The following is a 60,948-nucleotide window of genomic DNA, read 5'->3' on the forward strand; positions in this document are numbered from 1 at the left end:
TCCCCTCTACCACAGCCTCATTCTGTCACAGTAAACTTTATACTACAACGTAAAGGTAGTTAGGAATCCGTATTTGTACAGTAAGCACTGAAAATACGGCTAAAATCAAGGGAGCGTACGGCCGACTTGCACTGTGCCGGCGGTCTTCCCGTCACTTAAACATTTCCATTTTCACAGCTAAAAACATGTATACTACATTATTTTCAATCATATTAATTCCCAAAAGATCACCACAGCGTGCTTTTTATTCTGCCTTATGCCTGCCACTTTATTCTCGTTCCTGTCGGCTGCTTGCACTGACTGGGAAGAGCTAGAACTCGCCATAATGTCACTTTGAAAGCCTGCAGTAAACTGACGCTAAACAGGGGCAAACCGTGAGAAAAAAAGCTAGTGTTACAACTGGGGAAACAAGCGTTTCCTAGTAGCATAAACTGCTTGTGAGAGGAGAGCGCAGATTTACAGTTCTGAGCGCTCAGAGCGCTGCCATGTATCACAGCCAGGCTGGCCGGGCCGTGGTGGGGGGGGGACAGGGGGAAAATGCGATACTTGGCAACAACTGAGGTCAGTAGTACAAAGGTAAAGTATGCTAGTTGTAGCTAGAGGGTGGTGGTACTGATAGACAATACCAGCTGGAGCCTGCTTGCCCGCGGTTATTCAAAATTTACTAGAATCGCAAACGCGACGATCCGCCATTATGTCCTTTTCGCCGAGCGTCGCAAACGCGACGATCCACGTTTAAGGGGTTAACTGCAATGATACCTTTGCCATTTAACTAGGAAATGTTTTGTAGTGAAGGATGTTGGAAAAAAGTACCAAGGAACGTCATCGGCCTGAAAGGTTTGTAAAGTAACAAAAGTTTCCTCTATGAAAATAAAAAGGTACACATTCTACAAAGAACTTAGTGTTTTGACGTTTTTCCTTGCGTATGGTATCCACACACATACACACAAAACCCTTTTCCCTCCATAAGATTTCGCTGACTTCACGTGTATAGATTGAGATTTCTCATTTCGAAGCGAAGCCAGTGACATTTCGTTTTCCTACTTCTACATTCAAACCTCTGATATTAAGGAAATAAATGGGGAAAATTACAATATGGTTATGATACTGTGGTAACTTACCAGCCATGACAAATAGGTGACGTAATATATTTAACAGTAATAGCTGCACAGCTGCGATGTGTTATTGCCAAGCTCCGAACTTTCTTGGTGGCAAAACTCAGCTGCAGTTGCGGGAGGAGGCAGGTTGGTTCTTTTCAAACTGATTTTGATTCAGTTAGCAAATTTTAGTGCTTCCTTTGTCATAAAGAAATGAATTCAAAGTAAAAGTAAATAATAAGATACTATTTCGTGGTAAAGCTCATTATTCTTTCAGTAAGAAGAATAATTATCTCAGCCAATCAGCAACGAATTGAGCTGGAAGAGGGCGGGGCACAAGAGAAACTGGCCAACGCGACTGGTTTAGTAGTAGAATGGATGTGGAAGATGTGCAGATTGCCCTGGGAGGAAGGTAGTGTCCCGGAGGATCGGAAGTCAGGTATAATTATTCCCTTGTACAAAGGAGAAGGGGAAAAAGAAGTGTGTGGTAATCATACAGGCATTTGTCTTCTTAGTGTAATAGGAAAAGTGTATGGTAAGATCCTTATTGACAGAGTTAGGGAAATAACAGAGGAATTAGTTGGAGAAGAACAAGGAGGCTTTAGGAAGGGAAGAGATTGTGTAGATCAAATATTCATTCTTAGATCTTTAATGGAAAAGTTTTTAGAGAAGAAAAGAAGTTGTATGCGGCCTTCATGGATTTGGAGAAAGCATGTGACAGGGTGGATAGACAAGGATTGTGGAAAGTATTAATTATACATGGAGTAGATGGAAAGTTGCTGAATGCTGTGAAGAGTATGTATGATGGTGCCAAGGCTGCAGTGTGTGTGAATGGTGAACTGAGTGAATTTTTCTCTTTGAAGGTTGGGTTGAAACAGGGATGTGTCATGTCTCCATGGTTGTTCAGTCTGTACATGGATGGGGTAATAAAAGAGATACAAGGTAGGGCAGTGGATGTTTGAGTGACCCTAGTGAGAGAGGGTAGTGTTTGGAAACTCCCTGTACTGTTGTTTGCAGATACTGTGTTGTTAAGTGGAGATGAAGGGGAGCTGCAAGGCTTGGTGGATGAGATTGGGTGTGTGTGTAAGAAACGGAATCTAAAGGTGACTGTAGGTAAGGGATGGTCTTTGAGAGAGGTGGGTTGCTGGTTCCTTGAAAGCAGTGATAAGAAACAGGGAAGTGAGCATGGAAGTGAAAAAGTTACTACATGACGGTATTGTGATGCCAACTCTAACGTATGGAAGTGAAGCTTGGACATTGTTGGAAGGACACAAGTTAAGAGTGAGAGCAGTGGAAATGAGTTATTTAAGAGGAGCCTGTGGAGTCACATGGAGAGACGGGCTGACATGTGAGGATATAAAGGAGCGTTGTGGTGTGGATGTGGATGTGATAGGAAGCGTTAGGAGGAACACTAAGGTGGTTTGGCCATGTGGAGAGGGTGGAGAGTGAGAGACTGATGAGGAGAGTGTATGTGAAGAGGGGGAGGCCAAGGATGAGATGGAGGGATGGAGTGGAGAGGTATATGAGAGAGGGGGGTGCAAGTTGGGAGCAGGGCAGTGAAATGGCGGGGGACAGGGCGACGTGGAGGCAATTTGTTTGTGGCCACCTCATACGGGATTAAGGCGTCTGGCAATAGATAGATAGAAAATGCATTTACAGGTGTTATAGTGGGTTTGTAGGTAACAGGAATGACTAAAACATTGAAATCAGTGACCTCTCTGGTAGGTTTGGGCTATTCGTGGAATTCACCATTCACAAGGTGGTGGTGGCATAGCCCATGTGAATTGCAGGACCTGACTGTGTTGTCTATTTTTAGAAATCTCATTATTTGAATTTGTGGATGGAGTTTTAAGTTCCTCATTGCAATATTATAAAGGAGAGTTAAATATGCAAAGAAATTGGAAACTACAGTAGAGTGGCACAGGAATGGAATGTGAACTGCAGGCAAGCAGCTGCCCCTGTTGGGCCATCCCGTGCAGTAAACCAATGTTTCCAAACAACTGACAGCACCTTTTCACATCAAGATGAGGAATTGGTGTAGAGGTTTGGTTCCTGAGTCTGATTGAACTGACCCATCAACAAAGGCAAGCCACTGCCTCTGCTGGGCCATCACTGGCAGTGAACTGACATTCCCAAGCGGCTGACAGTGCCTTGCTACAGCAGTGCACAGTAGTCAGTGTGAAGGTTTGGTTCCTAAGTAGATGCCGCATTTGCTTCTTCACTCAGTTAACAGGGACTTTACAGAAGGCTCCATGTCACCCCATTATTTGGCTATATGATTACCACCCAGCATTGTAAGTGGCTTGTCACTCAGTATGGAGCCACCTGAAGTGGAAACAATAGTGAAAATAAATAGTGACAGAAAGGCTGAGAGAAACAGGAAGAGAGGAGTACAGACACAGAAAAGGAATGATAAACATGAATGAAGAAGTAGGCAGCACCATATCAAGTGAGTAGATGATAGGTGTCTCTACCTTCCACCAAGTGAACCTTTGGTTTGATGTGAAGATGAAAAGTCAAGAGGGAAAACAGTGGAAATCAGATTTAAGAATGTGTTTGGAGTGCATAGAATAAGAAAGAATGTGAATTATGATATATGTTTTTTAGTTGACTACCTAGCAGGTAGTGAAGAGCATCTATCTATCTATTGCCGGACACCTCAATCCCGTTTGGGGTGGCCACAAACAAATCGCCTCCAAGTCGCCCTGTCCCCTGCCATTTCACTGCCCTGCTCCCAACTCACACCCCCCTCTCTTATATACCTCTCCACCCCATCCCTCCATCTCATCCTCGGCCTCCCCCTCCCTCTTCCCCCCTCCACCTCACTCATATACACTCTCTTCGTCAGTCTTTCACCCTCCATCCTCTCCACATGGCCAAACCACCTCAGTGTGTTCCTCATAACGCTCCCTATCACATCCACATCAACACCACAACGTTCCTTTATATCCTCATTCGTCAGCCTATCTCTCCATGTGACTCCACAGGCTCCTCTTAAATAACTCATTTCCACTGCTCTCATTCTTGACTTGTGTCCTTCCAACAACGTCCAAGCTTCACTTCCGTACGTTAGAGTTGGTATCACAATACTGTCATGTAGTAACTTTTTCACTTCCATGCTCGCTTCCCTGTTTCTTATCACTGCTTTCAAAGAACCAGCAACCTTTCTTCCCTGCTGTACCCTTTCAACCACTTCACCCTCCAAACCTCCATCCTTACTCATCACACTACCCAAGTACTTAAACGTACTCACATTTTCCAGTTCCTCACCATCCAACCTCGCTGTACATTCACTGACTTCACCTCTCTCAAAGACCATCACTTTATTCTTCCCTACATTCACCTTCAGATTCCGTTTCTTACACACACTCCCAAACTCATCCACCAAGCCTTGCAGCTCCCCTTCGTCTTCACTCAAGAACACAGTATCATCTGCAAACAACAGTACAGGGAGTTTCCAAACACTATCCTCTCTCACCAGGGCCACTCCAACATCCACTACCCTACCTTGTACCTCTTTTATTACCCCATCCATGTACAGATTGAACAGCCATGGAGACATGACACATTCCTGTTTCAACCCAACTTTCAAAGAGAAAAATTCACTTAGTTCACCATCCACACGCACTGCAGCCTTCGCACCATCGTACATACTCTTCACAGCATTCAACAACTTCCCATCTACTCCATATATTCTTAACACTTTCCACAATCCTTGTCTATCCACCCTGTCATATGCTTTCTCCAAATCCATGAAAGCCGCATACAACTTCTTTCCCTTCTCTAGAAACTTTTCCACTAAAGATCTAAGAATGAATATCTATTGAGAATAATACCAGAAAAGTGCAGATGATAAGGTCTTTGATATAGAGCAAGGATTCCAAGGACTTAAATGATGAGTGATTTGTGTGTCTGGCTCATTTGGCTGGGATGCCTGCTGTTGATTAGTCTCCATCTGGATTTCTCTTTTGTTGCTTTATGTAACCTGTTTCACACACTCTTAGGTGGAAATAGGACATAAAATACCTTGTGTGAAGTGAAGTGACTTGATTTCATTATCAAAGAAATTGTGCTCATATGAACCACAGCTCTTATGAAAGCAGTTGTGTGGGATATGCTGCTTGATGTATTTGAAAATGTGGTGCTTTTTTACTCCAGGTAGGAGAATTGGGGTGGGCAAGTCAAGGAGGGGGTTAACTTTTTAGCCTAGGCTTGTCAACCAGAGGGGAATTTGGATAGCTGTGTATTGACATTAAAGATAGTTTAAGCAGGAATCTTCACACAATCTAAATTTTTCTCAGGCAAGACTATTAGCCTGGCCTCAATATACTCTGGAAAATGATTGTCCTAAGGTTCTGAGAGCAAACAATAAACTGCATTTTCACTTGTACCTGCTGTACCCCATGATGCACCAACTCCATAGATGTGTCCTTATGCTTAAATGATGTCAGATGCCATGTCTTCTACTTAGTATCAGATTATTTACCATACCAAACATGATGAATGAATTGTACCCAAATTATCTAGGCAGTTACATGCAGGAAGAGGGAATAGGTTAGAGTACCCAGTTACAGTTAGCCTGGATGGGTACGAGTAGTCATCTTGTTATAACTACCTTCTAGTGGTACTGGATATGAAGTAGAAATTAATCGTTATTCAGTATATGGGCTTATAATGCATGCATACTAAGTGAGACTTGGTTGACAGAGTCAGGTATGTGTTCAGTTTGTAATATCACATTTTTTTAATCTGACGGGACTTTTCTAACATAAGTTGTTTTGTTTTGCAGCTGCAAGGATCCAGCAGAGCACCACTGTCAAGAGGAAGGATATCCGTAAATTCTTGGATGGTGTCTATGTTTCTGAAAAGGGCCATGTTGTTGAGCCACAAGAGTAATAAAATCAGCCTATGTTACTAACTATGATTTTGCTGTCCTCTGTGCAAATAAGGATGTGGAAGAGTAGTGTGTGTGCACAGTGCTGAGTTGATTTATTACTGGATGTTGTCATCATCATAATCATCCTGACCCTTTTCCCCATCATAAGATAGGATTGGATAGATCCAAAAATGTGAAGAGATGGTGCAACAGTGGAAAAAGCATCAAGAGTATGCTGAGTGAAGTGACCCATAAGCATTCATACATTATTCAAGACCTTAGAATCCTGGCTCCACTTAACAAGCCTGATTAACAATTTTTTTAGTCTTTGTAGTTGTGCTTGAAGTACACCCAGCTAACCATTCTGTCAGCTGTCAGATTTAAAAAGTGGGTACCAAATCCATGTCTGTTCTCTGGCAGGGTAAACATTATTATTAACTCTGTCATAAATGTGAAAGTATTTGTGGAACAGAACCATCTTCTTAACTCCAGGTAAAATGCTGAGTATGACCATTGTCATGTAACTTTATCAAATAAGTATTTCCTAATATTAAATAGGTAGGAGCCAGAAGTACAGTAAACCATTCAACTGTCCTTGATAATTATTCCTTCAGCCCTCTAAACTAGTTACACAAAAATTGAACTTCATATGCTTGGTATAAACAATTTTGTCAACTACCAATAAGTTTTTAAGAAGCAATATAGCCATTTTGTATTTATTAAAGTTGGGGCACAACCAGTGCATCTTAAATATAAACCCTTATTTCTACCTAAAATGGAGAAAGAAAAGCATAGAAATTTCATAACTAAAGGATGCTTAGTGAAATGGGCAGTATTTAACATACTTGCAGCCTTCTGGCTCATGTTCCATCTCGTCTTTTTTTTTTTTTTCCCCACTTTCACATACACATTACTGCACTATGTATGCCCTTTCTACCATGACCATACTAAACGTACTAGGCTGGTGATAGGTGGGGCACCCATCATCCATTCAGTTGATGTAGTACTGTACTGCCTAGTTTTTCCTTCATCTTTAGGGCCAGAGTAGCTCAGTGGTAGCACTTGCACCCCTTTGATCACAGGGTAGGTACTTTAAGCCTACAACAGAGTAGCATATTTCTAGCGAGAAATGTGGTTTCTCCAAGGATCTCTCCTTGTCCTGAAGAGCTATATTGTCCATTGTTCCTAACTCAGGGGATTCACCCATCCCCTCAAGACCTCTCCTTGAGCAGGCCTTCCATCCCGAAGACCTCTCCTGGAGTGAGCATTCCCCCAAACATCTCTTCATGAGAAAGCCTTCCTCATTAAAATGGCCACTCATAACTGCCCATTGCCTGAGAACCCCCCTCCCTCCACTCACACAGAAAAAGGATCTGTATTTCAAAGTGGCATGTAGGTTACAATACATTTGCAAGTCTGATCAGTAAAGTAGTGTAGTTAAAGCTCCCACAATACCACCTGAGATGCTGTACCAAAAAAATAATGCTATAACAACCTCATAGTTCTCATTCACACCTATGCAACATCTTTTTCTCGACTGCCCATTCTTACTCCATGTCCGTTGCTCTGCTTTTCCCTTCCTCTCATTACTACCCTGCCCCCTATTGCTTACTGATTTCCTCGTTTTCTCTCCTACATTTTCTGTTTCTAAGATTCTTATTTTTCTTTTTGCGGTGCGTATTTTGCATCTACTGTAATTTAATTGTCCATCCTTTTCTTTACTTCCTTAGTGCCACTTGTAGCCTCCCTAGGCTTGGTGTTAGTTTTTCTCACTATTCATCCATTCATTCATACCTTGCATAACCTACACAATCAGCCTCAGTAAATTGCGGTTTACCCCGATCGCCTCATCTCTTGCCTATACTTTATAAATTACCGACAAGTCATTCCTTCGTATTCTGTGACTATATGAAAACAACGTCTCCGTGTTGGTTAAAAGGCTACACAGTAGCTTCTCACTCTCCTTCAATAAATGTAAATGCAGGCCTCTAAGTTAGTTCAAATCACTATCAATAATATTCCACTTTGCTTGGCCTCCCTCATGCTCCCTCACTCCCACTACAGTATGTAGACTATATCCTCTTTATGGCTACATGACCATACCTCATTAATACACCTTAGTCAGTGTCTTTTTATGGCAACATACCAGCAATTTTCATTACACTGGGTACTAAGTACCTGCTGTGATGGTAGTGGGTGTATGCACATAAACTGCGTTGTGTGTTGTTGGAGGTAGGAGGATATCTTGTGGAAGTGACAAATTGAATGAAATGGGACTCTGTTAAACCCTGTAGATTTCGTATATTTGTAGGGGAACGCTTTTTATACGTTCCCAAGCGTACACAAACTTTGAACCTTCCACATGAGTTGAGCATTATACATACCTCCACACCACTTGCCACTAAAAGACCTGAGAACTCTTTTTATACGGTATGTTCCCTTGCATACACAAACTTTGAACCTTCCACACGAGTTGAGCATTATACATACCTCCACACCACTTGCCACTAAAAGACCTGACCATATCTATCTTACTTTTGGTATGCATTCTCCACTGGGTGAGTGGATGATACCCAAGTGCCAGATAGCAAAAATTTTATGGCAACCAATGTCTACCTTATTTCAGGTGTCTTCCCCACTGGGTTTTTCACTACTATCCCAAGACCAAGGGCTCCATCCCTTCAGAGCTACATTAGCGTTCGAGTAAAATTAACATAATGTTTATCTGTCCATCTAGCCGTCTCGAGTATCGTATGTTGCTTGTGTGACATATAGGGTTTCTAGTGTGATGCAGGCACAATATATAGCCTATTACGAATGTGATTGCACTGACGCATAGCACATCAAAATAAACGTATAGAATACTTTAATCTGATGTATATATCTTAGCTTATACTTGTATATTATTCTATTGCAATGTTTACATATGTTACGTACTGAGAGCTCAACTTCTTGCTCCCTGAGTACAAGGAACTGATTTGGGTTCTTTCAGCATGCAACCAGAGGAACAGGACTCTAAAACACAGGCTAACCAATCTTACACGTATATTACCATAAAAACATACAGTAGCTGGGCACAATATGGTGTGGCAGATTGTACACACTATGATGGATACAAGGACAAGAGTTGTGACTAAAGATGACAGCATAGCTGCAGGTGTCGCCCAGGCGTGGGAGGGGTCCCATCAGGTGTGCACTCTCTGAAGGGGTGTGGGACCACTGTCGTAGGCCGGATCATCAGGTGTGGTCTGCGTGGCAGCATAGAGGGAGGCCTTTCCCTGGAGGGGCCTCAGTGAGTGTGTTGGCCCTCGGGACTGAGACTGAACAGGGCGAGTAAACGCGCTGCCTTGCGCCTACCCCACAGTGGAAAACGGCTTGCCGGCTGGTTTGGGAAGGTCTCAGCTGGGAGTCCTGGGGGCGTCCCTCAGTGACTGGGACTGTGGCCTCGCTTTTGTCGAGAGGCTGACACGGGCTGCCTGCAGTGTCTTCCTGTGGGAGTCGGGCAGCAACTGGTGACGGGGTGCTGGCTGCAGTGAGCGTACCCCCAGGCTCTCACTATGGGGCTGCTCCAGACCCTCTCCAGGAACGACTCCGGTAGGAAGCTAGCTCCGTCCCTTGGGGTGTGGGGAGAGCAAGAGGGGCGTCCCACTTGGTCTCTGGAGGAGTGAGGCGAGCAAGGGGCATTGCCCTCGGTGGGTGCTGCAGGGGGAGCGGAAAAGGGAAGCACGGTGGGTGTTCCCTCCCTGACGGGCATGGTGGGCGCCGCCACAGTTCTACCTTGCCCTCGGATTGCAGGTGATAGGAGCACGGTGGGCATTGCCACTGTCCTGCTCCCTGTGGAGGCTGCAGACGAGGGAAGCACGGTGGGCGTTTCCTCCCCGAGGGGCACAGTGAGCGTTGCTGCGGTTCTGCCTTGCCCTGGGATTACAGGTGAGTGGAGCACAGTGGGCGTCCTCTCCCTGGCGAGCACGGTGGGCGTTGCCGCAGTCCTGCTTGGGACTGTAGGTGAGGGAAGCACGGTGGGGGTTCCCTTCCTCACAAGCACGGTGGGCGACGGTCGTCGTGGTCCTACAGGGGACAGTAGGCGAAAGGAGTACAGTGGGCGTCCTTTCCTCGACGAGCACGGGTGGGCGTCGTCACGGTCCTACTTGGGACTGTGGTTACACGAGACCCACCCCGATCCTGGTGAGCGCTGGTCCCGGTAGAGGGTAATGCAGTAGGGTGACGTACCTCCCGTGGAGTCCGTTGAGGGAAAGAGGGAAGCGTGGCGGTTGGGGACGTATACCCGTCTTGCTCGGGCTCTTGTCGCTCCTCTCTGTGGTCTCCCCTCTCACTGTGATCTCCCCTTGGTATTTTTCATCCCTTTTTCATTTTAGTGTGTAATTCACTACTTTTTGTTGTAGCTGTACTCTTACGAAAATAAATATTTCAGTCAACATTAAATAAATAAAAAAATGACAAAGTGTATACTGGTATGGCGTTTTTATGATATTTTTAGAGACATGATGTGAAATTTTTCAGAAAAGATGAAAAATAGTTTCTACGCCCCAATAAGCGAAAAAAAAAATAAAATAAAATAAAGGAATACAGCCTGTGAGCAGCCCAACTTGCCAGTTGCTTGTAATATAAGTTTAAAAGCTGATGTATATATTACACTCAGATCTTCTTGTCAACTGCGAGGAAAGGTATCCAGAGGAAATAACAAGGTGACAAAACGTTTCGAATAGTGCATGGTTGTGCGTATACTCCATATTCAGTCGTCTATACAACAAAACAGCGGCCACTTCTATCGAGCTAGAAGACATCAACCACAATCCTCCTCGGTAAGTATTTTTCGGTTATTTAGTATCATATAGATGTAATGTTGATAGATATTGTTTAGAAAATTTCACAAAGGTGGTCATGGGAAATACTAACCAAGTAAATGGGAGAAAGATGTTGACTATAAGGTGAGTTGAGTGTGTGTGTGTGGTACTCAGTTTGTGTATCTTCAAGTTTTGCTGTTCCACCCAACCAGGACTTTGTAGTATCATACATCGGTTTTGTGATTATGCTGTCCAAGTCACTGTTAATATAAGCCATTGCCTGATAGTTGTGATACATCGTTTCTGGTGGTTTAAACGTTTAGCAGAGGTTATGCAGGTTTGAAAACAAAGGTCCCGTTGGCATACTGTTTACCAAGTATGATTGAAAATAATTAATTGGACATAATTGCTTATTGAATTTTAGCTTTCAGAGTAGGTAGCCACATAAATCCTACTTATTGTCTCACCATGTTTTATTGGGAATGGGTTACCATATTATGTTCACAGAACAAAGGGGTGGAACCTAGTGAAGTGAGAAAATTGATGGAACACCACACTGTAGTCGCGGTGTGCGACTCTGAGGTTGTCATTATCGTGCCCTGGCAGCATACCCGTCAACAGTGCATCCGATTTCGTGTAAATGATAATATGCCTGTGATCTGTGTATATATTCGTTTATGCTTATATCCATGCATAATATATTCTTGAACAATAATGTGATTCATGTATAATATGAAACAAAATCAGACGCACTGTTGATAATTAGGTTGCCAGGGTATGATAATGACAGCCTCAGAGTCGTGCGCCGCGACTAAAAGAGCAAGTAATCATTGCTGATAAAGTTGTTGCCACTTAAAGTCTGTTTTCTTCAAATGTGAAAGTAGTTTAAATGAGCTGTAAGCATAGTTTTAAATTTGAACAGTGTGTCATTTTACATTAGATTTTTCATAGTCTCAAATATCCCATTTTTCCAGAATACAAGCATAAATACTACCAGTAGATAGCAAGGCATGAATATTGATGGGAAGTGATAGGGTAAATAACACTCCTAACCTAAGCTAAATACATTTTTTTTTATTGAGGCGAAGATGCACTTGACAGGCTGATGATGACTGGCTGAATGTGACATGTCCAAAAAATATTAACTATCACAAGTTCCCCCCTCAGATATTTGTTGTCAGTTAATAATGCTACATTATGAAGTAATGTTTCATTCAGCCAATAATCACCAATCTGTCAAGTTCATCTTCGCCTTGATAAAAAAAACGGAGTATAAGATCCTCCAGGACCTTACTTCAGGCAGAAAAATAAATTAAGGTAAAAGAGTAACAAACGCGTAGAATAACATCTGAATTCAGTGTTTTTGCATCATAGGCCATATTATTTTTTGTGCTTTTACCATACTCATGAGGGCTTAGCTGATATGCATTTTTTTTTTTTCTTTTTAATTATAAATCCTTCGGGCCTTAAAACCACCCAAAACATATATAGTGAACCTTTGATATAGTGGACACTGTACACTCGATCAAAAAAGTATCGGTGCATAGGGGGTGCGATGCCTACCGAAAAGGTTTGAACAACTGCTGACATTACCAGCGTCTCACTGTGTATCATCAGTGTCTGTCTATATAAACATTACATTTCCTATATGTTTGCAAGAGGATATTGCTAGTTGGCAATGTATAACACCTACATCAGGGCTACCAACGTGTGGTAGGTCGGATACTAAAATTTCAGTGACCTTCGTTCTGTGGTCCCAAATGTTTCACGCATGTTGTGCACCAATACTTTTGTGACCCAGTGTACCATACAGACCCCACCTTTAACTAACACTGATAGCATTTCAAAATGATGTATATTTATAAAAATTGCATTTAAAGATGTAAGGGGAGCGAATGATGAGGTGAAAGAGAGACAGATTGTCCAGGTGCTTGAGGGTGCGAAAGTTGATGTATGCGGAATAACTGAAACGAAATGGAGAGGTGAGAGAATGGGAGTATGGATGGGGTATATGTGCAGGAGTAGGTAAGAATGAGAGGGCAAAAGAAGGAGTATGTATAGTTGTGAGTAAAAGATGGAAGAAGAGCATAAGAGAGTATGGATCAATTGGATCAAGGATTGTGTGGGTAAGAATGAAAGTTGGAATACAAATGTGGGCGATTGTGTGTGTGTATGCACCAACGCAAGATTGTGCAAGCAGAGTGAGAGAAGAGTTCTGGACAAATGTGGAAGTGTGCATGGAAAAGTTTGGAAGGAATGAGAGAGTGTTTTTTATCAGTGATATGAATGGTAAAGTAGGGAATGTGAAGGTGGATGGAATAGTTGGTGAGTGGAGTGTGCCTGCTGAGATAGATGAGAATGGCAGTGCGTTAGTGGACATTTGTGCTGGGAGGGGGTTGGTGATAGCCAATACCCTCTTCAGGCACAAAATGATCCACATGTATACATGGCGAGTGATGAGAAGGGTGGGTGGTGAACTGAATGAAAGGAAGGCAATGATTGATTATGTGTGTGTGGATGAAAGGATGCGAAAATGTGTAATGGATGCAAGAGCTTATAGAGGTTGGGGGAGTGGACTTTCTGACCACTACTTGGTGGTGGCCAGAATTAAGGTCCAATTAGAATGGAGAAATAGAAGAAGGGAAGGACGGGAAGAAGGAGTATTTGTAAGGAGAGTGGAAAGGTTACAAGAGGATGAGAAAAAGGCAGAGTATAAGAGAGAAGTAGAGGAACAATTGGGCAAATATGAATTGGAGCATATGGGGGACGTGGAAGCTGTGTGCAGGATATTTACAGAAGAAATATGTGCAACATGTGATGTGGTGTGTGGGATGAAGAGAAGACGGAGGGGTGTGCAAGGAACAGCCTGGTGCAATGAAGAGGTGAGACAGGCTGTGGCACAAAAGAAGAAAGCATACAATGAATGGATGAGAAATAGGGGCGTGGAAGAAGTTGAGAGGCGGAAGTGAGAGTTATATGTAGAAAGAAAGAGAGAGGTGAAAAGATTAGTAAGAGAGAGTAAGAAGAGAGCGGATGAGGAATTTGGAAGGAACTTGAGTGTAAAGTGGAGGGACTGTAAGAAAATGATCTGGAAAGAGGTGAAGAGAGTAAGAAGGGTGGAAGTGAAGTTAGCAGGGGAGTGAAAGATAAAAATGGTAGATTACTAGTGGAGAAGGGAGAAAAAGTGAGCAGATGGAGAGAACACTTTAAGGAATTGTTGAACATAGAGGATGGAAGCAATGTGAGTATAAGTGGCTGGGGAATGGCTGGGAGAAGGAGGGCGGTGAGAAGACAGGAAGAAATCAGTGGGATAGAAATTGTGGAAGCAATGAAGAAAGTTAAATTGGGGAAAGCCCCAGGAATTGATGGAGTGTGTGGTTAAATGCTGAAGTATGGGGGAGAGATAGTAGTAGAATGGATGTGGAAGATGTGCAGATTGGCCTGGGAGGAAGGTAGAGTCCCGGAGGATTGGAAGTCAGGTATAATTATTCCCTTGTACAAAGGAAAAGGGGAAAAAGAAGTGTGTGGTAATCATAGGGGCATCTGTCTTCTTAGTATAATAGGAAAAGTGTATGGTAGGATACTTATTGACAGAGTTAGAGAAAGAAGAGAGGAATTAGTTGGAGAAGAACAGGGAGGCTTTAGGAAGGGAAGAGGTTGTGTAGATCAGATATTCATTCTCAGATCTTTAGTGGAAAAGTTTCTAGAGAAGGGAAAGAAGTTGTATGCGGCTTCCATGGATTTGGAGAAAGCATATGACAGGGTGGATAGACAAGTATTGTGGAAAGTATTAAGAATATATGGAGTAGATGGGAAGTTGTTGAATGCTGTGAAGAGTATGTATGATGGTGCTAAGGCTGCAGTGCGTGTGGATGGTGAACTGAGTGAATTTTTCTCTTTGAAGGTTGGGTTGAAACAGGAATGTGTCTTGTCTCCATGGTTGTTAAATCTGTACATGGATGGGGTAATAAAAGAGGTACAAGGTAGGGTAGTGGATGTTGGAGTGTCCCTGGTGAGAGAGGGTAGTGTTTGGAAACTCCCTGTACTGTTGTTTGCAGATGATACTGTGTTGTTGAGTGAAGATGAAGGGGAGCTGCAAGGCTTGGTGGATGAGTTTGGGAGAGTGTGTGAGAAACGGAATCTAAAGGTGAATGTAGGGAAGAGTAAAGTGATGGTCTTTGAGAGAGATGAAGTCAGTGAATGTACAGCAAGATTAGATTGTGAGGAATTGGAAAATGTGAGTACTTTTAAGTACTTGGGTAGTGTGATGAGTAAGGATGGAGGTTTGGAGGGTGAAGTGGTTGAAAGGGTACAGCAGGGAAGAAAGGCTGCTGGTTCCTTGAAAGCAGTGATAAGAAGCAGGGAAGTGAGCATGGAAGTGAAAAAGTTACTACATGACAGTATTGTGATACCAACTCTAACGTATGGAAGTGAAGCTTGGACGTTGCTGGAAGGACACAAGTCAAGAATGAGAGCAGTGGAAATGAGTTATTTAAGAGGAGCCTGTGTAGTCACATGGAGAGACAGGCTGACAAATGAGGATATAAAGGAGCGTTGTGGTGTGGATGTGGATGTGATAGGAAGTGTTAGGAGGAATGCATTGAGGTGGTTTGGCCATGTGGAGAGGATGGAGGATGAAAGACTGACGAAGAGAGTGTATGTGAGTGAGGTGGAGGGGGGAAGAAGGAGGGGGAGGTCGAGGATGAGATGGAGGGATGGGGTGGAGAGGTATATGAGAGAGGAGGGTGTGAGTTGGGAGCGGGGCAGTGAAATGGCGGGGGACAGAGTGACGTGGAGGCGATTTGTTTGTGGCCACCCTGAATGGGATTGAGGTGTCTGGCAATAGATAGATAGATAGATAGCATTTAAAGATGGCTGTGGAAGACATTAAACATCATTAATTAGTTTTGTATTTTATGGTTTGTAGGAGATACTGGGTTTTGATCCCTACACCACCATGTAAGGTTATAGTGGTAGGTTAGGTAGGTAAGGAACTGTGGATGAAGGTGTTGCTGTTAAGAGAGTGCAGAAGTCGGGCTCTGTATCCAGAGAGAACTCTGAAGGCTAAGATAGGATTCTTGGCAGGAGTTAGAGAGAAAAGTAGAAGCTAGTCAGTACAGCCGAGAGGAGATCTAGTTAAGAAAGGCCACTTGTGAGGATATTAGGACACTGCTACACAACCCCTGATACTCAATACATGATTAGCTGAGACAGCTGTCTGCTGCTGATTTGCTTGTGATAATCTGCCTATGACAAACAGCTATTTGCTGCTTCACTGACACTTGGTAGGAGCTTGTCCAGATAATGTAGGCTTAAACATCATGGCAGACATTGGGTCCAAGATCAAGTGTTCTACCGTACTTGATGAACTCGTGGCATATCCTACATAACTTTCAACATTAACATTGCCAATGAAAATGCTGTTGAGTATGATCAGTGTGGGGTATGGACACATGCAAATGCCAGTTGCATTGGTATTTACAGTATCATAGAGGTTTTAAATTATTTGTAGATTTCCCTAATTTCAGATATTCCTGCTGTAAGTCCACTGACCCCCACAGTACCCCTAAAGGATCTTGCTAGGACAGTTATTTGATATGGCAAAGACACTTGCCAGTTCTGTTCAGATTCTCCAAAACTCATTAAGCCCATAATTAACACAGTACAGGCTCTTCAGAATTATGTCACACTTCTCAAAGCTTCTCCTAACATTCTTTGCAGCCTGTCCCTTCTGTACTTACCTCACCGGAGTTACAAAAATTGATTCATGAAGAAGTGGTTGAATCTTGAGAATGTGTGAAAAGACTCAATTCTGTTGTTATGAGAGGCTTGAGTATTGTGATTACTGTCCTTCAAGCCAAATTGGATGACATGGTAGCCTTCCTTCTCCCAAGTAGCTAAACGAATTACCAATACATTACATGAGATTATCCGTTTCTGACCAAATCTCATTCAGACAAAAATTCTTGTTTGCAGATGACACTGTGTAGTTGAGTGAAGACGAAGGGGAGCTGCAAGGCTTGGTAGATGAGTTTGGGAGAGTGTGTAAGAAACGGAATCTAAAGGTGAATGTAGGGATGAGTAAAGTGATGGTCTTTGAGAGAGGTGAAGTCAGTGAATGTACAGCGAGATTAGATGGTGAGGAATTGGAAAATGTGAGTACAGTACTTTTAAGTACTTGGTTAGTGTGATGAGTAAGGATGGAGGTTTGGAGGGTGAAGTGGTTGAAAGGGTACAGCAGGGAAGAAAGGTTGCTGGTTCTTTGAAAGCAGTGATAAGAAACAGGGAAGTGAGCATGGAAGTGAAAAAGTTACTACATGACAGTATTGTGATACCAACTCTAACGTATGGAAGTGAAGCTTGGACATTGTTGGAAGGACACAAGTCAAGAGTGAGAGCAGTGGAAATGAGTTATTTAAGAGGAGCCTGTGGAGTCACATGGAGAGACAGGCTGATGAATGAGGATATAAAGGAGCGTTGTGTGGATGTGGATGTGGATGTGATAGGAAGCGTTATGAGGAACACACTGAGGTGGTTTGGCCATGTGGAGAGGATGGAGGGTGAAAGACTGACGAAGAGAGTGTATGTGAGTGAGGTGGAGGGGGGAAGAGGGAGGGGGAGGCCGAGGATGAGATGGAGGGATGGGGTGGAGAGGTATATGAGAGAGGGGGGTGTGAGTTGGGAGCAGGGCAGTGAAATGGCAGGGGACAGGGCGACTTGGAGGCAATTTGTTTGTGGCCACCCCAGACGGGATTGAGGCGTCTGGCAATAGATAGACAGATAGACATTTAGTCAAGAAATTTTCAGTACCTCTAAAATCTCAGACAATCTAGCCTTTCCAGTGTGTTCATCAAATGAGATCTTACTGTACTTTCAAGCAGAGGGAGTTGCCGAAAAATTCACATTGCTTGTCAGAATCATTGTTAACGTCATATAAAGCTAACACACAGTAAAAGTCCTATAATCCTGTCACCAATAATCCAAAAATCCCAATACAGTACTCCGAATTTGTCAAGGTGAAATTTTTCAATTTTTTATGGGCTTTTTTCGAATTTTTTAGGGGCTCTTCAAAAATTTCTGAGTTTTATCAAGGGATTTACCTGTATATGGTTTGGACTTGGATGTATATACAGTACTTACCTACAACTATTCATCTACACTTCTATGTATTTCTGGTGCGTAAAACAGTAACCCATATCATTTTAAGTGTTTATTTAATGATCATGTACATATTTTGGTCAAACTTTACATGTGTACCTCATGTGATTTTTGACTTTTCATTAACATTTTGTAGTAGATTTGGTCATTCAAAGAATTTTTTCTTCTATGACATTTCTCCCGCAAATTGACAATAAACGAGTTACACGCAATTTACTTCTGCCAATCACAATCACAGACGAGCGCACGCTGTGTCCACTCACCCTCTCACATTTGAAAGTTTGACCGTATTATTTTGTATCTACACCCAGCTCACTGACAACAAAATTGGCAAACTCACCTTATACTTTACGCAAATCTAAGCATTTTTTCTTCTATGGCACTTCCGTCTTAAATGAACTGTTGATGAGTTATGGAATTTATATTGTTATTATTTTCAATGGGAGAGAGATTTCCTCCTGCCATGGTCGGACAGTTGTGTGTGTTCGTTGGTGTGTTTTATGTGTGTGGGTGGATAAAGCACATGCATAGCCAATCACAAAGTAGGATTTCAAACGCCCCATGCTAGGGCCTGCAGGATTTGAAAGTCAGTTCGTCTCCAGCCATGGACTGTGAAGGCTGCAAAATTAATTACTTCACTGCTATTTCACAGTTCTACCAGCAAGAAGATAAAGCTGTAGCCTTTGTGCGATCGCATGGTATTTTACCATCAACAGGAACAAAGTGCCCATATCAGGGCAAAAGTCTCATTTTCCGTGAGGATCAGAAAGTGTTGCGGTGTCCCCTGTCACCAGTTGCTGCTACAACTACAGATGACTCTTGAGATAAAGACGAAGAATTGTAAACTACTAGGTAAAGGCATTATTTCATATTTACACCTGGTTAGGTTAGGTTAGGTTAGATGAGGTTTGGTTAATGTCAGGGGGGGTCTGAGAGGCAAAGCCCCTCAGTTAGGAAACAGGAACGGTCAATTTATGCTAGGTAAAAGCATTATTTCGTATTTGCACCCAGTTAGGTTAGGTTAGATGACGTTAGGTTAATGTCGGGGGGTCTGAGGGGCGAAGCCCACCAGTTAGGAAACACGAACTCCCTAAGAAGCTTAAAATTATATTTATGCAAAGGATTTTAGTGTTTTTCATTTTAATTTGATATCAGTTCCAGTCGGAAATCACTCGCTTTTACGTGTTTCTCCCACCCCAAACCCTGCTTTCTCACAGGTCTCCCATTATTCTTGGGGGGGGGGGGGGGCAAAAAAAGTTATTTCTGACAGAAATGATTATCAGAGTCCAACAAAAAACACTAAAATACTTTGGAAAAATATCATTTTAAGCTTCTTTGAGAGTTCGGTGTAAATACGAAAATTTACCAGGTTAATATCCTTTAGCTATAACAATAGGATGTTTCACATGGTAACAGGCATCCAACCTGAGTGTTTTCTGTTGTTTTTGGTGTGATTTTGGGTGATTTTGACCAGTCGTTTCTACTGGAAGTTGCTAGTTGCGTTCGGCAAAAACGAGCGACTTCTGATAGAAACAAAGGTCAAAATCGATCGAATCACACCAGAAACAACAGGAAACACTCAGGTTGGATGCAAGAATCAGATGAGGTAAACTTGTAAAAATTGACCCATATTTCTAATGTTGTCAAAGGGCCCTCCCAATAGTCAGAAAAAAACAATATTCCGAAAGACCCTCATTCCCCTGCGATTCCGATTACAGGACTTTCACTAACAACTCCCAACCTCGGCCATTTGCATCGCAGTTATAATCATCCAGCCTCATGGTTGTTGTGATTTAAATTGATTTAAATCAGAGAGAAAAAATAATGATTTAAATAAATTTTTTTTTTTTTTTTTTTTTTTTTTTTTTTATAAATGTAAATACAGTAGAAATGAAGAAGACAGAGAATGTGATGGAAATGTATTGTACAGATGCATTAAGTCTGCTTGGCCTGTGCTCATCCTGTACTGATCTTGATCAAGTCAGGCAGCAGTAATTGCCTTTTGTTACAAGGCAGATATTAAAAAACAGAAGAAAGAAGGCTCTTTGGTAATAACAATAAATTTGCTTATACTCATTGTTAACATATGAACTAAACTCTTGTTTGAATACACAGTAACATGATTCAGTGTAAATATTATGACCTCAATTTGACAAAATATAAAAGACAAGTTGGCAACTTTCTCCAGTATCTGACAGTGTGAGTAACCTCCCCCATACCAAGAAGTGCCAGCCTGTGGTGCACTGCCTTAATCCCACTTCCCATTCACATTATTATTTTCAATTTCTTAAGTCTGTTTATTTGAACAGTGATATATAATCATGCCCAATGGGTGCATTGCAGCTAGTGGGAGGAAAAAAGGCCCTGTATGGTACTTTTTATTTATTTTTATTTATTTATTTTTTTACAGAATTCCCAAAGGCACAAGCAGGGATGGAAAAAAAATCTGATTTAAATAAAAAAAGATCAGATTTTTTATTTTAAAAAAAATCTTATTTTTTCCAACCCTGTCCAGCCCACCTATTGATACCAAGAATTCTCCACCTCAGCCCTCTATATCACAGTAACTGCCCTCCTGTCCTCCTGCTAATTCCAACAACTCCTCACCCTAGCCATGCGTATCGCAATTATCATCATCCTCTCGTCCTATAGTACACAACCCCTCCCAGAACTACCCTAGCAAAAAACTTACTACCAACCTTTTTTCTTGACCTACCACTTTTTATCTAAACTTTGTCATAAAGAATGTAAATACATTAATCTGGCTGACAAAGTGTTTTATACAGTCACTGCCCGTTGTACGATGGGGTTACATCAGGTCATACCATAACGTATAATAAGTTCATCGTTAATCGGGAGATTGAAATACCCTGTACATTATAAAAGGGGGGTTATGTCAACACAACTTCCCAAAGTCACCTACCTAAGACTGAAACAGAAATGACAGCCCACCATATTCACTTCCTGTGTCAGTCCAAGTCATCTCCAAGACCAAAACAAACACTATCACACCAATACAGGCAACGTTACTTACATACAGTAAATCTTTGCAACTACACAACAGTCACACTTGCGTAACATTGGCCTGGTGCTACACGATGTATAGACCTACTGTAGCATGATGCTTGGCTGAGAGGTGACGATAGCAGGGGGGCATACGTGAACGAGTGGAAAAGACAGCCTTGAAGGGGTGGCGGGACCGCAACTGAACTAAAACAGTGTCCTGCACGCTGGGGCTGCCATCTTGCCTGAGACATGTGACGGTCACCTTGCGTGTGCCTGGCGCTTCGTACGAATTTTCCTAGGGCGATATCGTTATAGTGGGAAATTCATCATACATTGGATTTTGGGGTGGAACTTTTCTGATATAATTGTAGCGTATTATCGTACCCTGGATCATCGTATAACAAGTAGTGACTGTATTCATGATTTTTTACCCACAGTATTCATATTTTTTCATCACCGAAACTTGGCTTCAACCCCATCTGTCAGACTTTTTCGTTAATATTCATGGTTATTCAATATTTCATACTGATTATCTTTCAATTAGATCTTCATATGGTGACTACATTTACAATATATAAAAACTAGATAAAAGCTGTTTTATTTTCTCTTGTACCCTTCTTTTTCCAGCTTTTTCATTAAAAACACTGCCTGGTACAAACACAACCAAAACAACTGCAGGGGCTGCGACATTGCATCATAACTTAACAACATGCACATTCTCAGCAACACCTCACAATACACCCTCATCCCACACCTGGCAAACCACATATCAGACATCATATTCTGTTTGTTACTTTCTCAGCAACATCTCACAAGACACCCTCATTCCACACAAGAGAACCCACACCCCAGACATTATATTCTGTTCATTATATACTGTTCAGCAACACTTGCACTTAGTACCACCTAGCAAACAGAGCCCAAACTCGCTGTGGGTCATCTCCTCATCATTATCACTATAGAAATGCACTCCAAACCAGCATGATCTCACTTCACATCCACCAACTACCTGAAAGCAGACTAGAAAAAATTCACTGAAGAAACTTCAACACTTAAGCACACCAAACAATTCAACCATCACAATCATTAACATGCACATTACAGTGTTCAGCAGCATCATACCCAACCCAGACTAACAATGAATCCCATGAAGCAACAGAAAACATAATAATTTACACTTTACACTGGAGGTTGCCTGCCTAATAAGACAGGGCAACAAACACAACTTACCCCTCCCACACACACAAGACACCATCACAGGGCTCCAAGAACTAAATAATGAAACAAACAACAAAATCAGTATAAGAAAATGGAAATCTGGACGGCCCTTGCAACAACACTGTCACTCCACAGACACCTCTCAGCTCTACAAAACACATAATAGTATTACTAAATCACAAACAAGGCCCACTCTGCCATCACCTCCAACACCCAACACATCCGTTTCTACAAAGAACAAACCTACCGTACATACTCGTCAGCTGATGTGTAAACATAAGTCACATAACACCAACACACACCGAATCTGAACAACAGCTCTATCAACATGGACACTCCATTCCCTTCAGTCACAATGCAGACCCCTGAACTCCAGAATAGACACTTTCCAGGAAAACAACTCTACAAGCACAGGGCAAGATGGCATAAGCAGTCTACTGTACACCTGAAACATGTAGTACCACAAGGCATCCAGCCCCTCACAAACATCAGCAACTATTTACGCATGCAGTAGCATTCTTAATATTTGGAGACATTAAATAATCACCACTATACTTAAACCAGACAAAGGCCCAACATTCCCTTCTTTGTACAGACCCATAGCACTATGTAACACACCATCCAAAATAACTAAATGTCTCATCTCAGTAAAGTCACTCACCATGTCCTCCTTGCTCTTCCACAACACAGATTCAGAGCACTGCACTCTACAAGCTTCTTACTGACTAATCTCACACAACAAGCATTGAACAGAATTAACTCCCTGACACCCACTCGGTATATACTTCTCACTACAATAGGTATTAGTAAAGCATTCAGTGCCATCCCCTGATGCAAACTAATCACCAAAATATTCAGTACAGTAATGGAGAACAACAAAATATATGGTGCAGTAATGGAGAACAACAGCAAATGCTGGCTTACCAACTATTTATCTGGTAGACAGGCACATGTTACATTCAAGGGCAAGTCATCATAAACATGAAATTTCTGTGACAGGGTTCCACGGGACTCTGTTTTGTCACCCACAGTCTTCAGCCTATACATGCATGATATCCCCACACCCCAACCACCCACCAACATTGCCTCATGTACAGATGATATCACCATAACAACCACATGCCACATTGCAGATGTAGCCTGTACACTGCAACAGGACTACCTTAGCACACTGTAGACCTAGGTTGATGACAACAGACTGAAGATTGCCCCAGCCAAATCCACCACCACACTCACCACCAGTAGTAAACATGAAAACGGAATAGGTACTCCTCTGACATTACACTGTACAATGTAAACACACCCTGTACTAAGATCCTTGAAGTGACTTATGACACTGGACTGACTTTGCAAGGACCATCAACAAGACATCAAGAGGTGATGCACCCCCAGACTAGGTGCACTCAGGGCAACAACAAGGTCAGACTTTGGGCATCAAAAAGAAACACTACCCTTACTCTACAAACAGTACAGTAGATCAGTGATGTCCTGTTCCTCCCCTGCATGGACATTCATCATATCTAACATCTGCCTTTACACCTTGCAAATCATACAGAACAGAGCCATATGCATCACCACTGGCTGCACCAAAACCAATCCCACAGCTCAGCTCACACTCCCTGTCAGAGACTACCTGAACATGAGGGGCACACAGTTCTGTGCTGCAGCCTGTTCCAATACACAACACCGCTGTCATTACATGACAGAGAGACACAACACACCTAGGAACATAAAACATTTACCCTACAAACATTATTAAATCCTCTGCAACGGTATTCCACCTCCAGATACTCCAGTACCGGTACCGTACTAGGAATGAAGAAACGCCAACATACTCACTTCATGTTCAGGGCATTACAACACCTCAATCACAGCACAATAATGCAGTCCCTACCCAACTGACATCCACCCATTGGAGGTGAACTGAAATAGAGATGATCAAGCTTATTATATCTGTTTTAGTTTTGTACTTGTAAATTCCTTAGCTTCTTTTTCAGACAAACTATCTTTCTCCTTGTCACTTTTCACCATCCTCACTTCAGTCTCTGTTCCTTTCTGTGGTGTAGTTTCAGGTATAATAATACCTTCTCCCCCCCCCCCAGCTTTGTTGTTACAGTAAACCTTTGATATAACGAACTAATTGGGGGAGGGGTGAGTCACTATATCCAAAAGTTCATTATTTCCGAGGGATTACTGAACTCAGTTTGCTATATAAAGGGAGTCATTCGGTCCTGTGTGCTCAAACATAACCTAAACTAGCTCTATGAAGCTTTACATGGAGAATTCAATGGTTTATGAAGTTGTACATGTAAATGCAGTACTGTATGAAGTTGTACATGTAAATGCAATACTGTATGGTGTTGTACATATAAATACAATACCTATAATAAGAATACAGTATAATGTAGTACTGTACTGTTACAGTACACTTACTGTGCCAGGAAAGGATACTGTTGTCACTGTTGGTTGATTTGCGAACTTCCCCCGCATTTAGTGACCTTTGTTCGCCAAATCTGGGGGAAGTTCGGTCGCGATTTGGTCATTCGTTATATCCAAAATTTGCAGTACCGGGGTTCATTATATCGATGGTTTTCTGTACTTTAATGGACTGGGTTTCGTGTAACAGTACACATTTGGGTGTTGTTTAGGGCATTTTTAATAATCTTGTTAAAAAGTCTGTCTGCAAGTGCTCCATTTCCATTTTCTGTTTTCAAATAAAGATTTCTGAAAATCTACCCCAATATAGTACTGTACAGATGGTACAGTGCACAGACTGTACAGTTTAATTCCAGTGGAATTCATTTTGTATTAAGCTCTTTTATGTTCTTTAACTTTAAATTTATTATTCCATGTCATGCCACCTTTTCTTATGCTTTTCATGATTTCAGCTTCTTGTTTGTTAGTTATATACTGTACGATATTTATTATTTTCGCTAAGTATCCCTGACATTTTGTTTCCTCAAGTGCTTTTCCATTCTTTGTAATGACATTTTGTCTTCCCTGTTATCATCATTACTTTGTTTTTCTTTAATTAAATACTATCTGTCTGTCTGTTGCCAGATGCCTTAATCCTGTAAGGGGTGGCTACAAACAAATTGCTTCCATGTCAGCCTGTGCCTCGCGATTTCGCTGCCCTCCCCCCAGCTCACACCCCACTGTCTCATATACCTCTGCTCTCCCTCCCTCCACGTCATCTTCGGCCTCCCCCTCCCTCTCTTCTCTTCCACCTCACTCACCTACACTCCTCATTAGTCTCTCAATCTCCATCCTTTCCATGTGGCCAAACCACCTCAGTGTATTTCTCCTAACGCTTTCTATCACATTCACATCCACACCACAACGCTCCTTCACTTCCTCATTTGTCAGTCTGTCTCTCCACGTAAGTCCACATTCTCTTTTCAAATAATTTGTCTCCACTGCTTCCTTTCTTGACTTGTGTCCGTCCAACAAGGTCCAAGCTTCACATCCACTGGTTAGAGTTGGTATCGGTATTATCATGCAGCGACTTTTTTACTTCCATTCTCACTTCCTTGTTTCTTATCGCTGCTTTCAAGGAACCAGCAGCCTTTCTTCCCTGTTGTACCCTTACAAGTACTTCATCCTCCAAACTTCAGTCCATACTCATCACACTACCCAAGTACTTAAATGGACTCACATTTTCCATTTCCTCATCATCCAGTCCTTGCTGTGCATTCAGTGACTTAATTTCTCATGTAGACCATAACTTTACTTTTCTATACATTCACCGTTAGCATCCATTTCTTACACACACTCCCAAAGAAACTGAATCTAAAAGTGAATATAGGGAGGAGTCAAAGTTATGGTCTTTGAGAGAAATGAAGTCACTGAATGCACAGTGAGGTTGGATGATGAGGTAATGGAAAATAAGTGCATTTAAGTACCTTTTATATTTCTAAAAAACATCTGTTGGATCAATGCCTCCTGTATATTATCATGCATGTTGTTGATTTATTCTTGTTGACTTATCATTCATAGCTTAGGCTGGTGACAGATGGTGCAAAGGTTTCAGTTTGAGCAAATGAAGAATTAATGATGATGAAATTATGACTTTCTAGGTGGTACACAGTAAAGTCATTGTGGTCATGAGTGCTGATGCTGAGTTTGTGCGTTCTTCTTTGGAGAAGCTGCTTCTCTCTCATGCTCCTACAGCTGACCCAAGGTAATGTATGATACAGTATTCTTGCTTGTGTTTTGCTTTTAGTACTGTAAAATATTTGTTGTTTCACTTTCTGTACAATTAGAAAGTGTTCTTTGGATACTGAGTTTTATTATTGTATCCAGCCAGATAGCTGCTAGGTTAGTTTATGGATGCCAGTTCCTAGCTTGATTGTGTGTGTGTGTGTGTGTGCACATTTATGAGGAAGTATCAAATAGTTCTTGGAATCACTGGCCAATAGGTAAACTTAGTGTAGGAGGTATGGCAGTTTTGCAAGGAAAATACAGCACTACTACACACGCACAAAAACATGTAGAGGGCAAAACCACACCTGTTAAATGTTAGTGTTGCTGAAGTGAAGTTGTGTCTAAGCTGTCAGTCTCAATACAGGTAATGTGTCTCAGTTTAAAAGAAAAAAAAAGTTGACATCAAGGTCATGTGCAAGCTGGCCAAGAGTACCATAGAAATGCTACAAGCCTTGCAACAGCATATCTAGGGATGCTGACAGAAGTGTAGCAGTTCAGCAATATACTGTACTTCAGTTTTCCAAACATAAGAGCCTAAACAGCCATAAAGCAATTTATATTGTGCTGTATTTATACTTGTAGCAAGTTCAACTCAGAAACAACGTAGTTAGTGGGTGTTCTTGGAGATAGACCAAAGTTAAACCTTGCTGTCAGACTGAGCCTTCTTTAACCTCTGCCTTGCAGATTATATTTGTAAGGTAGTTTGCCTCCCCTGAGTCATTGTTTTATGACTATAATAATGTAATTTGTACCTCAGATGAGGCATTCATTGTGACCTGTGGACACCTTCATTGTACCTTGTATAAGATCTGCAGTTAAGTGAAGGTTAATAGAATTATTTGAAAGACTTATCCATAGCACATTATAATAAGATGATATAAGACCATAATGTAAACCAGTGTAAGTTTTCAAGAGTCTTCAGTGTCATACTCCTCATTATTTAATGTTCATACTCCTCATTATTGTATGTTCATGTGAGTACGTTTAAGTACTTGGGTAGTGTGATGAGTAAGGATGGAGGTTTGGAGGGTGAAGTGCTTGAAAGGGTACAGCAGGGAAGAAAGGTTGCTGGTTCTTTGAAAGCAGTGATAAGAAACAGGGAAGTGAGCATGGAAGTGAAAAAGTTACTGCATGACAGTATTGTGATACCAACTCTAATGTATGGAAGTGAAGCTTGGACGTTGTTGGAAGGACACAAGTCAAGAGTGAGAGCAGTGGAAATGAGTTATTTAAGAGGAGCCTGTGGAGTCACATGGAGAGACAGGCTGACGAATGAGAATATAAAGGAGCGTTGTGGTGTTGATGTGGATGTGATAGGAAGCGTTGTGAGGAACACACTGAGGTGGTTTGGCCATGTGGAGAGGATGGAGGGTGAAAGACTGACGAAGAGAGTGTATGTGAGTGAGGTGGAGGGGGGTAGAGGGAGGGGGAGGCCGAGGATGAGATGGAGGGATGGGGTGGAGAGGTATATGAGAGAGGGGTGTGTGAGTTGGGAGCAGGGCAGTGAAATGGCGGGGAACAGGGCGACTTGGAGGAGATTTGTTTGTGGCCACCCCAAACGGGATTGAGGCGTCTGGCAATAGATAGATAGATAGTATTTCATCAGCCTGATGAGGGACAATATGAAGGAGTTCTTGAGTGGTGTTCTTTTGTGGTGTGGAAGTTTGCAAACACCTTTATCTGTATATCTCTTGTATGTTATGTATCGTAAGTTTTTTCTGTAAAAAATAAAAATAACCTAGACTTACAAGAGATTATTAAGGTGTAGTATGCAAGATATGTCACTCTGGAAAAGAAGCTAAAAGTCAGCTAGGACAAAAAGAATATTGGCTGTAAGATGTTCCAGTTTAGGAAAAGCCTTACCAAATCTATCCTCCCACAGTGGCATAGATGACATAGTGGTGAGCTATGTGAGTGGCGTTCTAGAGGAGGTGGCTGTTGATCAGGATGAAATGGATGGAGCTGGGGTGAAGGATGTTATGACTGCCTATGTTCCAGAGTTTGAAACTGTGCCAGAGGATGCAGTCACAGCCTGGATTGTCAACACTGTACATGCTATCAACAACCAAAAGGCACAGGGTAGGATAATATGTAGTTTTTGTGCATCAACATAATCTTCCATTTATCTGTCATTATTTAGCCAAAGCCTTGTCGGATAATTCCATACTTCTCCCCAAGCCCTTTACAGGGGATATAATGCCAATAAAACCCAACATAGGTCTCCTTGCTAATACGCAAAATGTTTCTTGATATTGATTTTCCGATGGCCACTTTTATACAGTACATTCATTTTATGATTCTTAAAGAATCATTTATATTAATATGACTGTAAAGTTTAAAAATGTGTTTCCATAGCACATATTCCACCATGGGCCTGTCTCATTTCTGTTGAATGTTTGTTCAGTTACAGGCATTAGGAATGTTATTATTATGAAAAGTGAGTGTGAGATGCGCAGGTGGAAGTAATCAGAGCCGAAACTGGGCGACTAGCTATGCAAGTCACATAGCCTAGCACAAAGGAGACAGGCTGGCACCAAATGCGTGCATACATTATTTATGTAAACATTTCATTATTTAACACAGAAGGAGCCACAGTCACTTAAGAACGTTGTGCTATTTATTAAACTGAAAGTGAGTTGCATAGATGGATATGAGTAGAATGGAAAACAGGTGACTAGGTACGTAAGTTACATAGCAAAGGAGACACCTGGCACATCTGCATGCATATTTACATAAACATATTATTTTCCACAAAAGGGGCTACAGAGTCTAAGAACATTTTGCTCTTTATTAAAAGTGAGGGAGATGGGTTGATGGATATGAGTAGAACTGAAATTAGGCAACTAGCTGCGTAAGTTACTTAACCCCTTAACCGCGGGGCGTCACTTTCGTGACGTTTGGGAGCAAGGGATCATACCGCGGGGCGTCGCTTTTGTGATTCTGTGTTATTTTGAATTCACCCGGGCTTCCAAGTGGGGGCTTGTATCATCTATCAGTACTGCCAATGTCCAACACTAATCAGCACTCCTAATCTCATCTGTACTCCCATCCATTGTTGACAATTTAGCCATTTCTCCCCGTTCTTGACTCCCCTCCCTACCCCCCCTCCATTATCCTATCCTCTCGCCTGCCCGGCCGTGCTACACTAAGTAAATCTTCCCTGGAATTTTTCACTGATTTCATCCATTGAAATAAGCCCTATGCCCTATTCTTATACCAAATAATATATACAAGAAAGAAATAAGGTAAGTGAGAGTGCCATACACCTGGAATTGGCTAATTATCACCTGACAGCACCTCACGTGCACTCGTTCGTTAATTTTCGCTGTTTATTTCCCCTTGAAATATGCCGTATAATCTATTTTCGTAATAAATATACAGTACATATAAGGAGGGAAGGGAGAAGCCTAAGTGATATTTACATTCACCTGGAACTACCTAATTTATAATGTATTGTCTAAATTTCCTGCCAATCATTTCACTGCTATATATAGCTGTTTCAAGAGGCTAACATTGATAGTAATGAATTTCCCTAGGTAGGCCACCACCCCGGCCCACCCTTATCAGTTCACTCTCATCTTCTAACGTGGAGGTACGTCAGTTCGCGCTTGCTAGCTTCAGGGACTTTTCACCCCCATGCAAAGGGCCCTGTGACCTTTACCCCCTACTAAACCTCGTGTGGAAAGAGGTAAAGCTCTGACAATTGATAAAAGAGTGACTACGATCTTTCTATTGAGTAAAACAGTGCAAGTGGAATTGTAAATAATGTATAAATAATGTGTAAACAGCAAGTGAAAGTAATGAATGTAAATATACGTGAACAGTGGAAAATAGTTTTATAAGTTACTTCAAGTGACAGTGCATAACACAGTGTAAATAAAATAGAAATGTAAATAACGTAAATAAAATAGAGAATGTAAATAGAAATGTAAATGAGTAGTATTATAAGAATACGAGTATATACCCTAGGAGTAAGGAAAGTGAAAGTTTCACTCTAGCATGTCTGAATACTATGAGTTATGAGAGTGGTGAAAGTGACATTCACTCTCAATGCTAGTATACAGGACGAGAAAGCGAATGCTACGTATTTTACTGAAAGAAATTGAATCCCTACAGTGACAATAAACTAATACTACTGAAGGAAACTTATGGATAAAGACTGTAGATATATATAAGTGTTATATAGTAATAGAAATATAAAGTTTGAGGGGTTTTATGAATAATAAATGACAGAGTACCAAGAGCGAACTAGCGCAAGTGTGACGGTCAGACACGCTTGTAATTTTCATTGCTTTCACAGTGGGTTTTTTTTTGGAGTATGGATCCCAGACTACTTGAAAATCATAGGGTAGTGTTTATAGTGTTAATATCTGGCTGTGGTAATCATACTACGGGTTGTGAGGAAGTGTAAAGTGGAAACTTCGTTACCCAACTTCAGAGGTCTCCACAAGTCCTACGGTAACCAACGAAGGCTCAACAAACATTCCAGGAGAAAGCTGAAGGTATGTGCCATAAGCATATGTAATTTTATAATTTTTATATTCTAGGACTAATAACTGATTTTTGGCAAATATTTTTTTGAGAGTCTGTCGGAGCCCGAATAACCCTGCGGCACACGCAAAACATTGATAAACATGCCCGCGGTGTACGGGTTAACAGAGGAGACGGCCTGGCACTGTCTGCACGCGTATGATATTTACATAAATGTTTTATTATTATCCACAAAACTACAGGCACCAAGAAAATTTTGTCAGACATCCCTTATTATATGGGGGTATGAATTTATAGGTAAATTCGGAGATTGATTGATTGATTTTGGTGAATTAGGTGTTGTTAGAAAAGAAACTTAGTTTACAGTAGTTAAATTATGTAACATAAACCACAGTATACTGGTATGAAATTTGGAATAAGTCACCCATTGTAGAACTTACTTCCTCCCTTTTCCATTAAATTTTGTAGCATGCATATGGTTCTTGGACCTCTCATAGCCTTGTCAGAGTTTTCATTGTCTGAAGAATGTATAATTGAACACTTGTAAATGGATAGTTGAAAGTAACAATAATACATTAATGCACATGAAAGGAATCTATCTATTTATCTGTTGCCAAACACCTTCATCCTGTAAGGGGTGGCCACAAACAAATCACCTCCATGTTGCCCTGTCCCCAGCCATTTTGCTGCCCTACTACCCCCCCCTTTCACCTCACACACCCCTTTCACATATACCTTTCCACTCCGTCCCTCCATCTCTTCCTTGGTCTCCGCCTCACTCACATACTCACTCCTCATTAGTCTCTCACTCACCATCCTCTCCACATGGCCAGCCCATCTCAGTGTATTTCTCCTAAGACTTTCTATCACATCCACATCCACCCCACAATGGTCCTTCACATCCTCATTTGTCAGAGTGTCTCTCCATGTACCCTCACATGAAAGGAGTGTATCCGCCAATTTTGTGTGCATTTGGTGAATTCTAGCCGCAAGTAATTTTTTCCGTTTGATTAGCACAAGAAGATTAAGATCCATCCTTGACAACATCCATTTCCATCACTCTCCTTCCAAAAATAATATTCTGTATATGTAGACACATGTTACGTGTATACAAGCACACAACTTCCACATCCTCCCTCTCTTCCCTCACTTTTTGAGCATTAATATTTAGTGTTGTTGCTGTCTCGTACAGCCAGGCCTTACTATATAATTATGCATTATGTGATATTTTGCTAGAATGACGAACTACCAATTTCGCAATAATGATATAGAAATTCTCTATTGGACGATAATTGTGATGGCCAATTATGACATTCCCGTGTGGATGTGGTGACACGCACAAGCCGACAATCAGATGTATGGCCCAAGGTGGCCATCAGTGTTTACATGGGCAGAACCCCCATCTCAGGCCTCTGCACAGGTGGCTCCGATCGTGGCACGACCCCATCTCACTCGTCTACTCACTCATGTATCCCCCACCTGTGATCATCTCCCTTGCATTCTCTGAGTTACCTAACCTTCTTGCATGTGTAAGGCCATCAGAACACCATTGCAATCACTTAATTATAGGTCAAATGTGCAGTGAATAGTGCTGTGTGCGATACGGTAATAAGGCAAGAGATAACTTTTTTGTGTAAAATACCTGAAACTCGTGCGATTCTACCTCCAGTGCCAAGGGCAAGGCTAAAGGTGTAGCCATACCATAGATTTGAATGGACATTATTAATTGCTGTAAGGAGGGCCAGGGTGTGGACAAGATCACTGAGACCATGAAGTTGCCCCAGTCCACGATTTATTTGAGAAATCAGATGCTGTCCTAGTGGCATCATAGACCATGCCAGCCCTGAATGATGAATGAGTAAATAGAACAAGGGAATCCGTAATGAAAGAGATGGAGTATCTCCTAGCGCTGTAGGTTAATGAACTTAACTGAATGAAGCAACCCCTGCATCGTAGTTTTATTTGTACTAAAGCTCACGATCAGTGGAAGGATCCTAGGGATAAGCAAAGAATTGAGGCCAAGGAGGAGTTCAAGGCCATCATGGGTTGGTTTGAGCAGTTTGAGGCCTGTGCTGGCCTTAGACATGTGACCTAATATGAGGAGGCTGCTAGTGCTGACTATGTGGTAGCAGAGGCCTTCCCAGCAAAATTGAAGGCAGTCATAGATGAAGGGGGCTACTCTTGAAAACAGGTCCTGAACTTTGATGAGACGGTCCTGTTTTTGGAACATATCACCTGGAAGACTTACTTAAGCAAGGAAGAACAGTGTGTGCCAGTGTTTAAGGCAGCCAGGGACTGCGTAACGTTCACCCATGGTGCAAATGCAGAGGGGGACCTTAAGCTCAAATCCCTCCTTGTTTACCACTGGGAGAACTCCTGGGCACTAGCAGGGTATGTGAAAGAAATCCTTGGAGTTATTTAGAAGAGTAACTCCAGGGCTTGACTGACCACACTGTGCTGCTCTTACATGGCAGGATACATGTCCCACCTGTGTGACTGTACCAGCTGGAGCATTCAGGCGAACTGTTTCCTCCTTCTGGCAGACAGCGCCCCAAGCCACCATGATGACATGTAGGTCCGGGTGGATAATATCAACGTGATGTATCTTCCTCCCCCAAAAACATCATTGTTGCTTCAGCCAGTGGACCATGGCATCATAGCCACTTTCAAGGTCCACTACCTCTGCCACACCATGGAGCAAATGGTGAGGGTGAGTGACGGGAGAGACTGATACTGTGCGGTGTTTCCGGAAAAATATAATATCAAGATTTCCATCAACAACATCACCATGGCATGGAAGGAGGTGCAGCCAAGCACACTGAATGCCATCTGGTGAAATATATGGCAATAGTGTGTGCAATCCTTCGCAGGGTTCCCGGCATTGTGAAACATCCTTCTTGAAATCCTTGACCTTTCATACAAGGCGAGATTTGAGGAGGTTGACAGAGAAGATGTTTGAGGGGTCCTGGACGGCCACACTGAGCAACTGTTAACAGAGAAGGTCACTGAGTTAAGAGAATGGGGAGCAGAGGCACAGGTTTGTGGTGAGGAAGCAAGGATGGCAGGGAGGACGAACCCCCCCCCCCTTCATGTTCTTGACATCAAGACCATGAAGGAGTTTCCAGCAAAGATGGACGAAGTACTTTCATACGCTCAGGACTACGACCTGAACCTGGCAAGAAGTGATGCAGCAACATATGGCATAGAGCAAGTTTTGAGGCCATACAGGGAGCTCCTGACAACAAGAAAATGGCAGCACACTAGACCACCATCACTTCCTTCTTCCTTCCCACCAGAGCTAAGGAAAAGCCAAGGCCACTGAGTGAGGCGCAAACACTGCGTCTTACTTCTTCTGAATCTGTCATGTTTGTCTCGTCTTCATCGTCGCCTGGCTCACGTCTGTGCTTCCCCATTGCCACACTCCTCTGCCACCACACCCCATGCTCCCCCACTGCCACACCTCCATGCTCTCCTTTGGCCTCACCGCTATGCTGCATCATTCTCGACTTCACCATATCGCTCTCCCATGGCCTTGCCACATCATTCTCTCCATCTTGCTTCTCCTGATGACCTGGAGTGATCATCCAGGACCTCCATCTGTCCCCCAGCCTGAGGGGGTCCCTTGATGACTCGGACAGGCCTAGGACATACTTCAGGTGGGTGGCTTTTTTTTTTTTTTTTTTTTTTTTTTTTAATAGATAATGAATGGAGGAAGGAAAAACAAAGGAAAAAAAAAAAAAAGTCCATGTGCCTAAAGGCATCCTCCATTCATAAAATATTTATAGCAACTGGATTTGAATTGAAGTGGATTAAATGTTTGTGCGAAACAACTCCCAGGAAGCGAATTCCAGAGAGTAGTAGTTCTGGGGATAAATGAACTTTGATAAGCAGAGGTTCTGCATTGCAGGGGAGAGAGTGTGAATTCATGGGCGCTCCCAGCTGCCCGAGTGTTTCGGGAGAAAATGTGAAGGGGAGGAACAATTGAAGCCAGTTCATCTGAATACTTACGGTAAAAATATCTATAATTCATTCTCATTCATTGCCAGACGCCATGTATCCCAGACAGAGTGGCCAAGGGCTTAGAGTTAGTTGTTTTACAGGGAGGGGCACTAATCCTCCACCAACCCCACTTGACGTAGGGATACCAACAGCATCTGGTGTTCCCAGGCGGTCACCCATCCAAGTACTAACCAGACCCAACGTTGCTAAAATAATGCTAAAGAAGCAACATCTCTATGTACTGATATTGGAGGAAGGTCTTGCACGATGGCAGGATTATTGATTAATCTAATGGCTTTATTTTGAATTTTGTCCAACTGCCTCAATGCAACTGCTTCACATCCACTTCACAGTGGTGAACAGTATTCGATCTGAGAACGCACATGACTTTTGTATATTGTGGCTATCTGCTCGTCAGTGAAGAACTCACGAACTCTGTACATAAGTCCCAGTTTTTGGAAGCATTTTTAGGAAGGGATTTAAAATAAGCTGTCCAGATTAGGTTGGGGTTTAGAGTAACACCTAGGATATCAACTGTAGTGGATATAGGCATATTGACGTCATTTAAAATTATGTGAGAGTCTGAGGGATTCTTTCTGTTGGAGAAATTAATGTATTTAGTTTTCTGAGCATTAAATGAGACCAGATTTGTTTGTCCTCATTGATTAATTTTACAAAGGTCCTGGTTCAGAGAAATTTCTGTGTTTATTTGGGAATTTATAATATCAAATTGTGTAAAGGAGGTACTAAATGTGAAAGAACTGTGAAGGTTCAAGTCATCAGCATAAGAGTGTATTGGGTTGTGAGTGACAGATAGGAGGTCATTTATATGAATGAGAAAGAGGGTTGGCACCAAAACTGATGCCTGAGGTATGCCAGCATTTATGGAATGAAACAGAATAAATACCATCTACCATGACCCATATTTTTCTGTTATGAAGGTAAGAAGAAATTAGAGGAACCAGTGATGCAAGGCCATAGTGTGACATTGTAGTCAATAAGGCCCGGTGCCATACTCTGTCAAATGCTTTTGATAGATCTAGTGCTGTTGTGTGTGTTTCACCGTGTTGGTCTGTTGTTTTGTTAATCTGATGGGTAAGAAGGCAAAGAATGTCTATAGTTGAACATTCTTGTCTAAATCCATACTGCCGATCATTGATTAATTTATTGATTTCTAGATGCTTGATTATGTGTTTCTTAATTAGCGTCTCAAAAACTTTACCGAGAATGGAAGTTATTGCAATTGGTCTATAGTTTGATGGATCAGAAGTTGCCCCCTTTTTAGGAACAGGATGGATATTTGCTTCATTCCAAGGGGCTGGAAAACTTGAGGTACGAATGCATAAGCAGAAAAATTTTGTCAATACAGGACCCAACAGTGAGGAGCAATTTTTAAGTACTATTGAAGGAATTTCATGTGGACCAGTAGCTTTGTCTGCTGAGAGATTCTGTAATACAGCTTGTACGTATCTGGTGTGAATCATGAATGGAGGTATTTGAGGGGAATTAAAATCAACTACAGGAATATTGTAATTTTCTGTATTTAGGGTTGAGTTTGTTGAAAAAATGTCAACAAGAAATGTGACTTTTCCACGTGGGTCACTTACTAGATTTCCATTGGGGGACTGTAAAGGTGGAATGGAAGAGGAGGTAGTGAAGTTAGTTTTGAATGAATTAAGGGTTGACCAGAATATTTTGTTATCATTTGGGTTGTTTAGTTGTTTGTTAGCCTGTCAGTGCAGAAAGTTTGATTTAGAAAGATTGATGATAATTTTAGCATGGTTTCTGATATTTCTATAATAGTTAAGGGCTTCTTTGGTTTTGGTCCTTATATAAGTGTTATAGGCTATTGTTTTATGTTCTGTTACTCTAGCACATTTGTGGTCAAACCATTTAGGAGAATTACATCTTTTTCTGTAACTATGATGGGGATTGAATGTTTCCATGCCAACTTTAATGAAATCCTGTATGTGGCCCAATGTGGAATTTACATCTTGGGAGAAAAAGGAGGTCCAAGGAACATCCATGAAAAAATTATGGAGTCCCTCCCAGTCTGCCCTGTCGTAGTGCCATTTAGTCACCACAACCTGTTCAGAGCAGGAAGGTGTGGTAGGTGTTAAACTGGTGGCTTAAATCAGACAGTGATCCGAGGATCCGAGGGGGGACTTCACTTCGACTCTATAATTATCTGTATTGGTTGTTAGAAACAAGTCCAATAGGTGGGGATTTTGATCAAGGTTGTCTGGTACACGGGTGGGTTGACTGACTAACTGGGTGAGATTAAATAAGTCTGCAAATAGCTCACATTCAAGACCAGAGTCATCAGTTCTGGCTGAATAAGTGAGCCATTCAACATTATGGACACTAAAATCACCCAGAATAGTAATTTCAGATGCAGTATTAATGCTGAGGACATTCAGTTGTGAAGACAGAGAGTCAAAGAAACTTGGTTTTGGAGGGGCATTAGGGGAATGATAAACACAACAGAAATACTTAATTTTACCAAAAGAATTTAATTTGTATATGGAATAGTCAAAATAAGGACAATTAAATTTAGTAATCTCCTCCAGGGCAATTTCTGATTTAGCAAGGCAACATACGCCTCCTTTGGGTCTGAAATTTTGAATCAAGATAAAACCAGGAAAATTAAATCTAGCTAAATCAGAGGAGGAGCTTACTTGTGTCTCTGTCAGAAATAGCAGATCAGGGGATTCAAACTGGAGGAAATTTTGAACAGAGTTGATGTTGAAGTCCCTTAATATTGCAAAAGAAAATTTTACTGTACTGACGAGCAGATTTAGGGCGCCGCAACACTGGAGGTGGCACAGTCACTCGATGACAACCGGGAGGGCCCTGTGCAAACGACCCAGCCCTGCCGGTGGTGGTCACCTGAGAAACCACCGCACTAATTCCCAGTATAGCAGCATGGTCATATGCCCCCCTCCCTATCCCCATTGACCCATGTTATATCGACCTCATTGTACAGTAAATCGCTGTACAGTGAGTTTTCACTTGATGCATTATTGTCGTATAGCAAGGCATGACTTTACCCTCCTCACATCGCCTCATCACACTCCTCTGCACCCCCTCTAAAGTCACCGAATGACCGGTACTGCAACTAGTCACACCTCACATTTCCCTAGCCCAGTCACAACATGGCTTTAGGCCACTACACTCCACAAACACCCTCCTTACAGACCTTACATAGAGAGTTTTCGATGGCATAAATTCAGCTAGGCCACCACACAGAACACTCCTAATCACGCTAGACATTAGCAAAGCTTTTGAAGCCATCCCCCGCCACAACCTCACAAACAAAATACTCAACACAAACATGCACAATAACACAAAAAGATGGTTGGCAAACTACTTAGCAAGCAGATGTGCACACGTAACATTTGCCGGTCAGTCTTCTGACTTCAGAAACTTCACAAATGGTGTCCCCCAAGGATCTGTTTTGTCTCCTACACTCTTTAACCTATACATGCATGACGTACCCACACCCCACACACCACAGATACACATAGCCTCTTATGCAGGTGATATAACAGTTATATGTACACACCAAAATGCAAGCACAGCTGCACGCATCATTCAACCTTACCTCAACACACTACACGAATGGTTCACCACAAACAGGCTCAAAATAGCCCCAGCCAAATCTATAGTGACCCTGCTCACAAACTGGACAGCAGAACACAGTCACATCCCACAACGCACCATAAACAACACTCCCTTACCACACACACACACACACACACACACACACACACACACACAAAATCCTTGGTTTAACATACAATACATCAATGTCATTTAAACAACACATCACAAACATTAAAAATAAAATAACACCAAGACTCAATGCTTTGAGGTCACTTGCCCATACAACATTCGGACACAACAAAGAAACCACCACCACAGTATACAAACAATACATACGTTCAGTAATGAATTATGCAAGCCCTGCCTGGGATTCTAACCTCACCAAAACACACTACAACACTCTACAGACCATACAGAACAAGGCCCTAAAAATAATCACAGGCTGCACAGCTACTACACTCACAGACCACCTACATCAAGAAACCAAAGTCCTCAAAGTCAAGGATCACCTAGACATGAGAGGCACCCAGTTTTTTGCTGCAGCCTCCACAAACCCACAACATCCACTACAGTACATGGCAGCACATCCACCCACACCAAGGAACATCAAAACAACACCCAGCACACGATACCATACACAAATACTGTCATCTCTCCCCCCTCACCCACCTCAGACCAGCTTCCAGAAGCCCATCCACACTCAGATCACCCGCCGCTCCATTCAGTCACTTAAAGACAACACACAGCTGCATGCACGGCCTCCTGACATCCACCCTTCTGAAAACTATCTTCCCCGTGAGGACAGGGTCCACCTGGCCAGGCTGAGATGTGGGCACCATCCAGCCCTCTTAAGCTACCAGAAGAGGCTGGATGACTCCGTCGCTGATGCCTGTCCAGGATGCAACACAGCACCCCATACTATTAAGCATATTATGGAAGACTGCATTGCACACAATCACCTATGCCAACAACACAACATACACTCTTTGAGAGCTCTGTGGGAAAGCCTGGTCTCGGCCATGGCCTTCCTAAGGGACTCGGGGCTGTTCGGCCAGACTGCCTAGGGAACAACTACTACTACTACTATCCAGGTGTCATGTAATGTATATTCATTAAAGCTCGTCATTGTTACTAGATATTATCAGCACATGATGATGGTGAAACATATAGCAATTTAATTCCATAATCAACTACGGTACTTACATACATATTGTTGCAGCTGTTCATTATTCACGAATCACAAAATGTCATCTTTGAGTGACTGCTAATAACAGTTTACAGTAAGGTATGAAGAGGTACCAAAGATAGATCACTGTGTTGTTATAAATTGAAGTAAGGTATGAAGAGGTATATAAATTGAAGTAAGGTATGAAAGAGGTACCAAAGATAGATCACTGTGTTGTTATAAATTGTAAATAAGTAGTATATTCCACAGCCAAGACTGGGAATGATCTGACTCTGGACAGCCTCATATCAACCTTCCCAGTGGAGACCCGTAAACGCTACAACTCCCAGTCCCAGAGCCAACCTGCAGAGAGGACTCAGAAGCTCTCAGAGACCTCCAGTGGTTCTGAGGAACACAACAGCACGAGTGGAGAGGAGGTCAGAGGCAATGAGAGAAATTTCGTAGATTAGGTTGGGGTACTTTGAATATAGTTTGTAAATGTAGATTCGGTTGAGATTAGATGAAGTTTTGGTTAAGTTATTTAATTTTTTAGTGACCATTTATTGGACTAGAACAAGAAGTGGAAAGTTTCTGAAAATAAGGATTTCGTTAGACCCAGTCATGGAACATAATAAGCCTTGAGACTTGGTAGTGAAACAAGTAATTAAGAGAATTGATGGAGATTGTTTCTGACTTCTCATTGTGAGAGATCTCCTTTGGCTGAATAAGATAGCCTGGTGGGATATTGTTTCTAACTCCTCATTGTGAGAGGTCTTCTCTTGCTGAATAAGATAGCCTGGTGGTAACATGATCCATAAATTTAAGACGTACCATTGTGTAGGAGGATGTCAAAGAATTTATTGTACTAAATGCATGTGCATATGCTAATTGATGTAATGTTTCAGCCTGATGAATATTCAGAGGGTCTGGCAACACTGTTGGAAATGTTTCCCGGAACTTGTAACTTGGAGGTGCAACACTGTTTGGCCTCATGTGGGGGTGACCTGCAGGATGCCACCACTCTCATCCTCCAGCGCCAGGACCAGGGTATCTCCATCAAATCGAACACCATCTCAAAGGTATGGCAGTGCACAATATGTTGTAAGTATAACAATCCCATAATACCCAATATAAGGTGTGTGGAGGCAGAGGCTAGACGTCAGTAGTCCATTGCATTTACAGGTGAAAGACCAGCCTACTTCCCTGTGGGGTATAATCCATCCATCCATCATCCAATCCTGTGTTGCCCCATGAGGAGCGTAGGAGCCCAGGGCTAGGCAAGTTGGTCCTGACATTTAACATGAGAGTGACCAATGGCATTACATGAGCAGTAAACCCCAACCATCCCTTGGATATAAACCTGCACTGGCTCAGTCCAATTGGAGTGCCTTAATTATTCACTAAACCACCAGGTGCCATAATTTGGTTATATGGTTCCCACCCAGCATAGTAAATGGTTACCTGGTGTACAGGAAACCATTTGGCTTGTCAGCCAGTGTAGAATCACCTAAAGGCAGAAGGAAGAGGAAAGAATGAAGAAAAGAATGACAGAAGAGGGAGTGTAAAGTCACCCGTAGGCAGGAGGAGGAGGAAGGCAGGAGGAGGAGGAAAGTATGAAGGAAAGAAACACAGGAAGGAAGGAAGAGAGCAAAGGGCAGACACCCAAAACTGCACTACATCAAGTGAGTGGATGGTGAGTGCCTCCACCTGATATTTTATATATAGATAGATAGATAGATTATATATATATATATATATATATATATATATATATATATATATATATATATATATATATATATATATATATATATATATATATATATATATATATATATATATATATATATATATATATATATATATATATATAGATATATATATATATATATATATATATATAGATATATATTTTATATATATATATATATATATAAACACTATATATATATATATATATATATATATATATATATATATATATATATATATATATATATACATATATATATATATATATATACATACTGCATACTGTATACACACACACACACACACACACACACACACACACACACACACACATACACACACACACACAGGCAGACCCTGAGAAACGATACCCCTAAATGCGATACCCTAGGTTAGTGGTGAGGGTAGAAATACCACCCTATCCCTCCTAACAATGGCCAAACCCTGGTATAACAATGGGTTTTATTTATTTATTTTTTTGTACTGATTTTGATGATATTTTAAAGTTAAATTTTGTGTTAATGTTGAATTATAAACTGTTTTTAGACTTAGATTAATGTGTTTTAGTCATAGGTGGGGTGAAAATTGTCATTTTGGGGTACAGTTTACTAAGTTTGACTTTTTCTAGACATATATTTGATGATTTTCAGTTTTTATTTTTGGATTTAGGTGGGTTATAAACTGCTTTTAGCCTTAGTTTAGCTTGTTTTAAAGCTATTAGGGGGTTTAGGTTAGCTAGAAACTTGTTTTTTGACTCATTTAGGTGGGTTTAGGACTTGGTTGGGGGGGAACCCAAGGCTCAAAAATGCATCCCTATACTTTGTTAAATCTACCCGGAGATATGATACCCTGCCTAGCAATTGGTTTTTACTTAACCAGTTACAGTATATTGTTAAATTGGGGTATGCATGTACACAGTAAGGTCCAGGGTTATGTTGGAGTTCTGTTCTCGAGAAGTGATGTAAGTCGATTTTGTATGTAACTCGAGTTCTGACTACATCGTACATTTATATCTTACGTCAACGCATATGTGAACTTTTCGACCATACGATGTATACTGTACACATACCCGGTAATACTCTTGTGGTAACAGGTATGTATATGAAACACAAACTTTTGAACTTATGATCTGTATTGAATAAAGAATGTGTTGTACTCCTGATCCGCCCCATCTCCCCTTGAGTGCCTCTCATGCATCATGGTTGTGGTCGTACCTGCACGTATTGTTGTCATGGCAGTGGCATTGGCAGCTGAGTTAGGCCGCCACTTCCTCAGTCTTCCAGCATCTTCAAATTCGTGCATGCTGCCAACACACATTTTATGCTTTAACACTAATGTGCTGAAGCACTTTTGTTCCTCTGTCATACAGTCACCGTTGATTGCATAGGAGTTGTACCTTTAACAAGAGACAAGATATGATTCTTGTCTTTGATGATAGTGGCTACAATTGTCCAACACATCCCCAATGCACGCCTGATCGCTGATACCTTTTTTTCCCTTCTCATGGTGCTTAATAATGACCACTTTTTCACATAACATGGTTTTCGTTTCTTCGAATCATTATTGTCACTAGGAAGCTTTCTCTTAGGTATCACTGAATCGAGATTGCGAAAAACAGACACAGTAATCACAGTATAAGTGTATCAAATGGTGGTAGCACTGAGACTAAGACCAATTAGTGGCAGTCAAATGTGGAACGGGAAAACATCAGAGACATATCGCGGCAGACAGCAACACTTTGAAACCCATGCTTTACGTTTATTTTTTCATTAGTTCATTGTTTAAACTTTCCATGCAGCGGACTGTTATAACCTTGAGATTGGCATAAGTCAAGTGACGTAACCCGGGACCTTAATATATATATATATATATATATATCTATCTATCTGTCTATCTATCTATTGCCAGACGCCTCAATCCCGTTTGGGGTGGCCACAAACAAATCGCCTCCAAGTTGCCCTGTCCCCTGCCATTTCACTGCCCTGCTCCCAACTCACACCCCCTCTCTCATATACCTTTCCACCCCATCCCTCCATCTCGTCCTCGGCCTCCCCCTTCCCCTTCCCCCCTCCACCTCTCTCACATACACTCTCTTCGTCAGTCTTTCACCCTCCATCCTCTCCACATGGCCAAACCACCACAGTGTGTTCCTCATAACGCTTCCTATCACATCCACATCAACACCACAACGTTCCTTTATATTCTCATTCGTCAGCCTGTCTCTCCATGTGACTCCACAGGCTCCTCTTAAATAACTCATTTCCACTGCTCTCACTCTTGACTTGTGTCCTTCCAACAACGTCCAAGCTTCACTTCCATACGTTAGAGTTGGTATCACAATACTGTCATGTAGTAACTTTTTCACTTCCATGCTCACTTCCATGCTCACTTCCCTGTTTCTTATCACTGCTTTCAAAGAACCAGCAATTTCTTATCACTGCTTTCAAAGAACCAGCAACCTTTCTTCCCTGCTGTATCCTTTCAAGCACTTCACCCTCCAAACCTCCATCCTTACTCATCACACTACCCAAGTACTTAAACGTACTCACATTTTCCAATTCCTCACCATCCGACCTCACTGTACATTCGCTGACTTCACCTCTCTCAGAGACCATCACTTTACTCTTCCCTACATTCACCTTTAGATTCCGTTTCTTACACACTCTCCCAAACTCATCCACCAAGCCTTGCAGCTCCCCTTCGTCTTCACTCAAGAACACAGTATCATCTGCAAACAACAGTACAGGGAGTTTCCAAACACTATCCTCTCTCACCAGGGACACTCCAACATCCACTACCCTACCTTGTACCTCTTTTATTACCCCATCCATGTACAGATTGAACAACCATGGAGACATGACACATCCTTGTTTCAACCCAACTTTCAAAGAGAAAGATTCACTTAGTTCACCATCCCTGCAGCCTTCGCACCATCGTACATACTCTTCACAGCATTCAACAACTTCCCATCTACTCCATATATTCTTTACACTTTCCACAATCCTTGTCTATCCACCCTGTCATATGCTTTCTCCAAATCCATGAAAGCCGCATACAACTTCTTTCCCTTCTCAAGAAACTTTTCCACTAACGATCTAAGAATGAATATCTGATCTACACAACCTCTTCCCTTCCTAAAGCCTCCCTGTTCTTCTCCAACTAATTTCTCTGTTCTTTCTCTAACTCTGTCAGTAGGTATCATACCATACACTTTTCCTATTATACTAAGAAGACAGATGCCCCTATAATTACCACACACTTCTTTTTCCCCTTTTCCTTTGTACAAGGGAATAATTATACCTGACTTCCAATCCTCCGGGACTCTACCTTCCTCCCAGGCCAATCTGCACATCTTCCACATCCATTCTACTACTATCTCTCCCACATGCTTCAGCATTTCACCACACACTCCATCAATTCCTGTGGCTTTCCCCGATTTAACTTTCTTCATTGCTTCCACAACTTCTGTCCTACTGATTTCTTCCTGTCTTCTCACTTCCCTCCTTCTCCCAGCCATTCCTCAGCCACTTAAACTCGCATTACTTCCATCCTCTACGTTCAACAATTCCTTAAAGTTTTCTCTCCATCTGCTCACTTTTTCTCCCTTCTTCACTAGTAATCTACCATTTTTATCTTTCACTCCCCTGCTAACTTCACTTCCACCCTGTCTTACTCTTTTCACCTCTTTCCAGAACATTTTCTTACAGTCCCTCCACTTTACACTCAAATTCCTTCCAAATTCCTCATCCACTTTCTTCTTACTTTCTCTTACTAATCTTTTCACCTCTCTCTTTCTTTCTACATATAACTCTCTCTTCCGCCTCTCAACTTCTTCCACGCCCCTATTTCTCATCCATTCATTGTATGCTTTCTTCTTTTGTGCCACAGCCTGTATATATATATATATATACTGTATATATGTATATATATATACTGTGTATATATATATATATATATATATATATATATATATATATATATATACTGTATGTAAGTATATATATACTGTATACACTCAATCCTCGTAAGTCGCGTGTTCATAAATCTCAGATTCGTGAATCACGGCTAGGTGGCTGTCAGACTGCTGGCAACTTTAAATCACTGTTAAGTCACAAAAATCGCGGATCTAGGCACCCAAGTGGGCCTTTTCTGAGGAGAACCATACACCGTGGCATTCAAATTGAAAATTGCGATCCAACAACCAATCACAGCACATCCCTGGTGGCATATGTGCATACTAATGCCACCATGTTGTTGTTCTTGTCCCGACAGTCCGCACACTACAGGCCGTTGCTGTGGAGTATGAGAGTTACCTGCCTTTTTTTGTGCAACTTCCCCCCGCCTCCAACCTGCCATGGCCCCTCCCGACCTCCCAGTGAAGCGCTCTAAGCAGTATTGCGTCAAGAAGCTGCCACAGTTGTTGTACAGTCAACGTTTGGAGCTCATTCGTTGTGTTGAGAGGGGAGAGAAGTTTTCAAAGTTGGCGAAAGAGTTTGGGAAGAACAAGTGCTGAGAGGTTCTAAGTTCTTCCCAACACCACCCCACTCCATTCACTTAAGCATTTTTATCATAGGATTAAGGTGAGATCCCTTAACATGGCTTATTTCTATTTAATACATGCACTGAATATTCCTAAATTTGTATGTTTGTGTTTGATGGTGCCTAGATAAGTGTAGGTAGGATGCTGTTGGGGCTGATTGTCCAAAGTCCAGACCCAAATTAATTTTTCACATAAGAGTTATTATTCATAAATCACGGAATTCGTAAATCACAGCAGTGGTCCAGACCTAAATCGCCGCGATTTACAAGTATTGAGTGTATGTATATAGATATATATATATATAGATAAATAGATAGATATGTATTTATATCTATCTGTCTATCTATATACTTGTATACAGTAACCTCACAAATAACGCGAGGATTAGGTTCCTGGAGAGGTCGCGTTAGTTAAGAATGCGTTATTTAAACATAATTTTCCCACAAGAAACAAGGGTAATATTGGGGGTTACATTCCTAGACTCTGGGAAAGTCTACCCATTTGGGGAGTTATGCTACTCTAAACTTAAAAGCAACAATATTAATGTGAAAGAAAATCTACGTAAAAAACTAAAACAGTATATTTGGGGAGAAATAAACAACATTTGAGCCCTAGTTGGGCCGAAGCATTCTTTACTTCTCCCCCAAAACATACTGTTTTCGTTTTTTACGTGGAGTTTCTTTCAATTCTGCTTCATTCACGGCATTGTGAAAGTTCATCAACGTTATTAATGCATTAGTAGGTCATAAAAACACTACAGTAAAAGCAACATTTTCATTACAGTAAGTAGGTCACAAACAATAACAACACAGCCTCACTTCATCTATGCATCACTTGTCGTATGCTGCTGTCCCTTCTTACCCCGCTACCCCACCTCCCGCCGCTCCCCACCCTAAATTTGTGGTCCCTCCTTGCTCTGCTGTCCTTCCTTTTCCTCGTCCTCTGACTCCCATGCTACTGGTGATGAAGACAACTCCCTTAAGTTTTCTGTCTTCTTCGTAAACAACTGCTCTATCTTGGTCTGAGTGGTTTTCTTCTTTATGTTCTGCAGCATCAAGTTGTAACAATTTAGATCTTCCATCACTTTCCTGGCCAAATATTGTCCAAAAATGAGCCAAATTTCTCAATGGGGCCAAACTTCACTTTTGAATATTATAGTGGAGTAACTGAAACTAAATGGAAAGGTGAAAATGTGAGAGAATGGGAGTATGTATGGGATATATGTGCAGGAGTTGGTGAGAATGAGAGGGCAAAAGAAGGAGTGAGTATAGTTGTGATTAAAAGATGGAAGAAGAACATAAGAGAGTATGGATCAGTTGGGTCAAGGATTGTATGGGTAAGAATGAAAGTTGGAATAGAAATGTGGGCAATTGTGTGCGTGTATGTGCCAATGCAAGATCATGCAAGCAGAGTGAGAGAAGAGTTCTAGACAAATGTGGAAGTGTGCATGGAAAAGTCTGGAAGGAATGAGAGTGTGTTTTTGATCAGTGATATGAATGGTAAAGTAGGGAATGTGAAGGTGGATGGAATAATTGGTGAGTGGGGTGTGCCTGCTGAGATAGATGAGAATGGCAGTACATTAATGGACATTTGTGGTGGGAGGGAGTTGGTGATAGCCAATACCCTCTTCAGGCACAAAATCATCCACAGGTATACATGGCGAGTGATGAGAAGGGTGGGTGGTGAACTGAATGAAAGGAAGGCAATGATTGATTATGTGTGTGTGGATGAAAGGATGCGAAAATGTGTAATGGATGCAAGAGCTTATAGAGGTTGGGGGAGTGGACTTTCTGACCACTACTTGGTGGTGGCCAGAATCAAGATACAAATAAGATGGAATAATAGAAGAAGGGAAGGATGGGAAGAAGGATATTTGCAAGGAGAGTGGAAAGGTTACAAGAGGATGAGAAAATGGCAGAATATAAGAGAGAAGTGGAGGAACGATTGGGCAAATATGAATTGGAGCATATGGGGGACGTGGAAGGTGTGTGCAGAATATTTACAGAAGAAATATGTGCAGCATGTGATGTGGTGTGTGGGATGAAGAGGAGATGGAGGGGGGTGCAAGGAACAGCGTGGTGGAATGAAGAGGTGAGACAGGCTGTGGCACAAAAGAAGAAAGCATACAATGAATGGATGAGAAATACGGGCGTGGAAGAAGTTGAGAGGCGGAAGAAAGAGTTATATGTAGAAAGAAAGAGAGAGGTGAAAAGATTAGTAAGAGAGAGTAAGAAGAGAGTGGATGAGGAATTTGGAAGGAATTTGAGTGTAAAGTGGAGGGACTGTAAGAAAATGTTCTGGAAAGAGGTGAAGAGAGTAAGACAGGGCGGAAGTGAAGTTAGCAGGGGAGGGAAAGATAAAAATGGTAGATTACTGGTGGAGAAGAGAAAAAGTGAGCAGATGGAGAGAACACTTTAAGGAATTGTTGAACATAGAGGATGAAAGTGATGCAAGTATAAGTGGCTGGGGAATGGCTGGGAGAAGGAGAGAGGTGAGAAGAGAGGAAGAAATCAGTTGGATAGAAGTTGTGGAAGCAATGAAGAAAGTTAAATTGGGGAAAGCCCCAGGAATTGATGGAGTGTGTGGTGAAATGTTGAAGCATGGGGGAGCGATAGTAGTAGAATGGATGTGGAAGATGTGCAGATTGGCCTGGGAGGAAGGTAGAGTTCCGGAGGATTGGAAGTCAGATATAATTATTCCCTTGTACAAAGGAAAAGGGGAAAAAGAAGTGTGTGGTAATCGTAGGGGCATTTGACTTCTTAGTATAATAGGAAAAGTGTATGGTAGGATACTTGTTGACAGAGTTAGGGAAATAACAGAGGAATTAGTTGGAGAAGAACAGGGAGGCTTTAGGAAGGAAAGAGGTTGTGTAGATCAGATATTCATTCTCAGATCTTTAATGGAAAAAGTTTCTAGAGAAGGGAATGAAGTTGTATGCGGCTTTCATAGATTTGGAGAAAGCATATGACTGGGTGGATAGACAAGGATTGTGGAAAGTATTAAGAATATATGTAGTAGATGGGAAGTTGTTGAATGCTGTGAAGAGTATGTATGAGGATGCCAAGGCTGCAGTGCATGTGGATGGTGAACTGAGTGAATTTTTCTCTTTGAAGGTTGGGTTGAAACAGGGATGTGTCATGTCTCTATGGTTGTTCAACTTGTACATGGATAGGGTAATACAAGAGGTACAAGGTAGGGTATTGGATGTTGGAGCAGCCCTGGTGAGAGAGGGTAATGTTTGGAAACTCCCTGTACTGCTGTTTGCAGATGATACTGTGTTGTTGAGTGAAGACGAAGGGGAGCTGCAAGGCTCGGTGGATGAGTTTGGGAGAGTAAGAAATGGAATCTAAAGGTGAATGTAGGGAAGAGTAAAGTGATGGTCTTTGAGAGAGGTGAAGTCAGTGAATGTACAGCGAGATTGGATGGTGAGGAATTGGAAAATGTGAGTATGTTTAAGTACTTGGGTAGTGTGATGAGTAAGGATGGAGGTTTGGAGGGTGAATTGATTGAAAGGGCACAGCAGGGAAGAAAGGTTGCTGGTTCCTTGAAAGCAGTGATAAGAAACAGGGAAGTGAGCTTGGACGTGAAAAAGTTACTACATGACAGTATTGTGATACCAACTCTAACGTATGGAAGTGAAGCTTGGACATTGTTGGAAGGACACAAGTCAAGAGTGAGAGCAGTGGAAATGAGTTATTTAAGAGGAGCCTGTGGAGTCACATGGAGAGATAGGCTGACAAATGAGGATATAAAGGAGCGTTGTGGTGTGGATGTGGATGTGATAGGAAGCGTTAGGAGGAATACACTGTGGTGGTTTGGCCATGTGGAGAGGATGGAGGGTGAAAGACTGGCAAAGAGAGTATATGTGAGTGAGGTGGAGGGGGGGAGAGGGAGGGGGTGGAGAGGTATACGAGAGAGGGGGGTGTGAGTTGGGAGCAGGGCGGTGAAATGGCGGGGGACAGGGCGACGTGGAGGCAATTTGTTTGTGGCCACCCGGAACGGGATTGAGGCGTCTGGCAATAGATAGATAGAAGAACCAATTTGCCTAGCCCTGGACTTTTATGCTTCTCATGGGGCAACGTAGGATTCAATGATGGATGGATGGATCTATGTGTATATATATATATATATACATATACAGTAATCACTCCAATATCTGACGTAATAGAGCCATTGGTAAGTCCGGTTATTGGTTTTGTCCGGATATTGGGCCCCAGCTTATGGACTTGTACTTATGGACCCTAACTCAGAGAAACACCTATACAACTCCCTCTGGACATGCATAGCACCTATTTAAGACCCAAATCACACCAATAAGGCACATAAGTGACTGAAATAAATGCAAAAGAAACATAAAATGAGGCTTTAGAAGTATGTTCATACATTAATAAACATTCTGGTACTTATGGACCCTAACCTAGCCTAACTCAGAAAAACACATTCCTACTGCACATGCATAGCTACTAACACCCTATTCACACCAATAAAGGACATTAAAGAGTGAAATGAGGTAAGTATAGTATGGAAAAAAGTACAGTATGAAACATTCTGGTAAGTATAGTATGGAAAAAAGTACAGTATGAAACATTCTGGCTACTTACAGCAAGTCCCTGGCCACCGCGATGAATAACCGCCTCCTCTCGGACTCTGACAGTAAGAACGATTTCCTGAAGCACTTGCAGTACACTCTTCCTGAAGTCTTGCACTGAACTTAGTCAATAACACACAGAAGTCCGTTCTCTTCACAGTGTTCACTTTTGTCCAAATAATGCTCCATTGTAACTTAGTGTTGCACTTTAACTTTTCCCAATTTTTTTTAATTTTCCAAAGCCAAAACAAAGAAGTCTATTTACGTTAAATTTCTTTTCTATTGAGTCTTTTCTCTCAACTTGAAAACCTTAACACAACACACCGTTTTTTTCACTGCACAACACTCAAAATTCCCGTGTGGTCTAGTGGAGAAGTTTTTGCTGTTTATTCACCGTCAGAGTCCGAGAGTATCACTGGCAGGCGACCTAGAGGTGCATCGCTGGGTTGTGGTGATGGCGTACCCACTGCAGAGGATTCTGAAGAAAGCCTCAAACTCACGTCGAGCGGTGACTCCACCGTGGCTGATGTGCTGGGCTGTGGCTCGGAGCATGAGGGCCTGTCTTGGGGAGGCAACGGAGTGGAGCCAGGGCTGGGCACAGCGGGGGTCACGGGCCTGAAAAAACTGTCAATCGTTGACTGACGCAAGGAACGACGATTCTGACAATTGATGATGCGCTGCCTGAAAGCACGCACTTCCTCCACGAGTCCCAAGGCCCCCATGTCCCTGTCGCAGTCCAGGTGTTCCAGGTAGTCTAGGACGAACTCTAGATGTTCCCGGAGTGCGCTCAGCTTGGGGATGGCTGGAGTAGTGTCCTGCTGAGAGGAGTCCGCATCATCGTCGCCTTCGTCATCGGAATCTTCAAGTTCAGTACTGACACCAGCAACCGAAGACGCGCTCTCGATATCAGACAACGTCTGATACCCAGGATCGCCCTCGTTGTCATCCAACCACTCATGAACATCGTCCACATCAACATCGTCGCCGTGCGTACGTAGCCGTGCATGGAAGTCATCCACGTCAAACCCCAGAAAATCGTACTCCACATCCATTCCGAGAAGCAGATGAGACCAACCATTTTCAAGAGTTTTCACAGGGACTTCCTTCCATGCACTAGCCCAGTTGTACAGCGCAGACTTGATGTTGTAGCGGCGAAGGTTTTCCAAAGTCCGCTTGCCTCGTGTGTCCCGTCCTTCCCTGCGCTCGTCCTCGTCCTCAAGAACAACCATCACCTCGCCCAGGAACTTCCGACGGTATAGGCGCTTTGTTGCCACGATCACTCCTTGGTCCATGGGTTGAATGAGAGCAGTCGTGTTAGGTGGCAGAAACATGCACCTAATACGGCCATTCTCAGCAACCAAGTCCTTGTCGCACAGGTGGGCAGGTGCATTGTCGAGCAGAAGGAGAGCCTTTACCTGGTCGCGAGGGATTCCCAGTGTCTTTGTCTGGTAATGGATGACCTCCTTGACGAAGTGACGGTGAAACCAGTCTTTGAAAATCACAGCTGTGAACCATGCTTTCAAAGAATGGTACCAGACGACAGGAAGGACATCCATTACCCCACGAAGGCACCGAGGCTGCTTTGCACGGCCAACAACAACGGGCTTAAGCCGGTGCATGCCGTTAGCACTGGCACAACCCAAAGCAGATATCCGTTCCTTGGAAAGCTTGCGGCCAGGTACACGCTTCTCCGTCTCCTCGGCTAGAGTGTTCGTTGGCAGCAAGCGATAGAATAGGCCAGTTTTGTCAGCATTGTAGACTTGACCGAGAGTTAGGCCCTCCCTGTCGATCAAGCCTTTCACCTTGTGCCGAAACTCGTCAACTCCATCCTCGTTAGAGTCCAATGCTTCGCCATGTGCTTTACGGTTAGTAAGGCCATGTCACAACTTGAACGCGAAGAGCCAACCCTCGGATGCCTTGAAGTCTAGGGGGTCGTGAAGCCTTGCGAACTTCTCAGCAGCAGCCTTCAGCTCCGTTCCACGTACCATCACACCAGCTGCACGTTGCTGTCGATACCAAATCAGCGTGGATCGGTCGATTTCTGCAAACTTGGGGGTAAACATAACCTTCCTTTCCACGTTGCGTTTGCTTCTCGACGAGAAGTCAGCCGTGTACTGCATGAGTTTGTCTCGGGAACGTTTGATATCGAACAAAGTTGACCAGGCCAGGTTGTACTCACGGAGAATGCGGGAAGAAGACCAACCCGCATCAACTTTCTCCACTATCTCCCTCTTCTTTTCCAGAGTCAACACCACTCTCTTCCTTTTCTCAGGTGGCGGGGCCATCATCACACACACTAAGAGGAGGCCCGAGAGCAGCAGGAGGCCCTGCAGCAGGTAGGGCACCACCACAAAAGCGATCACGTGGGCAGCCATTACGAAGAGCATACGTTCACTCGCGGTGAGAGACAGGCGGGAAGTGGGGAGGATGCAGCGGCGCTCTGTCGGACGTTGGAGGAATGATGCACCAAAACAATGCCCTCCCGTGGCGCGCGCAGGAAGTTCAAATTACGGACGGGAAAAAATCTTTTCTTCTTTCTTCTTCTTGTTCTTCTTCTTCTTATTCTTCTTCTTCTTCTTCTTTCTTTTTTTTTTTTTTTTTTTTTTTCTGCTGCTGCCGCTGCCGCTGCTGCTGCCTTTCCTTCAGTCTTTCCTCGTCCTTCTGCCTATGGATGACTTTACACTCCCTCTTCTGTCTTTCTTTCCTTCATTCTTTCCTCTTCCTTCTGCTTGTGGGTGACTATACACATAGTGACAAGCCAAATGGTTCCCTGTACACCAGGAAACCATTTACTACGCTGGGTGGTAACCATATAACCAAATTTTGGCATCTGGTGGTTTAGTGGGTAATTATTGCGCTCCAATCGGATTGAACCGGTGAAGGTTTCTATCCAAGGGGTGGTTGGGGTTTATTGCTCACGTAATGCCACTCAGGGATGAGTGAGGCTGGTCACTCTCATCTTAAATGTCAGGGTCAGCTGCCTATTCCCGGGCTCCTATGCTCCTCATGGGGCAACGTAGGATTGGCTGATGGATGGATGGATGGATATATATATATATATATATTTATATATAACAACACATAGAGAGGAAAAACATGAGTAAGAAAAAAAAAATCCATACACCAGATTACTGGTTTCCTCCATTCATAATATATCTGTAGGTTGAAGTTTGGAGGGACACAACTCTGGGGAAGCAAGTTCCAGATAGATGCAGTTCGGGGAATGACAGAATTCTGATATGCAGAAGTTCTGCAATATGGCTGGGTGACGTTCCAGTCATGAGTGCTGCCAGATGCCCATGTAGCACGAGGGAAGGCATGGAAAGGTGGCACGATGGATACAACTTCGTCTGAGCATTTGCCATAAAAATACCTGTAAAATGCAAGGAGGCAACATTCCTTCTTACTTGTAGGGGAGGTAGTTTGTTTATAATCGCAGGGTTATTAATAATTCAGCAGCCCTGTTCTGAATTTTGTCAAGTTGTTTTATTGTAACCTCTCCACATCCACTCCACAAGGGTGAGCAGTATTCAGGCTGAGAGTGCACATGACATAAATTATAGCTAACTGCTCATCAGTGAAGAAGTTACGGACTCTGTACAATAATCCATGTTTCTTTGAGGCTGTTTTAGCGAGTGATCTGACATGAGAGGTCCAGCTGAGGGCATTGTTAAGTGAGACACCGAGAAGTTCAATAATTTTGGAGATGGGAATATTAGTATCATTGAAGGTAAATGCTGGGTGGGAACCATATAACCAAATTTTGGCCCCTAGTTGTTTAATGGATAATTAATGCACTCCAATCGGATTGATCCGGTGAAGGTTTATATCCAAGGGGTGGTTGGGGTTTATTGCTCACATAATGCCATTCAGTGATGAGTGGGGCTGGTCACTCTCAACTTAAATCTCAGGACCAACTGCCTAGCCCTGGGCTCCTACGCTTCTCACAGGGCAATGTAGGATTGGATGATGGATGGATATATATATATATACAGTATACTGTATATATATCATCATCATCATCTTAGCAATGTGCAGACATCCCAAATATGCCCAGTCCAATGGGCCATGTTTCCATTCACTCATCATTCAAGCCCCTGGAATCCTGGCTTTATCTGATACTCCAGAAACTTTCACTACATTATGTAGCTTCATATAAACATGATAGGGTCATTCTGAATGCTGTTACATTAAAAAGGGGTGCCAAATCCCTGATCTTGCACTTCTTCTCACAGCATTCATCCAGCCAGCTCGATCTCTTGTCAGTCCCCTAGCTTCACTGACTTCCATACCTTTCTCACACACTCATCCACTGTATATATACACACATACTGTATAAGTCCAGTTGCTACTTTGGAAATGAATCCATACACTTGGCAATGTGGTCACTTCATTTGCGGCATTTTAGCCACAAGGTCACCAAGTGCCTTAAATAAAAAGAAAATGTCTGTTTAACAAATTGAACCAATTAATTAAAAAATTAATAAAAGGTACTTGTATTTCAGCTTGTCCCAGGAGCTAAGGGAAATAAGAACCAAATTGATGACAAAGAAGTGAGGACCTCCATCCTAAACAGATATGGGTTTGTTGACCATGATGATGATGTCCGGGAGCATAGGCCAGTTGCACCAAAGTGGGTGAGTCACCCTACACCTCTTCCCCCATAACACATTAATAATTTTTTACATATTTCTTAAATGGTTATGTTTATATCACTATTGCAGATCATGCCACAGGTTTTTGGTTATACATTGCCCTGGTACCAGTAGTAACATTAAACATGGAAAAAGAACAAATTGAATGTATTTTGTACAGTACCCTCATGTCCAGTAAGGTACTTTTGTTAAGCAGTACTACCTTACTGGACTAAATCCATTCTGGACAAACAACAGACCTTATGGGAAAAATGAATAATGTCAGACAAACCTTGAAAAAGTTCCCCCAATATTCAGCTTAACTACATTATGACACAACTAGGATTTTACCAACCTTTAAGGTGAGTGGTGAATGGCTTGGGGGGGAAGGGGGGGGGGGTTTCCGAGACTGTAGGTCCCACTGACCCGCTGGAGGGGGGCCTTTAGGATCCGGAGGAGGCCTCTTTGCCTCAACCTCCCTCATAAATCTCTCATAGTCACACACTGACACTTTGTCATCTTCATCATCGGGGGAAGTGCAATACTGCGATTTGACTGGCACATGTCACGAGTCTCGAGGAAGGCGTACTGGGCTGGTGTGGCAAGTATTAGGGAAACGTTCCTCGATGTTGGCCATCTTCCCCCACGTGCACGGATAGTAGTGCTGGATGCAGCACATCAGTACTTGAGAAGAACTCAGATTTGGCCCACTTTGCATGGCTGATCCCTACTAGCCCAAGAAATCCTTACTACAGTAATAAATTATTGAATTTTTTTGCTGACTGTACTGGACAAGAACAGTACTGGACAAACGCATATTGGATGCGAGACTATTGTACTGATGTCATAAGTTCACCTGTGTTGTAGGGAATGCCTCCTGTTTACTGTTCTATAAATTGCTGTCATTGTTTGTTATTACTGTCCTTGTGTTGGTGGTATGTGGGGGAATGCCTATCATCCACTCGTTAGGGTAGTGCTGCTTCTTCCTTCATGTCTGTCATTCCTTTTTTGTGTCTGTCCTCTCTTCCTCTCTCTCCCATCCTTTCTGTCACTCTGTATTACTCATCTTTCCACTTCAGGTGTCTTTACACCCTGCCCTTGGGTGGGAAAAGAGGTCCGGATGATGATGATGAATGATGATGACAAGCCAAATGGCTTTCTGTAACTCAAGAAACCATTTACTACACTGGGTGGTAACCATGTACTCAAATAACAGGGTGATGTGGAGCCTACTATGGTTCCCCTATTATCTAGGTGGAGACACAAATGCAGCATCCACTCAAAAACCAAATGTTCACACTAATCCCTGCACCTTGCTATGGTGAGGCACTGTTAGCCATATGGGAACATGGGTTCACTGCATGGGATGGCCTAGCAGAGGTGATTGCTTGCCTGTGGTTGATGGGTCTGCATGATCAGACATAGTAGGGTAGCACAAAAACTGTCCTTATCTTCTCAGTATTTAATGTTTTTGTATGCCATGTTAACATAAAGAATGTCTTGTAAAATAGGTTACAGGTTTACAATCACTCCCTTATAGTATATAGAATGACATGGAATTGGTGAGAGAGTTCAAGTACCCGGGTACAGTGATAGAAAAGAGAGGAAAATGTGAAAAAGAAGTTGAAAGTAGAGTGACACAAGGAAGAAATGTAGCTGGTGCAATGAAGGCCTCGATGAGAAACCGGCTTGAGTGTTACAGCCACACAAGGCTTACATGAAGGAATGTTAGTGCCAACTTTAACATATGGATGTGAGACTATGGTGTGGCATGAAAATGAAAAGTCAGGAGTAAGTGCAATGGAGATGGGACTGCTGAGGATTGTATGTGGAGTAGAGAGGGTGGATAGGATACGAAATAATGTGATTCGTGAAAGATGTGGAGTGAGGAAGTCGGTGGACACCAGAATCGAAGAGAGTGTACTGAGATGGTATGGTCATGTGAAGAGAATGGATAACAATAGTGATGAAAAAGGTATGCCTGAGTGAATTTGAAGGAGGGAGGAGGTGAGGTAGGCCAAGGAGAAGGTGGAGAGATATGGTGGATGAGTGTGTGAGGAAGAGCGGTTTGGAAGTCGTTGAGGCTAGGGAACTGACAAGAGATCGAGCTGGCTGGATGAATGTTGTGAGAAGTGCATGATCAGGGATTTGGCATCCCTTTTTAACGTGGCAGCATCCGGATTGACTCAATCAGATACATTTATGTGAAGCTGCAGAATGTGGTGAATGTTTTTGGCATATCCGATAGAGCCAGGATTCCGGAAGCGTGAATGATGAGTGAATGGAAGCGTGGCCCATTGGATTGGGCAAATTTGGGCTGTCTGGACATTGATACTCCTCACCCTGCCCTAGGGTGGGAAAGGAGGTCCGGATGATGATGATGATGACATGGAAACAAGATTTCACCTACTCGTATACCAACACCATATTCAATAAGACGGAACCTCCAATTCAGCATCCACAAATGACAGTTGCAGTGTTCAAGTTCAGCTTAGGAAAGCATCCTTTGTCTGAATGAGTAGAAATAATTGATGTCGATAGCAATGGATGTCTTTAACCCCTACTCGCTGGGTGACGTGTATAGCTGTCACGATTCAGAGCGGGGAGTGCCTCCAGCTGACGGGATATGCCACAAGCACCTTCCCATCACCCACTGAACTCATGACCATTTTCTATGACAACCATAGGGTAGGTAGGTACCCAAGGTACCCCTTTGACATACGGCTCAGTCTGTACACGGCACTAGTAAAGTGTAGAGAGATGTCTTCCTTATCCTCCTCGTCTGATTCTGTCCATCCATGCGCGGGGCCGATTGCATCATCAACCCCGGCGAAAGTTCTGCCCTTACCGCCGGGGAAAAGGCTCAGTGACTGAGCAAGTGTGTGAGAAGTTGTAAGTAGTAAACAGATACCTGTATGCACAATTTTTTTTTTTTTTTTTTTTTTTTTTTTTTTTTTTTTAAAGTGAAATGTAAGATATATCTAGTAAGTGTTATGAAATAAGTGTTTTATAATAAGTTTTACTAGTGCATTGCAACAAGTGTTACTGTTTATGGTTATTTGTGAAACAGTGATTGGAAATACCTTTAGTAACCATATCTAGTTCAATGAAAGAAAACCAAAAGTACGTGGGAGAGAAAGAAAATTACCTGGTTCACTGTAACTAGATTTTTTCCCTCGTTACGCAGAAAATAATGTTGAATATGTGAGCATTAGCTTATTTGCGATGTGAAGTACAAAAAAAAAAAACCTAAGTTGTGTATAACATTAGTTATATTTTCACGATGCCCCTGATTTGTACAAATTAGTCACAATTTTTGTACAAGTAATTACCTCATACTCAGTCATACTGCATGAAACAGCCAGAGCATTTACGGTACTTCCCAACGTGCAGTTACCCATAATCATGATGTCAAATGCAAATACAGGTATATGTGCTGTAGTAGAGGGTAATTATTATGATTGACACAAGAAGCGAGTACAGAAAATAAACAGCTTTCTTTTCCCAAACATCCATGGGGTGGAATACCCCATGGGGAGCCACATGGACAGGATGATGACTCATCCTTACAACAGTGAGTAAGGAAAAGTGGAAAGTATGAGTAGAGTACAGTAATCCCTTTAAGACCCGCATGCCCAGGTCCCAGACGTTTTGGGCTTGGGTCCAAAAATGGCCAAAAAATGTCAAAATGCAAAAAAACAGCCGATATGTGTCCATCCCAACTCTGAAGTTGCCATGTGGTGACGAACAGCTGTGTTGTGGCACTTAGTTCCAGTGACGTCCGCTAGAAATCCCCTGCATCCTCCCCACTTCCTGCCTACCTACCGTCATGACTGCACGCACGTCACCATGGCTGCCCACGTGCTCGTTTTTGTGGTGGACAATGAATAAACAACAATACCTCGCCACTAGACCACATGGAATCTACAGTGTTGTACAGTGTTAAGAAATTAGAATTCAAAGTGCACAGGATTAAGTGCTGAGTGCAACACTGGCGTGTTGCAACTGGCATGGCGCAAGTAAGAACAGAATGTGCAGTGTTAAACAATTATAATAATTCACGGTGCAAAGGATTAAGTGCAGCACAACGCTGAATTACTGTACATGCTTCAAGTGCACCTTCACCCAGCCATAGAGGAGGTGGGTTAATCTTTGCAACGGTCACGGACGTGTTGTAAGTACTCAGTACACTGCTAAATATTTTCCATACTTCTGATTTCTCATTCTCTGGTTCTTTTTCATTTATTTTATGGTTTCTGTCCCTTATTTGTGTGAATAGGGTCTTAAATAGGTGCAGTGCAAGTCTGGTAAGGAGTTATTTAGGTGACTTTCAAAGTTAGGTTGGGTTGGGGTTTATAAGTACCTGTCCAGGGGCATTTTTCCCAAGTCCCAGACAAAACCAAGTCCCAGACATGCCTTTGGCACTATTACCTTGGATCTTGGAGGGATTACTGTGTTCCGAGAGGCCAGGCAGTGTTACAGTTACCACTCCAGTCAGTGCTGCCAACGCTAGCCAGCGAGTCCAAGGCCACTGGCAGTGGCGCGCATCTAGATTAGCCCGCCAAAACACGGAAAACCAGTCATCTGTAACTTATCGTTACTTATCGACGGGACCACCTAGAGACCTCGGGATACTTTCATTTGAAAGAGGAAGAGTTGATGAATCTTATGTATCTTTATTTTTTTCTCTAGCTATTATAATGTGGCAGATATTATGGTTTGAAGTAAGGGTATTTTTCCCAGAATCTCAGAAATTCCCCATAAGGAGTGGACAGTGGCGGGAAACCCTCGGCAGATAAGGGTTAATGTTGTGGCAGTGGCCACATGATCTTACATTAGACTTTCGCTATAATGGACTAACTGGGGGAAAGCCACGTCTTTAAAGCTGATAGTCCATTATATCCAAGGTTCCCCCCCTGATGTGGGATTTTAAGCACACGTTTGAAAATAAATTAGTGCACTAGCATATTCTAGACTTGCTAAAAATGAAAACTGTACCCACTTTACACCAACTTGGCTCATAATTTCACCCCTTTGCAGCTAGTTCATATCCTTGTCATAGCACTTCTTCATTACAAGCACAGCATTATTATAGTCTGTCATCACAGCACAACAAACACGATGGGGAGAGGGCAATTTCGTACCAGGTTGGAGTAAAAAGGGTAGGAAACACATGTATTGTGCCCTGTTTAACAAACATTGTTCGTTATAGCTGACGAAGTTTGATGGGCTTTGTGGAATCTGTTAAGTCCAGTATCTGGTATACTGGGTTCTGTTATAGTGAGGGTCTATTGTATTTAGCATAGGAAAGATGACTTTAAGCTAAAAGCAGTTAATAATTGATAAAATTGCTTTTCAGGAGGGTAAGAAGATGGTACGTTACCGTGACAACAAGGTGGTGAGCATCAAGGGGGAGCGCTACACGGAGATAAAGAAGGAGGAACCCACCGAGATGAAGAAGACGTACGTGCACCTCAAGCCAGGGAAACAGTACCGGTTCCACTGATCCACAGCAAACAAACCTTACTACTTGGCTGCTGCCCAGAGTGCCTCCAAGGAGGCTTGGCAGGGCGGTAAGGTTTGTCAGAGCAGTAGGCGTTGGGGAAGCATCGATAATGGTGGTGAGGGCCAGGTACTGCTATGGAGTTCATGGCAGTTGGTTGCGAGTGTTCTCACTACTCTTCAGTGTTGTTTGTTAGTGCTTTGTAGTGACTGTATTGATGTCTTCAGGTGTGTTGTTTTTATCATCATGCTTATTAGAAACCAAAGAAGTAGAGGACTCTTTATTATAATATTTGACAGTAAGAGCA

General features: G+C 42.4%; 2 protein-coding genes across 2 annotated transcripts in view; both read left to right on the top strand.

Annotated features, from left to right (window-relative positions):
- Nucleotides 1–6,015, top strand: part of RpL9 (ribosomal protein L9) — a 42,653-nt gene extending 36,638 nt beyond the window's left edge. Inside the window, exon 5 of the mRNA XM_080286147.1 lies at nt 5,887–6,015. Within this exon, the coding sequence (XP_080142273.1) occupies nt 5,887–5,993 (107 nt within the window). The 3' untranslated portion in view covers nt 5,994–6,015. The remainder of the gene's footprint in view (nt 1–5,886) is intronic.
- Nucleotides 6,016–26,238: 20,223 nt separating this feature from the next.
- On the top strand, nt 26,239–60,644 carry LOC145417486 (CUE domain-containing protein 2-A). Its single transcript, XM_080286193.1, has 6 exons — nt 26,239–26,340; nt 28,246–28,442; nt 39,895–40,061; nt 40,530–40,703; nt 55,010–55,141; nt 60,498–60,644. Exons 1-6 carry the CDS (start codon nt 26,264–26,266, stop codon nt 60,642–60,644), a joined length of 894 nt encoding a protein of 297 aa, XP_080142319.1. The 5' UTR covers nt 26,239–26,263.
- The last annotated feature ends 304 nt before the right edge of the window (nt 60,645–60,948 follow it).

The sequence above is a fragment of the Coenobita brevimanus genome, chromosome 110 (genome assembly GCF_032717465.1).
Source record: "Coenobita brevimanus isolate Jiangsu-jjx chromosome 110, ASM3271746v2, whole genome shotgun sequence".
In the NCBI taxonomy this organism is placed as follows: Eukaryota; Metazoa; Arthropoda; class Malacostraca; order Decapoda; family Coenobitidae; genus Coenobita; species Coenobita brevimanus.

What these genes read in the sequence shown, in the direction of transcription:
- LOC145417486 (XM_080286193.1), top strand. Translation starts at nt 26,264, where the DNA reads ATGAGTGCTGATGCTGAGTTTGTGCGTTCTTCTTTGGAGAAGCTGCTT. An exon ending in GCTCCTACAGCTGACCCAAG is followed by an intron (nt 26,341 to 28,245) that starts GTAATGTATGAT and finishes ATCCTCCCACAG; the next exon opens with TGGCATAGATGACATAGTGG. An exon ending in GGCCAGTTGCACCAAAGTGG is followed by an intron (nt 55,142 to 60,497) that starts GTGAGTCACCCT and finishes ATTGCTTTTCAG; the next exon opens with GAGGGTAAGAAGATGGTACG.